A 72,089-nucleotide genomic window follows, 5' to 3' on the forward strand; every position below is an offset into this window, starting at 1 on the left:
TCCCTGAAGGCCTGCTGTTAATTGTAAGGCCTTACTAGGCCTCCCTGAGGGTGAGCTCCCAGGTTGTGGTCACTCGAACAGGCCCGCACTGGGCTTCCCCAGAGGCAGGTCTATATCAGGCCTCATCAGGCCTCCCTAAGGCTTTCCTGGGACCCAGTCACTTGAAGAAACAGTTAGCACGAGGTGCAAACAGGTAGCAGGCCTCTCCAGGCCTCCCTAAAGGCTGGTTATCAGGTAGTAGGCCTCAATAGGCCTCCCTTGAGGGCGAGTTCCTGAATCAGGATGCTCGGCTAGCCTGCGTAGCTTGACTGTCAAGTAGTAGGCCTCCATTAGGCCTCCTTGAGAAAACAAGACGTAACCTCAGCAGTTAGCATGCTTCGCTGGCAGGTGGTAGGCCTCCCTAGGCCTCCCTGGAAGTGAGCTTGAACGCTCTGATTATTGGCATATATTGCTGTCAGGTAGTAGGCCTCACTAGGCCTCCCTGAGGATGGATTCCCGAGCTAGGATGCTCGGGTTGCCAGTATGGCGTGCTGTTAGGTAGTAGGCCTCTATAGGCCTCCCTGGAAAACCCGCTATCAGGTAGTAGGCCCACGGGGCCTCCTTGAATGCGAAGTTCCCAAGTTAGGCACTTCTTGATTACCAGTTCTCTGTGGAGAACTTGTGGTAGTTGGGCCTACAGCTGGAGGTTACCCGCCAGGCAGGTTCAGCTGCTCCCCTCAATGAGGGTCGTCTATGAGCACTCAGCCGCCTGAGCCTGGTCAGACGGTCGTAGGCCTCTCATGAGGCCTCCCTGTTAGATCAGTCCTTAGGCCCTTTCGGCCTCCCTACTGCTTTGAAACACAAGCACCTGGTAGATCCTTGATTTGAGCAGGCAGACTCCCCTCGCTAGCAAGGGTTCTAAAGCGCTACGCTGAGTATTGCTCTCTTGGATAACCCGTCTCTGAGTTCCGGGCTAAGTAGGACTGGCAGTTTTTCAGTCCCTTAGTTTGGATGCCCCCTGGGCACCATCCAGAGGCTCTGTTTTTGAACAGACAGGGTTGGCTAAACCGAAGTGTCCATAACACTTAGGGCACCAGGTCAGGCCTCCCTGGTGGCACTCGGGAGAACTGGTTTCCCGAGTAGTGACTGGCTGGGGCTCCTTCGGGTCCCCTAGCCACATTCCCTTAAAGGGACCCCTTCTGTGGAAGTAGTGGTCCCGGGCCTTTGAGCTGTCTAGATGGAACCCCACGCAGTGCGTTAGGGTTCCGTTTAGTTGCATAGCTTGGGCTATGACCGTAGGGAGTGCTGTCACTGTCAGCCCAGTGGGACCTGAGGGGGAGTCGCTCAGGTTTTTAAGTGGAATTACTTGTGTTGACAGTTGTCACTGCCAAGAGGCAGACACTCCCCTCAGCATGGCGGCGTTGGTATATCGTTTCCCATAGCGTCAGCTAGACGCAGCGAGAGTTCCCTTTCAAAAGGGAATGTCTCAGGTTACGTATGTAACCTCTGTTCCCTGAGAACAGGGAACGAGCGCTGCGTCTCGTTGCCATGCTTCAGGGCTTATATGCCATACATTCCCTTCAGACGAGAAGATGTGTGTGTGTTGGCACGGCGCCCTTTTATACTTCCGGGTCGCACGATGATGACGTCATGGGCTGACGTCGGTCAAAGACTTTGCCGTGATTCGATAGTAGCTTCAGACACCAGTCACGCCGAGGGCGTTCCCCATAGCGTCAACTAGACGCAGCGCTCGTTCCCTGTTCTCAGGGAACAGAGGTTACATACGTAACCTGAGACGATTTATTTGTTTATACTCATTTAGGCCATATTTTAATGTGGGTTACACATGCTTTTCCGTAAGAGCTTCTTCAGTTGTGGAACACATTTCCAACTGAAATAAGACACATTCCTTTGCACAAAGTCTCAAAGCTTCTAGACAATCAGACACGGGATCATTTCCAAACTATGTAGTTCTTTGCTCATTTAACTACTGTTGTTATTTAACTTGCTGCTAACATACTGCATGGCTTGGGTATGTATGGAATATTTTATTAGTATTTTATCAACAGTCTTCTATAGTGCTGGTTTACAATTTAGGTGCATGTTACCATTTTTTTTTAACTTGTGCGTCTTTAAATATTGTATCGAGATATAACATGATGTTGGCTGTGTTTTATGTTTATTGTTTATTTCTGCATGCCTGCATATACCTACATAAGGTTTATTTATCATTTTAAAGGTTTCTAGCATCTTGCTAAAGGACTGCAGTTGAACATTAGCCAGCTGGCTAACACTGGCACATTTACAGAAATGTTGATTCATATGTGTTGTCCTTATAAATAAATAAATGAAAAATGTATTTATTTGAAGTGTTTATTGTAGTATAGTTGTATTTATGTATAAATAACACAATTATGTCTTCTTTTCAGAAAATTAATACATTAATACATTAACGGAAAGGGGCAATATGAGTTCCAACCCAGATAGCATGGTCACATTGAAACAATGTTGAGTCAGTGTTGATGCGTCAACGCCAATTACATTGAATTAACGTTACAAAGCGATGTTGTTTTAGCGTCACTCTTGCACCCTCAGTTAATGTTGAAGCAATACTGATATTTTAACCACAAATCAATGGTAATAATGTTGATTCAACATTACGCAGTGATGTTTTTTCAACACATCTTTGCACTGTTGAAACAATGTTGAGATTTCAATCATAAATCAACGGTAATATCATTGATTCAACATTACAGAATATTTTTTTCAACATCACTTTTGCACCCTTAGGTACTGTTGAAACAATGTTGATATTTCAACAAAAATCAATTGTAATAATCATTGAATCAACATTATGAATTGATGTTAGTTCAATAACACGTTTGCACCCGCATTTAATGTTGAATCAATGGTGAAATAAAAATCAATGGTAATGCTATTGAATCAATATTACACTATGATGGATTCTACATCACTGATGTTGAATCAATATTGAAATTAAGAAAAATAATCAATGGTAATATTGTTTGATCAAGGTTACAATGTGATGTTGATTCTAGATCACTTTTGTTGAAACTGAAAATACAACTGAAATGTAATGACAACATAAAACAATGTTGTCATCTGATGTACTAAGTTAATGTATAATATTTAATATATAATATTTCAACTTCAATGGACCATTTCAAATTTGGAGAAAACCCTTTCAAATATAAATGACAGTCTCAGCAGTTGAGTCAATTTATTTTATTTAACAGTTTACCACAATCAGTGACAACAAAGAAAATATCTTTCATTAAAAAAGAAAGGGGGAAAAATAGGACAAACGCATTACAACCTTTAAAAATAAAACTAGTTTCAGAAGTCTGATGCAATTATAACTACAGGTGGTCCAACGGTTCAGGTTTCAAAATCTGGCTTGCATGAGGCGACTGCCTCTTTTCCTTTGGGTTCTCTGAAATCTGAACAAGAAAGCATGATATTACTTAAGAACAAGTCAATTCAGTTGTCATACATACAGTCACACTCAAGAATGTTAATATAGCTACTAATCAAAATATGATTCACTTAAAAAAGTTGCTCAACACAAAATATTCAAACTATGATTAGATATAGTAGTATAGTATAGCTAGTAGTTAAATTGTGAATATTTATTCTATTTTTCTAAAATCTATTAATGCTTCAATATAAAAAAAAAAGTGTGTCTTCTTCTTCTTCTTCTATGGATTTATTGGCGGGTCGCATACCAACTTTTTGGTGCATACCGCCACCACCTGTGCTGGAGTGTGGAGTGATTTCAGTCTAGTAGTATGTTAATGATGTCTATATTCTATTTCGAAGACCACTATACTTAATAAATTTTAAAACTGACCTTATAATTTCCCCAGATCCTAGTGTAGTGTTTAATATGTTGTTGAGTGAAAATTCTTTGCTTCCCATTTCATGTAGCTTTCTTATTAACTCATTAACTTATTAACTGTTCATACCTAGGACAGACTAACATCACATGCTCAACGGTTTCCTTTACTTGACATATTTCGCATAATCCTGTTCCATGTTTTCCTATAATATGAAGTGTTGAATTAAGTTTTGTATGTCCCATTCTTAGTCTTGTTAAAATAACCTGATCTTCTCTACTTAAATTTTGTGTCACTCTACTTTGTCTTACATTGTTGTGTATATTATAAAAATGTCTTCCTGTTTTACATTCATTCCAATAACTTTGCCATTTCTGATTGCAAGCTTCTTTAATTATACTTTTTCCTTCCATTCTACTTAAAGCAAGTGTAATTGTAGGGATGTTCAGTTTTAGTGCCTCTTTAGCCAATTTGTCAGCTCTTTCATTTCCTGGTATATCTACATGAGCCGGTACCCAAACAAATGTAATTATTATTCCAGCTTGCCTTAGTCTATATAGAATATTCAATATTTCTATATAAATATCATATCTGACTGATTGATGTGTTTGTAGACTTACGAGTGATGCCATTGAATCTGAACAAATCACAACTTTATTAGGCATCACTTCTTCTACCCAACTAAGTGCCATTTGAATTGCCACCAATTCTGCTGTATATACTGAAGACCCATCTGTTAGTCTCTCATATTTTCCAATTTTAAATTCTGGAACATAAAAGGCTGATCCAGTACGACCTATCTCTATGTTTCTTGATCCATCTGTATATATTGTGAGAAACGCATAATAAACTGTTCTAATATATTCAACTGTATAGTTCTTGATGTCAGTTTGTCCTTTTTGAATACTCTCATGAATTTGCAGATCAACTTCAGGTTGGGTAAAAAACCAAGGTGGGATTGGGGAAATGGTTACAGTTAATGCAAATGATATATTATTTAGTGACATTCCTGAAGCCCATTCTTTTACTTTCCATGCAAAGCCTGTTCCTGTTAAATTTATTGTCTCCCAACTCCCCTCTATGATTGCTTTTGTAAAATGATCCTGTTTATGCCCTTGTAAATTGATCCAGTAAGCGACAGATAATTTTTGACGTCTTATTTCTAATGGGAACTCTCCTGTTTCAACTTGCATAGCTGAGATTGGAGTCGTTTTAATTGCTCCTGTGATGCATCTCAAAGCTCGTGCTTGAATTAAATCTAACCTTTTAAGCATGCTATTTGATGCAGATCCATATATAATGCATCCATAATCTAATACAGATCGTAAGAGAGCATAATATATATTGATCATAGACTGTTTATCAGTCCCCCATTCTTGGCCAACTAAACATCTCATTAGATTTAGTACTTTGCTGCATTTCACTTCAATATATTTGACATGAATTTTCCATGTTAATTTGGAGTCAAACCATAAACCTAAATATTTAAAACTTAATACCCTTTCTAGTGGCTGTTTATACAAATAAAGTTTAATTTCTTCTGCAATCCTCTTTTTTGTAAAAAACTGACAACACGTTTTGGATATAGAGAATCTAAATCCCCACTCCACAGACCATTTCTCTACAACCTCAATTGCTTCTTGAATTTTTTGTACTAATTTAACATTTCTTCCCCTCTTCCACATCGCTCCATCATCTGCATATAATGCTGTTTTTATTCCTGGATGAATTCCTTTATACACGTCATTGATCATTATGTTAAATAATACAGGACTTATGGCACTTCCCTGTGGGGTACCGTTTTCTACATTCACCATCTGTGATAATGTATTGCCTACCTTGACTTGGATCAATCGGCCAAATAAGAAACTTAAAACCCAATTATAAAATCTTCCCTCAATTCCAATTTTTTGCAACTTTAACAGCAATCCTTCTCGCCACATCATATCGTATGCTTTTTCGATGTCAAAGTATACTGCCACTAACACCTCTTTCATTGCTAGAGCCTTTCTAACATCAGTTTCTAATCTTATTAGTGCGTCTAAGGTAGATCTACCTGGTCGAAAACCATACTGATAAGAAGCTGTTAGTCCTTTGCTTTCTAACACTTAATGGAAAAAATGATTGTTAACCGTCTTTATTATTTTACAGAGGTTCGATGTTAGAGATATTGGTCTATAATTTCCTGCTATTGCAGAATCTTTCCCTGGTTTGTGAATAGGGATTACTATAGCTTGTTTCCAAGATAAAGGTAGGTGTCCTTCCATCCATATTTTGTTATAAAGATCCAATATTACTTTAAGTATTACTTCATCCATCTGTTTAATCATAGTATAGCATACTCTATCTTTTCCTGGAGCAGTACTTCTGACCTTCACTAATACTCTTTTAAGTTCCCACATATTAAAGGCAGCATCCAAAGCTGTTTGACTATCAGGTTTTTTTAAATAAATATCTTGATGTTGCTTTAGAATTTCTTCCCTCCTTCTCTTACAATTTATTCCTAGGTTTTCCGAGCTGTGTGCCTCTTGGAATTTGGTAGCTAAGATTTCCGCTTTTTCTTCCTCTGTCACTGCTATTTTCCCTTCATCTACTAAGACTGGAATATTCTGAGTTCTATAAACACCAACCATCTTTTTAAGGACACACCATACATCTCCTAATTGGGTTTCCCTACCTATTGTGGAGCAGAAAGATTGCCAGTACTTCCTTTTAGCTTGCTTTATTATCTTCCTAGCCTGAGCCCGTTTCCTCTGATATATAATTAAAGTTATAGGTATTAATGTTTTCTTAAGATCTCTGAAAGCCTTATTTCTATCTTTAACAGCTTTAGTGCATTCGTCATTCCACCAAGGAACAATTTTCATCCTTCTTTTACCTTCAGATTTAGGAATAGATTCTTCAGCTGCATTTATAATAATTTCATTTAATCTGTCAGAACACACGTCTATATCATCTTCTAAGCTATAATTCTCAATTCCATCAATGCATAAGATGTTAAATTTATCCCAATCAGCTTTATCAAACCTCCACCTAGTTTGCATTGCTTTATTTTGTTGATGAATTTCCAATCCAACATCACATGTTATTGGAAAGTGATCACTTCCCAATGTTGATTGATCTAGAACTGCCCATTGACATTCTAAAGCTATAGCTCCAGAAACTATTGTTAAATCTATACAAGAAGTCGATGAATCCCTTATATTGTATCTAGTACCCTTCCCATCATTTAAACACACTAATGCGTATTCTTCCAAAAACTCTTCTACTACCCTACCGTTACTATCTGTACATAGACTTCCCCAAAGTGAATTATGTGCATTAAAATCCCCACACCATATCAAATTATCCCCAGCTTTGGTTCTTATTGTATTAGGATCATCTATTGTTAATTGACTGCAAGGATTATAAAAGTTTACCACCTTTAATCCCCCTCCCTGTGTCCACACCTCTACCATAACACATTCCCATGGAGCATCTATTATTATTTCTCTAAAAGCCACTCCATCTTTAACAAATGTCCCACATCCTCCACCATTTGACCCAACTCTATCCTTTCTAACCAACTTATATCCAGGAATGCTAAAATCTAATTGCGGACGAAGCCAAGTCTCTTGAATACATATGATATCTGGTAACTCTACTAGCTGGTATACAAATCTTTTAAATTCCTGTCCATTCGCAATCAAACTTCGGGCATTCCACTGTAATATTTTCATTTCTTAATTTTACTTCTTTGACTTCCCAAAGGATCACCCGTCCCTACTGTTCCTTCAGTTTGTCCAAGTATAGTTTGAATCTGTTCTACTGAAACCTCATTAATACCCAGATGTCGAGTGGCTGCAGATATAATTATTTTCAGCTTTTCTGTTCTTTTGTCTGTTTGAGCTGAACAATTAATGACTTCTGCTATAAATGCCACAAAATTGATCTTGTTTACCACTAGCATGTTTTCGTCCACAAGACACTTATGACTACAAGTTTCTTTAGACTGAGTTATGCTGTTTTCCCTCAAATTCCCATTTGTAACTTGTACTTGCTTGACTGCTTGGGCATATGATATATTCTGTACTGTTTTGAGTTTCATTGCTTCTGTAGCTTGTTTTTGGAATTTACAACCTAGAAACGCTGCACTATGTGGCCCTCCACAATTACAACATTTGGGTTCAACACCCTCTCCACATTGCCCATAATCATGTTCTCCGCCACATTTGCAGCATCTTTTTTTCCCCTTACAAACTGCTGCGACATGACCCAATCTTTGGCAATTAAAGCATCTCAATGCTGGTCTCACATACGGTCGAACTGTGTAGCAAACATACCCAATCTTAATACGTTCTGGTAAGTTTTCACCCTTGAAAGATAGTACAACAGTAGTACTACTTTCTTTTTTACCATTTCTACTGGATAGTAAACGATTTACTTCTGAAACCATTTCGTTCCTAATCTGATCCTTTAAAACCTCATTAGATAGTGATACAGGCACCCCCATGATCACTCCCTTAAGGTTATCAAGTTCTCCCGGTACATAACATTTGACTGCTTTACCTCCCAGCCCTTTGATCTTCAAGGCAATCTCTTGTTGTTTTTTATCAACACAAAAAAGGAGGACACGGTTGTTTGATAGATACCTTGCTGATTTAATATTTCCAATATCTTTCTTGATTATTTTCGTGAGTCTCATTGGATTATCAATGTTTTCGATTGGCCCAGAAAATGCAACCATTACTTTATATTCTACCTCCATTTCCCTTGTTTTGTTTATTCCTACTACTCTTGTAGTGTTGTCATCTGACTCAGAATCTCTATTTTTCCTTTTGTTTGAAGCATCAGGAATCTGAGACCATCCCTCACTATCAACTACCGAAGAATCATCTTCACCATCCATACCTGCATCCATCCTCTCCAGTCTCAGCACAGTCGATGCTAAACCCGCCAGACCTCGAACCTTCACCACCAACCGAGCCAATGCCGCTTCAGTGAATCTCCAAAAAGTGTGTCTGATTTTCCCCACCGAGTTTATCTCCAGCCTTAATTAAACACACCTGAAGCAGCTGATCGGTCATTAGGATGAATGAGAACTTCAGGCAGGTGTTGAGCTAAACATGTAGAGGAATAAACACCTCTGAGCTATGACCATAGACCAGAGGCCCGTTGCACAAAAGTAGAATTAAGACATCCAGGATAAATGACTGAGCTGAGCTCAATGAAGCCAAAACAAGTGCATCCAGGCTTAATTGGTTGCACAAAGACCAAGCCAGGATGAGCAGACACGGATTCATCAAGCCAGGTTAAACCAATCTTGGATAGGTGCGCGCTCACGGCTCACTCAAATAGACCCGCCACCGATCACAGATTCACTGATTCACCATGGCAGCGGCGTACTTTTCCCCGTTGGAGGCTGGAGGCATACGAGGAGGCAAAATACATAATTAAGAAGAAAGGCAACACCGCCACAGTGATAAATTAAAGAGAAAAAGCATGGCAAAGTATTGCAGACCTCCTGAATGCGGAAGTAGTGCACAATTACACACTCACCGCTCCGCTGAAACATCACAATTACAATCCAAATAGTTCATTCACATCTCCAAAAATGCAGTTGTACACTGATTATGAAACAGTTTAACTTTTAATTGAAATGGACAACAGATATGAGTGAAATTGTGTAAAGTAACCCCATCACACTGTATAAGGCTTTGATAAATTATTATCAAAGGCTTACATAATTACTACGCTCAGTAGTAGCTACAGTTTAATCTTAGCCGTTGTAGGCTACTCTGCTTCTTATGCTGTCCACCGATTTTTTTGTTTTTTTGTTTTTTTTGGTCTCTTATGATGTTTGTGCTGTATACTGTGTGTAATAGCCTACAAGCTTGCAGGGAGGCTACTGCTTCCATTCATTTGTCTGTTCAGTTGATGTGTATGGATTTGTCCTGCATTTATTTCAGTGTGCAGACAAGCGGGGTGTGTTTTATATATATATATATATATATATATATATATATATATATATATATATATATATATATATATATATATATAATCTCTATCTTTGAATGTGTATTTATCCTTTTGTTGTATAATCCTTTTGTTGTATTGTTGAGTCACTGTGTGACTTCAGTTTCGAAAGTAGCTGATGGTTTACCTGCTTTGTTTTATCCTTATTCAATAAAGGAACCTAATGTTACACTTTGTGTTTTTATATTTATATGGAATGTGTATTTTATACGACCGAGTATTAGGGCCACACTGAGGAAGAAGGAAAAAGTCATACATTTATGAGGCTGGTTCTTTCTGCGGAAAAGATGCATATTCTTTTTACAGTCCTGATACTTATGACAATGTGACGCTGATGTGCCAAAAGATTAAGTATGTCCTTGTTTGTGAAACCATACTGAAGAACAATTCCACGAAATGCCCCACAGCTGTCATTTTAACAACCGTCTTCCTCTAAAACAACGGGTTACAATTTTATGACGTAATTTTTCGAAGTCTGTGACTTTTCTTTTTTTTCCTCTGTGGCCCTAATATTCTATCATTTTTATATATAGCCGTATAGTCTATGGGAAACCGTAAATTATCTAATGATAGCAACATCATCTAAAAATCATAATTTCAATCATTTTGGATAAATTATGACCACAAACGTTTAAATAATGACAGTGGGTCTAGTTATATGTGATAACAATGTATAGTGGGCAGTAGAATAACTATTGGTTTCCGTTAGTGGTGACTGCTGACTGACATAAGGGATGAGATTAAATAGATCCTGGAATTTAGCCTGGTCTGGAGCAGGCTAGCTCCACAGAATAAATCTCCATGGTAATTTATACCATAACATCCAACTGCCACCCTATCCAGCTTTAGTGCAACCGGATCACGGATAAATTGAGCCAGGATCACCAAGATATCCCGGCTTAATCCCTTATCCTAGTTTTGTGCAATAGGCCTCAGGGATCCTCAAATCTGGCCCACGAGATCCACTTCCCTGCAGAGTTTAGCGTCAACCCTAATCAAACACACCTGAACATGCTAATCAATGTCTTCAGGTTCATTAGAAAATCACAGATAGAGGAGTTTGATCAGGGTTGGAGCTAAACTCTGCAGCGCATTGGCCCTCCAGGGCAAGATTTGAGGAACCCTGCCATAGACCATTACATTTTTGTGAAACTACATAGCATTCAAATAACAAATTAATCTTGAAGAATAAAAGAGCTTAGGTTTTCAACTAAAAATTCTTTAAAGGGATAGTTCACCCTGAAATAAATTCTGTCATCATTTACTCATCCTCGAGTAGTTCCAAACCTGTATGAGTGTCTTTCTTCTGCTGAACACAAAAGAAGATGTTTTAATGAATTTTGGTAACCAGACAGTTGACCGTTGTCATTGATTTCTATAGTAGGAAAAAATACTATGGATGTCAGTGGCTGCCATCAACTGTAATAATGTTGTAATCTGTAATAATCAACAACTCCCTAATAATGGCATGGTCTGTTTTGAAACTTTTATCACATGTTGAAGGCCAAAGCAGAGATTACTCTTATGGTGTAAATTCAGCTGGGAGACATACAGTGTAAATCAGAGGCCTGAAATCAATTATATTCTGCAAATATACCAGAAATGTCACATAAAAATATACTGTTATAATATTCATTGAATATATTCATTGTCATTCAGTTTCTCTGTATATGATATGATGATCTTCGTCTAATATCCTCTTCATTAGATGTATCTTTATCTTTTAAAACGTGGGTTTTAATATTAAACAAAGGACAGTCTTCGTTAGATCGGGGATAGGATTAAAAGCACATTGTTTTGTGCTTGAATATCGAGGGGAGGGGCGTGTTGCGCGGCGTGGTTTCTGTCAGGTCCTGTACGCAAATATAAACAGCCTCCTTGTAGCGCTTATCCTTCATTCGTTGTTCTCATTTGACTGATTAAGTCTGAGATAAACATGTCTGGAAGAGGCAAAGGCGGTAAAGGGCTCGGTAAAGGAGGCGCAAAGCGTCACCGTAAAGTTTTGCGCGATAACATCCAGGGAATCACCAAACCCGCCATCCGTCGTCTGGCTCGCCGCGGCGGTGTCAAGCGCATCTCCGGTCTGATCTACGAGGAGACCCGCGGAGTGTTGAAGGTGTTTCTGGAGAACGTGATCCGCGATGCCGTGACCTACACCGAGCACGCCAAGAGAAAGACCGTCACCGCCATGGATGTTGTGTACGCGCTGAAGCGACAGGGACGCACTCTGTACGGCTTTGGAGGTTAAACGCCTGTAATCAAGAGAACCCACAAACCCAACGGCTCTTTTAAGAGCCACCCACACTGTCACAAAGAGTAATGCACTGTGATAATACAGTTAAGTGAAGAGCTATTATTCTGTGTCGAGAATGAAATCATTTTATCAGCTTGTCGTTCTTTTTAACAAATGCGATACCAAAATATGTTGGTTTAAATGGCATATGGAGACTTTTTGATTTACACAATTTAATTTGTTTTACAAAATGGTCCAAAAATATTTAGATAATGTGACTGAAGTTCGCAGAAGGGAAAATGTAGAAAACACGAAAATGTTATTAATTTACACAAATGGCCTTTAATTTACTATGTAGTTTAAACAGTTCAAAAGTTTCATGAATCCATGAAGTTCAGAAGAAAAGCTGTTTTTAAAGAATGTCGTTATTGTTCTCTTTTCTCCAAAACTCCCTCAATGGCTCTTTAATAAGGAGTTTTACAATTTCATGATTTTACAGAATATTGTCCAGAACCGCTTATTTTCTCAAACTAATAATAATAATAAGAAGCGGGAAATGAAAAAGGAAAGAGGCAGGGTGTCGTGGGGCGGGGCTATCATTTATCCTCCGGTGATTGGCCCACATTCCGTTCATGTGCATCACGTTGTCCAATGAAATACGAGTTTATGGGTTTGGCCTATGAAATCAGGCAACCAGATGTTTCCGTCTCTCTGTGTAAATTAGCACATGGTAGTGAATAAATGGCTCTGTATCGCTCCTGAGTTCACATTGACCCAGTATCAGCATTATGCCTGAACCAGCAAAGTCCGCGCCTAAGAAGGGCTCCAAGAAGGCCGTCACGAAGACCGCCGGTAAGGGAGGAAAGAAGCGCAAGAGGTCCAGGAAGGAGAGTTATGCCATCTATGTGTATAAAGTCCTGAAGCAGGTTCACCCTGACACCGGTATCTCCTCCAAGGCGATGGGCATCATGAACTCTTTCGTCAACGACATCTTCGAGCGCATCGGCGGTGAGGCGTCTCGTCTGGCGCACTACAACAAGCGCTCCACCATCACCTCTAGAGAGATCCAGACCGCCGTGCGTCTGCTGCTGCCCGGAGAGCTGGCCAAACACGCCGTGTCCGAGGGCACAAAGGCCGTCACCAAATACACCAGCTCAAAGTGAGCTGACCTCTGACCTTACCCACCCCAAAGGCTCTTTTAAGAGCCACCCATATTCTCAGTTAAAGAGCTTTTTATTATTGTGTGATTAATTAATAGTTGTTCCTTTGATGGTCTGTTTCAGTGAAGTGCTTTTGAGAACAAACAATTCTGTTGTAAAGCACTTAATATAAAATATTGTTGATTATAAAAGTGCAATTTTTGACAGTGTAATAGTGGAAAAAAAGGACAATTATGTTTCATATAATTAACGTTACAGTGTTTTGAGAGGTCTTTTTTTTTCACGAGCAAAAGTAACAAATATTGTTCTGGGTCAGGAAATCCCCATAACCCTTATCTTCTCAAACCCAAAAAACAACTTTTAGGAATAAGTTGTAAATGTCTAAACAACTGAGATTTTTGAATGTTTAAATTTAAGATATTTAACATGAATGTAGTTATTATAAGCTCTTCACCTCCAGTGTCCTTCAGACTTTAGTACCAGAGTAATCTCTGGGATTCTGTGCCTTTTGATCATGATCTTACTGCCTTAAAATGTTGAACAATATAAATGTTATACACGTCTTAGTCATAAATATCACTATTGGAATTGTAAGCATATAAGTAGAAAAAGAGAATTAAGACATTTTACAGCTTTTTAAATGGCCATATACAGTATCAGCATTTGTCTTTTGTCCCCAGGCCTGTGTATCCCAATTTTATTATAATAACTGTGATTTTGTTTATCATTTTTGTACATTGTTTAGTATCAGTAAAGACTCTATAATGTGTATATATACATTTCAATTATTACATTTATTTTAATCATAAGCAAGGTTTTTTATTGTCCTCTTTGATGTTTTTGAAACTTTCCCATTAAATTAAAGTTGGAAAAATTAAAGGAATAGTTAACTTTAAAATGTAAATTACCCCATGATTTACTCCCCCTCAAGCCACCCTAGGTGTATATGACTTTCCTCTTTCTGATGAATACATAACTTTCTGGTGAGTTATATTAATAAATATCCTGACACTTCCAAGCTTTATAATGGCAGTGACAGGGTCCATTGAGTTTGAAGCTCAAAAAAGCACATCCATCCATAATAAAAGTGCTCCAAACGGATCCGGGGGTTAATAAAGGCCTTCTGAAGCGCATCGATGGGTTTGTGCAAGAAAGATATCCATATTTCAAACTTTCTAAATTAAAATATCTTGCTTCTGCCAGACCGTCATCCATATTCAACTGGTGCAGAAAGTGTAACGTCTCTTAGAAGTTCAAAACGCTTACGTTAGAAGTTCTAGTGATTAGTTGCACCAGTTACGTTCTTTTCAAACTCAATGGACTTATAAAGCTTGAAAGCCACCCGAGCCATGGGCTGCTCTCACTGCTACCATCAGACAGGCGGTACCACAGCATCAGAACACACACCAGCCGACTCCAGAACAGCTTCTTCGCACAAGCAATTAGACTCCTTAACTCTTGATCCATCAGGATCATAATACATACTGGACAGATTATCACTCAGCACAACCCACTGTAGATACAAACACACACACACATATATATATATATATATATATATATACACACACATATTTATTTATCATATAGCGTATCTATTGTACATTTGGATGTCTATTGTGAATATTGGATACTGTACATTGTATATTATTATTATTATAGCTTATTGTATATTGTTTTAATGTATGTTTAGTATATATTGTTCAAAAGTATATTGTGCTGTGAGAACTGCACTCACATTGTGTAAATTATTTATTGTAGTGTATACTGTGCTGTGAGTAATTGTGTGCGCATTAGATGTGTAATCTGATGTTGCTTTAAAATGTTGTACGTCTCATGTCATGTCATGACTGCTATGTTGCTTGGAACTGCACCTAAGAATTTCATCTACTGTTGCACTTGTGTATATGGTTGTGTGACAATAAAGTGATTTGATTTGAGGGTGAGTAAAGCATGGGGTAATTTTCATTCTAAAGTCAACTACTCCTTTAAATGGCATCATACCCTTTGGAGGGAAAACAACTTTGTCTATTTTTACCAATTGTATCTTTCAAATTTTATGTGGTCAATCTTAGTACATTCACCCTGTTAAGGGAAATGTAAAAAAGTAGAAAAATCATAGTTATAAAATTACAATTTTAAAGACCATGCAATTCTTTATAAGTTAAACCTTCTATGTTATCTTGTTTTTCCCATCTAAAGCCAGTTCAATCTAAAGTAAGAAAGTAACTGGTTGTATGTGAGCGATAGGAAATCATCCAGCCATCCATTCTTTACACTTGTCCACCCTGTTATTATTTTGTCTGCTCTATCACCGTGTTCACCCTGTTTTACAATAATTTCATAAAAATCAGTGAACAATGATGATTTAGTTAAAACATTAACACTTGTGTGATCAGATGTATTTATTATTATGATTATTGTTATTATGAGGACATATTTTCTGCTGGCCAGACATAAGAGTCACAGAGAGACTATCCTCCGGATGATGTTCGTGTGCTTCAAGCTGCCCAGAACAGCAGCTGTGTGAAAGCCTCCTCACGCCCTCACTGATGCTGATTTCATTAAAGTCTCTTTCAGACTGTATGCTGAACACACAGAGGAAGCATTTGGGCTTTTATCAACTTTAACACTTAAAATATCCATCAAATTTACACGCGGCTTTTCTCCGTGGCTGATGCTCGCCTTGGGTTTGATCTGATGGAGGCAAAATAAACATTTCCTCTTCGCGTGTTTTAGTCTCTAATGAAAGCTCAGAACCTCTGCTTTGTGTTCACTTTGTTTTGACTGAGACAAGATATTTTACCGCTCCAGTTTTGCCCCAAATGTAAGAGAAGAAAACACACGCGTGAGGGGCTCGTGGACGCGCACAGACACCGAGCTGGCAGGTTGAGTCTATAAGGTTCTCATGTGTTTTTTAAGAGCAGCGCCGCGCGAGCGCCATTTATTCATTGCTGAAATCAGAACAGCGATTGCAAGTCTTTAGATCCGATCAGAGAGATGGCAGAAACCGCCCCAGCCCCGGCCAAAGCGCCCAAGAAGAAGTCCGCTGCGAAAGCCAAGAAAGCAGGTCCAGGCGTCGGTGAGCTCATCGTCAAGGCTGTGTCCGCATCGAAGGAGAGGAGCGGCGTGTCCCTCGCCGCCCTGAAGAAAGCTCTCGCCGCCAGCGGCTACGACGTGGAGAAGAACAACTCCCGCGTCAAGATCGCCATCAAGAGTCTGGTGACTAAAGGTACCCTGGTGCAGGTCAAAGGGACCGGTGCCTCGGGCTCATTCAAGCTCAACAAGCAACAAGCCGAGACCAAGAAGAAACCAGCCAAGAAAGCGGCTCCTAAAGCGAAGAAGCCCGCGGCCAAGAAACCCGCCGCTGCAAAGAAGCCCAAGAGCGCAACGGCAAAGCCCGCCACCAAGAAATCGCCCAAGAAGGCCAAGAAACCTGCCGCCACAGCCGCTAAGAAGGCGACGAAGAGCCCCAAGAAGGCAAAGAAGCCAGCAGCCGCTAAGAAAGCAGCCAAGAGCCCCAAGAAAGCCAAGGCGGCTAAACCCAAGACGGCAAAGCCTAAAGCCGCCAAGCCTAAAAAGGCAGCTCCCAAGAAGAAATAAACGTCCACTATTTGTTCCTCAACGGCTCTTTTAAGAGCCAACCACTAACTCTGAAAGAAGAGCAAACCTCGTGTATTTTAATAATTTAATTATGGAAAAAACAGCCAATATGTAATCATAACCCATGTAATATGAACATGCAATGTAAAATGCGTAATTTTACATCTAAAATAAGTGATCAAGTCTTCAATCACTCAAGTTGAACAAACCATTTATTTTCATTAGAAATGTATTAAAAATGACCAAAAAGTTTATGAGGGTTCAGGCAGTGATCACAGTACAAACAGAATAAACACACGCACACACTGCTGGAGAATTGACAACACAAACAACCCCACACACAAGTATATAGTATAATATCCATATTATAAAGTGTACATGTCAGACCCCAAAAACATTGATATTAAAGGAAATTATTTGGTCTGTTTAAATGTTTTACATATTAACTGTGCACACAGAAAAAAAGGGATTTTTAGGAATCTAATTCCTTTAACATCTGTAATGCATTTATATAAATTTTCTATCACAAATATTTCAATAGTTTCACCTCTTCTATCTTAATAGTCACTCGTCAAAGGGGGTTGAGCTTTGGAGGGAAGTTCAGTGATTGGTTGAAATCTTATCAGATTCTAAACCAATGGGCGAGTGGCACTCTCGTTTAAAGACAGTGTGTGGAAAAACAGAGTTTCATTCTGTTAAATTCGACTGTGAAGGTTGATTCAGCTGATTTATAAAATGAGCGGCAGAGGTAAAACCGGTGGCAAAGCCAGAGCGAAGGCTAAGACTCGCTCCTCCAGGGCAGTTCCCCGTCGGCCGTGTTCACAGGCTTCTCCGCAAAGGCAACTACGCTCAGCGAGTCGGTGCCGGTGCTCCCGTTTATCTGGCGGCTGTGCTCGAGTATCTTACCGCTGAGATCCTGGAGTTGGCTGGAAACGCTGCTCGGGACAACAAGAAGACCCGCATCATCCCCCGTCACCTGCAGCTGGCGGTGCGCAACGACGAGGAGCTGAACAAACTTATGGGCGGAGTGACCATCGCTCAGGGCGGCGTGCTGCCCAACATCCAGGCCGTGCTGCTGCCCAAGAAGACCGAGAAGCCCGCCAAATCCAAATAAACAGATTTAATACTGTTATTATAAACCAAAGGCTCTTTTAAGAGCCACCCATTTCATCTCAGAAAGAGCTAATTGTTTATAAAAGAAACGATTTGAGTTGATTAGAAAAAATATTGACAATCAAATGTAGAATTGCTTTATATCGACAAATACAGCACTAGTAGGAATAAAGTGCATTCTTGTTATTAACATGTATATCCCAAACGTTTGTTTGGTAGGGATAATTATTTGTCTTCTGTTTTTTTTGCACTGCTTTTATACAGATGGTAGTCATTTTATTCTAATCTGAGATCTGCACAACCATTAAGAATAATGTGAATATTTCAGAACGAATAAATACAACAATGCAAGTTTAAAGCTTATGGGTCCGATCTGTTTGAAGAGCAAAGTAGTAAAGAGGACAAAGCGCCCTTGAGCGGGAAAACCCTCCGCTTGTTTGAAGAGAGGAAACGCGCAGTCATTGGCTAGCAGTCATAAGCACACGTTACATATCAGCCAATCACAAGCCTCTGCACCCTCGACACTATGAGCTCACGCTGGTTCAACGCTTTAAAGGCAGGCGTGTAGCATCAAAGCAGCATTTCCAGCGCCAGCAGGACAGAGAGAAGTGAACTACAGCAATGGCAAGAACCAAGCAGACCGCTCGTAAATCCACCGGTGGCAAAGCCCCGAGGAAGCAGCTCGCTACTAAAGCCGCCCGTAAGAGCGCCCCGGCCACCGGCGGCGTCAAGAAGCCTCATCGCTACAGGCCCGGGACCGTGGCTCTGCGAGAGATCCGCCGTTATCAGAAGTCCACCGAGCTGCTGATCCGCAAACTGCCCTTCCAGCGGCTGGTGAGAGAAATCGCTCAGGACTTCAAGACTGATCTGCGCTTCCAGAGCTCCGCCGTCATGGCCCTGCAGGAGTCCAGCGAGGCTTATTTGGTCGGTCTGTTTGAGGACACCAACCTGTGCGCCATCCACGCCAAGAGAGTCACCATCATGCCCAAAGACATTCAGCTGGCCCGCCGCATCCGCGGAGAGCGCGCCTAAACCCGCATCTGCATCAGCCGCTATAAACCCCAAAGGCTCTTTTAAGAGCCACCAAAACGGCACTGAATGAGACCATTTCCATTTAATTCAATTCAATTCAAATTTATTTGTATAGCGCTTTTCACAATACACATTGTTTCAAAGCAGCTTCACAGAAAGTGCATTTCATAAATGTACATTGAAAAATGTTAGAAAAGAGAATGTTAAAGAAAAAATGTTAGGATAAGTTAATCAATCATGTATTATTTTAGGCCATAACAACGCTGGCGTTGAGTCGTCTCTTCACAGGCGTCGAGTCGTCTCATCACAGGTGTCGGGGCATCTGAAGTCTCCATCAGAGGCTGGATACAAACTGGAGCTGACGAACTAGTTACCTCGGGACTAGTGTCCCGAGATAACAACAGAACACTTAAACAACATTTAAACACTTAATATGAGTAGAAAGTTATCATTAACACTTTCTGGGTCTTCATTCTCTAAATCATAGGTTACGTTTACTATAGAATATGGAGGGTAACAAATATGGAAATATCATTTTTTTTGTTTACTAAATTATGTAATATTTTACACAGATTCTTATACATTAATGAATATTTCCATAGACAGGTTAGTGCATAATAACACACACACACACACACACACACACACACACACACACACACACACACACACACACACACACACACACACACACACACACACACACACACACACACACACACACACACACATACATACATACATACATACATACATACATTATATATATATATATATATATATATATATATATATATATATATATATATATATATATATATATAATCAACCCTATGGCAATAATTCATTTCTATTCATTTCCTCTTTATTCAGAGAAATAATAAATCACACTAGGATTTAAAAGGGCAGGCCTTAATGTAGCCAATGATGTGCTGTGTTTTAGTCAAAACTGTCCCACTGTCACCCTCACACTGAAGACACCTGTTGATGAAGTGCTCCAGAAATTGCTCTAATAACCTAATTTCTAAACATCTCTCCTGAAGAGTTTTTTTTTTTTTTTTGCAGCATCTCTGGAAACTAAATGAGATTTGTATGCACAAATCTACTTTGTCTAATATAGTTTTACTGTAAATTGAGAAAATATCAATGTTTCCATTTGGCAACGCTGTGCCACAGTGGAATTGCAGTAATGTATTTCCTCATTGGGATTTTTTTATAGATAGTAGCATCAATAATATATTGGTATTATTTACAGTTTCAAAATAAATGGGGATACCCATGCTAAACCTAACGATCTGCTAGGGATATTTGAATACATTTGAACATCCACAGTATTATTCTAAAAGGTGATCAAATTAAACATCTTCCAGCTGATTCAATCTTAGATTACCTGTTTGTCAAAAACATGGCTTCATAAAAACTCCATATCTTCTGCCTTATACAGGTAATCTCAATAAATTAGAATGTCGTGGAAAAGTTAATTTATTTCAGTAATTCAACTTGAAAGATGGAACTAATATATTATATCGACTCTTTGCATGCAAAGTGAGATATTTCAAGCCTTTATTTTTGTTATAATTTTGATGATTATGGCTTACAGTTTATGAAAACCCCAAATTCAAAATCTCTGATAATTACATGAAATAAAAATAAAAAAAGATTTTAAATCCAGAAATATCTGCCTTCTGAAAAGTATAATCATGCATATACTCAGTAGTTGGTTTGGGCCCTTTTTGCATGAATTACTACCTCAATGCGAGCGTGGCATGGATGGTCTCAGTCTGTGGCACTGCTGAGGTGTTATGAAGACCAGGATGCTTCAATAGCGGCCTTCAGCTCTTCCGCATTGTTCGACCTCATGCCTCTCATCTTTCTCTTGGCAATGCCAGGTCAGGCGAGTTTGCTGGCCAATCAAGCACAGAAATCCCATGGTCATTGAACCAGGTTTTGGTACTTTTTGGCAGTGTGTGCAGGTTCCAAGTCCTGCTGGAAAATGAAGTCTGCATCTCCATAAAGCGTGTCTGCTGAAGGAAGCATGAAGTTCTCTAAAATGTCCTGGTAGACTGGTGCGTTGACTCTGGACTTAATAAATCACAGTGGACCAACACCAGCCGATGACCCCAAACCAACACAGACTGTGGAAAATTCACACTGGACTTCAAGCATCTTGGATTGTGTGCCTCTCTATTCTTCCTCCAGACTCTGGGATATTGGTTTCCAAATGAGATGCAAAATTTGCTCTCATCAGAAGAGAGGACTGGACCACTGAGCAACAGACCAGTTCTTTATTTCTTTAGCCCAGGAAAGATGCTTCTGACGACATTTGAAGCCCATGTCCAGGATCCGTCTGTGTGTAATGGCTCTTGATGCAGTAACTGAAGCCTCAGTCCACTCCTTGTGAAGCTCCCCCACACATTTAATTGGCCTTTTCCTGACAATCATCTCCAGGTTGCGGTCATCACTGCTGCTTGTGCACCTTTTTCTTACATACTTTTCACTTCCACTTAACTTTATATTAATGTGCTTTGATACAGCACTTTGAGAACATCCAACTTCTTTTGCAATTACCTTTGGAGGCTTTTCCTCCTTGTGCAAGGTGTCAATGATGGTTTTCTGCACAGCTGTCAGGTCAGCAGTCTCTTCCCCATGATTGTGAATTACTGAACCAGACTGAGAGAGCATTTAAAGGCTCAGTAACCCTTTGCAGATGTTAGCTGATTAGAGTGTGACACTTTGAGCCTACAATACTGAACCTTTTCACAATATTCTGAAATATCTCACTTTGCATGTAATGAGTCTAATATATTAGTTTCACCTTTTAAGTTGAATTACTGAAATAAATTAACTTTCTAATTTATTGAGATGCACCTGTATATTCCTGGGTATAATGCCTTCAGGAAAGATAGAGCTGAGGGTAGGGGTGGGGCTCTTTTATATTAAAGATCTCATATCATGTAAAAAGATTCAATGCCATGCTGAGATCGATCTAGAATGTATTTGTCTAGACGTCACACTGTCAGCAAAAATGTCTTTCATCCTCATTGGAGTCTGCAAAATCTGTATTTCTTGAGAAATTATGTGCTGTACTTAGGCAATGACATTCAGCTGGCCCGCCGCATCCGCGGAGAGCGCGCCTAAACCCGCATCTGCATCAGCCGCTTCAGACCCCAAAGGCTCTTTTAAGAGCCACCAAAACGAAACTGAATGAGATCATTTCCTATGTCGTACTGAAAATAACGAATATAAAATATTAGGGTCCTATGCAGTGAGATTTAGTGCTAACTTTCAGGCAAAATATCCAGCAACAGACAAAGCCTGCCGCATACACCCCCCCCCCCCCCAAAATAAGATTATGCTCTACTGTTAGGTGATTGTAATATCAAACCGATGTTAGAGGTCAATATATGCTGGTTATAAGGCGTTTTCGGCGTTCTCTTCATTTAATCGCATGCTATCACTTAAAGGAATCCAATGAATGTGAACATGGGACAAGATGAACACGTTATATTGAAATAATGCTTATATAATGAATATAATTAATGACTTTCATGGAGTGATGCCTGATAATACATTATTTAATCTCTAAGTTTATAATGAGTGTTATTATACTGGACATCATATGCTGAACAATATTTTGAAAATAATATTTTCTAGATGTAATCAGCGACTATTAAATGTATTTGAATTTAACCCATAAACAGGTTATGTGCACCACAAGATAAATACTATCTTTAGTCTCTTGTAGGAGGTATGATAAATGTATTATTGTTATTAGTATTGTAATGTCTCATTTGAGTATGGGGTTCATTCTGTGCTGCTTCGGCCATGGTGCTGGACAAAGTTGTTTTTATATATTAATCTTACTTTTCAGTACAAAACAAAAACAAGCTGCTGAAAGGGTCTGGATCCCCCTTCTCTCTTACATATACTTTTATATCTTAAATTATTAGAAATTTATAATCAAAGCATTAATCAATATTTATCCTCCTATATTATTATAATGATTTTTTAATGATTCTTTCCAGTTATGATATTACTTAATAAATAGAACCACAGATTGTTTGTTTCTTCATATATGTTTTGCTGTAGCAGTGCTTACTCATTTAGCCCGGCTTCCAGAGATGAAATATGGATTTGTCTTTATTGTATATAATTTATTTGTATTGAAACATTAAATACTAAGATGAATATTGCCTGTTCTTCTCTCTGAGAAACGTGAGCTGCAGTACGTTCTTCGTATGTCGCTAACTCAGTTAGCTGGACTTGATTGTTGAAGAATTAGCATGATTAGATTAGATTCAACTTTATTGTCATTACACAAGTACAAGTACAAGGCAACGAAATGCAGTTTAGGTCTAACCAGAAGTGCAATAGCAGCAAGTGCAGGATATACAATGGATGCGTAAGTGCAGGACATGGATATGTACTGAATATGTATAAATATGTATAAATAGAGAGACGTTATTACTATAAACAGAACTGAATTTACAGGTGAATATGTACAGTGAATAAATATACAGATGGCTATTACTATAAACAGAATTTACAGGTGAATGTGTACTATGAATACAATATACAGATGGCTATTACTATAAACAGAATTTTACAGATAGAGGTATACAATAATATGTTAGGCTAATATGAGGAATAGCAGTGGATTAGGGTAGTGCAATAAATTATGGACAGAGCTATCCGGAAAAAAAGTGTAAAGTGCAGTGGAAAGTGGTTGCATATTACATTTAGAAGTACAGTGCAAAAATGCAAATGTAAACATTGGTACTATAAATACAGTCGGCAGTGCAAATGAGCATAATCCAGTTAAGATATGGCAGTGCAAGATGCATATGTAAACAGTTGTTACTGTGATAAACAGTCGGTAGTGCAAATAACAAAGTGAAGGAAGATGTGAGGTAGGAGAGTTATCAGTTTATGAGGGAAGTGGATCAACGGGGGTTTGAGTTCAATAAAGAGACAGCTCTGGGGAAAAAACTGTTCTTTAGTCTGCTGGTCCTGGTCCGGTGGATCCTGAAACGCCTGCCGGAGGGCAGGAGAGAAAACAGTCTGTGGGCTGGGTGAGAGGAGTCCTTGAGGATGCTGCGAGCTCGATGCAGGCAGCGTTTCCTCTGGATGTGCTCGATGGCAGGCAGTGGAGTCCCTGTGATGCGCTGGGCAGTTTTCACCACCTGCTGCAGTGCCTTGCGCTGCGCAACAGAGCAGCTCCCATACCATACTGCCACACAGTTGGTCAGGATGCTTTCTATTGCGCAGCGATAGAAGTTAACCAGGATAGCCGAGGAGAGCTGATTCTTCCTCAGTGTCCTCAGGAAGAAGAGGCGCTGGTGAGCCTTCTTGACCAGGCTGGAGGTGTTGGTCGTCCACGACATGTCCGCCGAGATGTGGGTCCCCAGGAACTTGAAACTGGAGACACGCTCAACAGCCATTCCATTGATGTGGATGGTGTCGTGTGTGCCTCTTGACTCTTTCCTGAAGTCCACGATGAGCTCCTTCGTTTTGGTGGTGTTGAGGAGCAGGTTATTATCAGCGCACCATGTGGCCAGGTGCTGGATCTCTTCCCTGTAGGCAGTCTCATCGTTGTTGCTGATGAGCCCGATCACCGTAGTGTCGTCCGCAAACTTGACGATAGAATTAGATCCATACACAGGCTTGCAGTCGGCGGTGAAGAGGGAGTAGAGAAACGGGCTTAGCACACAGCCCTGTGGTACACCAGTGTTGAGTGTGATGGATGTGGAGCAGGTGAATCCTGAACGAACATTCTGGGGTCTGTCAGTTAGGAAGTCCAAAATCCAGTTACACATTGAAGTGTTGATGCCCAGGTCTCCAAGTTTGGCTATTAACTTGGATGGGATGACAGTGTTGAATGCGGAGCTGAAGTCAACAAACAGCATGCGTGCATACGTGTTCTTATGGTCCAGATGGGTGAGCACAGAGTGCAGTGCCATGGAAACGGCATCCTCTGTGCTCCTATTGCTGCGGTAGGCAAACTGGTGTGAGTCCAATGTGGATGGTAGAGAGTCTTTTAGGTGTTCCTTGCTCATCATGGAGTTGCTGTCATAGCAACAGGTCCGTAAACTTAAACCTGCTAGCACGCAGCTTATTTCATGTAAACAAGATTAGATAGCATATTTTTAAGCGGCACTGATAATTAAAATTTGTCCCAACCACTGCTACTTTATTACAAGAGTTCCTTACTGCACCAGGGGCAATAATCATTTTAAATAATAATAATATAAAAATGTATTTTAATAAAATAATATAATGTTGTGTATAATATGACAGTCTTGATTGAGAGATTTATTTTTGATAGAATAATTACTTTAAAATGTTATTGCGGTATACATGTGCTATATGTGCTGTACAGTTACTCTGAGCCGTGCATTAATTTGAGTGATGACAGATAATATGGGATGGCTTGATGCAGCGCAGGAGATGAGGATAACTTGATCTTGACCCTTAAGAGACTTTAATTAAGTCACGTAACAAATCTGCTATAATTGAATTAAAAATTAAATTAATTGCTAATTACAACATTGAAATAAAAATGTAAAGGGTGTACAAATACTATAAAATCGTGAATATAAATAATTGGGAATATAAAAATATATATATACAAAAAAACAGTGCACATTTAATTGATCTATTATAACTTTTTATGTTGGTTTGGTTGTTTTGGCTGTTTCCTTATATATATAAGGTCCAGAAAATCTGTTTTTTTTTTTTTTGTCAAGTTTTTTGCCATGGTGGCTTTTTAATTATAAGATGTCATTACGTTGCTGTCTTGCCGCCAGCCAATCGCTGCATTGCTGATCGTGGTTTCAAGTATCGATGCATTTGCCCTCTTCAGTGAACACAGGAACGTGCAGTATCTAAGTCAACTTAATCCAGATATTTTAATCTAATCCACAAATTCATTTGAAGAACCAAATTAGCCAGAGATCAGTTATCTCGATTGAAAAGATCTGGGATTTGTCAAATCATCTCAGATGTAGCGAGGTACGAAGAACGGACCCCCGGAAGGTCACTACTAATTCCAGGGTGAAAGTGATCTATGGAGACATCTGATTAATTTACCTGCTGATGAAAAGGCAAACTATTCTTTAGTACATTTTTCTTTAATTACTCCTGACTCTTGGTCTTCATTCTTCACTTCATTATTGACTGTTTGGGAAAAACGCTTTTTTTCTCCAAAATTGCGTCATTTTACGTCACGAGAGGGAGTTGTTTGCGTCGGCTCAGTGTACAGTAGGTTGGTATTCAGTAGGAGTATGTGTGTTTTCAGTAGTTTTTTCAGTGAAACGGATTGTCTCTTCTTTTATACACATATCCTTTTCAATGATTCTTTTATTATATCCATAACCTGAATAATCAAGGATAATCAAAATAAATATCTCTTTCTCTGCTTTCATATGTAATCTAGAGATGATTGTAATTCTGTGTGATTTCATACCTTTTATATATTTAGTTTGAGGATGATTTTGTAGTATTAAATCGAGTCTCCCCAGCTGCTCTGGGTTGACCTCCAGCCATGCATGGCTCACTCTCGTGAAGGATAGTTATGGTGGAGTCGCTGTTTGGGTATTGAGTGTTCTCTTGATAAACGGTCATAATCACCTGACATTACAGTTTTTCTTGATTGCTTTGATGCAGCCGTCAGCTCAAACTCCACATTTTCAAATTAGTTAACACACAGGCCTAAACAGTGGCACTATGGTCAAAAGGACACATTTTGTTTGCAAAAGGCTGTAACCGCACCAAAACATTTAAAATATGCACCAAAAGCAAATTTTGCCTTCAAACAACACAACTTGCACACAAGTATTTGAACTCTTTTAGTCAATCATTACCCAATTGACAACAAAATACAAAATACAGAACTCAGTGCACCATTGCTTGTCATTGTAGCCTATTGCCAGTCACATTTGTTGTCTTTCTATATAGGCTGTTTCAAATTTGCCTTTTTGCAAAGAATTGGATCCAGAATAAGAAATGCTTTGATGCATTTTTTTATTGATTCCATGACATTCATTTTTTTTCAAACCGTGTCTGAAAACTGAAATACTGTAAATATTACAGAGAATACATGTAAACCAAAATACAGTAAAGTCTATTGGAGTATAAGTCATAGCCACTATTGATACTCAGTCTCTTCTGTCGTGATGATGGGGCCACATGGCCTCATCCACATCACATTCAATATCCTCTCTTGCAATGCACCCAGGTAAAAATCTTATTGCATGCCTTATCCAACCTTGACATTCCTCTGCACCTATTTCTTGGGCAGCAGCAGTCATTGCATTCAGCAAGGGCATTTGCTCATAGGGATGGTGATCATAAACCTCCCACCTCCAAGCACTGAAGAGCTCCTCTATGGGATTGAAAAATGGGGAATATGTCATCCACCTCGCACACATACTCCTCTTCCTCGGACCCCTCTACCTCTTCCTCTCACTCTCATCTGCCTTAGACCTCCTCCATCCATGCTGGTAAAGAACAACACAGACGTGGCACCTTTTTTTTATAAGGCCTGCAGACTTATTGCTAATTGAAGATTTTTGTAAAGGAGTGTCAAACAGTTGCTTCAGTGATTTCATACTGATCTAGGTAGTTTCTAATAGTTAGGAATAAATGGTTTCTGTTTGGTTACCATAGCTAAAACAATGGAGTTTAGACAGCTTGAATGACATCCGTGTTAACTGTTTTGCAAAAGGGTGGGGAAAATGTGTCAATCCAATGAGAAAGGGTGAACACATTTGCAAGACGTGTCTTCTGCTCTGCTGAGATAGTGATGATGAAAACTTAGTGGATCCTAGTTTCTTTAACCAGGTCAAAGCAATCAAGAAAAACTGTAATAGACAAGACATTGAGAATAAAAGAAAATTTAAAAAAGGGTACTTTAAGGAAAACCCTGATGAATGATCTTAAATGTTTCACTACTAACATGGTGATTAATAATTGGGTATTTAGTATGATTAAGCATAATATCAACAAGATAAGTGAACAAGCTTATTGAATGAAATAAGAATTGATAATCAAGTCATTTTGATGAAAAGGTTTTAACATTAACTATTATATATATATATATATATATATATATATATATATATATATATATATATATATATATATATATATATATATATATATATATATATATATATATATATATATATATATATATATATATATATATATATATATATATATATATATATATATATATAATAGTTAATGTTAAAACCTTTTCATCAAAATGACTTGATTATCAATTCTTATTTCATTCAATAAGCTTGTAGCTTCTGTAGCTAAGCTTCTAGTTTGGTACACATATGTAGAAGGAAGATATAGGATGTGAGGTAATTAAGATGGTACAAGTATGTAGACTGTAAACTGAAGGATGTTTTATGTAGAGACTGAATACAATTGGATGGACTATTCTGTTGTTTATTTTTATTTATTTACTTGTTATTTTTTTTATTTCAGGCCACTATTCAGTTTTGTATCTGAAAAAGGTCTGTTTTGAGGAAAAAAAAAAAAGAAAGGAATTACAATCCCTATTTCTGAGTGATATATTCTGGTGATAATGATGACATGGGGTGTTAATTTAGTATGTCCTTGTGAGGATGAGTATGTGCTTGTTGGTAATCAATCAAGCCAATGATAAAGGCAAATTATCCCAATTAAATTCTTGAAGGAAAAAGAGTTTTTCTGTTTTTCAAAAGTATCATTTGACAAATGGGGTATTGGAAATTAGGAACCAGCCTAAATTGGTAGACCATTAATACCCCGAAATTGGCCTCAGGAGAAACTTAAAGGGTGGGTTCTAAAATCCACTGCCTCTCCAATATAATTGTATATATCTTAATTAAATGTATAATCAAAGACGTAGTCAATATTTATCTTTCTATATTATTATCACAAATTTAATGATGCTCTCTAGGTATGATTTTGTTTCTTTCTTTATATTTTCTAAAGTTTGTATTTGGTCTCTGAGTTGTGACTGAGGGTCCGTCCTAGACACGTGTGATGTCTCACGAGAACACTTGTATCAGGAAAACTGTGTGATCAGGAACTATAATTAACCTGTCTCCATGTTTTTACTAATTTGAAAGCAGACCCATGGCTCTGCTGACTCTTGAATGCACTTTCCAAAAGGCTCCAGAAAAATATTGGATCCTGTTGAGGGTCAAAGATCTTAAACGATGACCAATGAGCATGAGGTGATTCCCCGATGACGGGTAAGTTCTTCTTTTGGCCAGTGGAGGACAACCTAAGCCAATGGGGGTCACCGCCATTGGGGCACCGGTATAACTGGTGGGCAAAATTCTCTGTGAGTTAGAGTCTGGCCTGCGATTCCACGAGAGACTCTGACGCTGGCTTCTGCTGATGAAACTGTAAACTATTATTCAGTACATTTCTTTAATTAATCTAACTCTTGACTCCTGGTCTTCATTCAACATATCTGGTCTCTGGGTCTAAAACTGTGTCCCCAACATCAGCATTTATAATTTATCGTCGTCATGGTAAATTATTGTGTTTGTGGAGGTTGCAAAAACTCCAGCCTGTCAGGACTTCGAGTCCTCGGGTATCCTAAGAAGAAAAAGGATGGTGATATCTTCCGTGCCTGGGTTAGTTTTGTGCAGGTAAAGAGACGGGACTTCACTTCTGCATCTGCTTTTAAAAAACGCGGTGGTGTGAATCATTCACTTTAGACCGGATGATTATTATCCCTGCGATATTTTTTACTTGTGTAAAGCATGATATTAATGAATAAACATCCACACGCAATGCTTTTTTGCCGTTGTTTTTACGTGAATCAATTTCAACATTGATGAATACAAATGATGTACATTAACACAAATGCATACAGTCTCACAATTTTCAAAACAGTTTTGAATTATGTAACTTACTGGTAAATAGTTTATTCACAAATATCCTGATCAAATCTAATTAGTTCTCTCTCTCTCTCTTTAAAAAAAAATCTGATTATTTAGGCAATAATGTAGTTTTATATAATTATTTAAAACAAAATGTATTACATTTTTTAATCTATAATTTTCACACCATGGCTACTCAACTGATTAGTGCTATATTATGGGATAGAGTCAGAAGATACATTGCCCGGTAACAATGGCATCAAATAGCCTACTACTGCAAACCTTTTTTTTCTTCAGTAGCAAAAATTAAGTACATAATAAAAGTAATAACAGCAAAAATAAGTAAATTAAAAAAAACAAATAGCAATAATAATACAAAGAAAATAATTTGAATATGCAACAACATGACAATAATGAATAACCATATACACAAGGGTATTGAAATCAAATCCATATTTCAAATTACAAAATAAATACAAAGGTCCTTATAAAGAATAAAATTTCAAGGCTTTACAGCAGTCTAAAATCTGTTTTGTCTTGGTGTTCCTTACACCCTCCAATGATTTAAGATACTGACAAAGCTCAAACAAATTGTATGAAATTCGGTGTATTTTTTGCCCATCGACATTTATGAATGTGATATTTTCCTAAAATAATAAACACATTGAGAACAAAAACAAATGTCATAAAATATATATATATATATATATATATATATTTTGTCCTCCAGAGTAATTTCAGTTCCAGAAATCTCCTTTAAAAAGGCCTTAAAATCACACCAGAACAATTTAGAGCAAATACAATAAATAAATAAAAAAGATGACAAATAATCAATGTCTTTCTTAAATCTTTTAATGACCTGATGTACCGGGTAAATACAATTAATGCTTTTAAATGAAACCTCCCAAATCTTATTGATAACAGTATATCCTTGAAACCATAAATGCCTCCTCCCACTCAATGTCCCGGAAATGTGAATTCCAGAAATTTTTAGCTGGGGGAGTCCTAAACGAACTACACATTGTCTAAGGAAGCTTTTTATCAACAATATTTATACCATCTAACCGTAAGCCAAAATCAATACTTATATTCAAATCAATAGCATCAGCTCCACGCAACAACTGAAGGAGACAAGAAGGTATAGCATTGAAAACAATCTCTTGCAGATATTGGAAGTTTGAATTTATCAAGAAATTCTCCATATGAAAGCAAAAGACCATCATGATGAAGCAACTGTGTCACCAATAAAATATTATTTCTAAACCAATATTCAAAAAAAGTGTTTTATTCTTATATTTAATATCTTTATTATTCCATATCAAACATTTGAGGGGAGAGAAATTGTGTTTGTACACCATCAGCCAGGATAACAGAGGTTATCTATGGAAATTAGACAACTTAATGGAAATTGTATTAATATCAAGGTTGCACTTGAGGAGAAACTTAACACAGCCAAAATCTAGATTTGGAATATAATACCACAATTTGTGGTATTATATTCCAAATTATACAGTTTCTTATTAACTTTCTCCTTAATAATTGACTTTGGAGCATCTAAAACCATTGCTATATATGCTAATCTTGACAACCCTTCCGCCTTTGATAACAATCTTCTACCAGTCGAAGACAAATCTCTAAATAACCAGGCATTCAATTTCTTTTGTAATTTATCAATTAATGGATAATTTAAGTCAACTCTTTCTTTTTGATTTTTACATATTTTGACCCTCAGACAAGAGACTTGTTTTTTTAACTGGTATACCACACAATTCCACCATACCACCAGGTATATCTTTCAAAGGGAAGAGTTCACATTTATTAATATTTATAATCAAGAGACTGATGAAAACATATCTAAACACCTGAGAGCTGCATCTATATCTTTGTCACTTCTCAAAAATATGGTTGTGTCATCTGCAAGCTGTGAACATTTTATTTCTTTGTCCAATAAACGAATACCCTGAAATGGGTTCTTTTTAACATGGAGACACAACACTTGCATGAGAAATAAGAAAGGAGCTGCAGGGTCTCCTTGTTTTATACCTCTAGAAATATTAAATCTGGGAGTTGTTCCAAATGGTAATGTTGGGGTTACAGCTTAGGACCCAGGACCAGTAGTGAAAAATGAAGACCAAGAGGCAGGAGTTAGAATAATTCAAGAAAAATTTACTGAAGAATATTTTGCAGTTTCATCAGCAGAAGCCAGCGTCAGAGTCTCTCCTCACAGCAACTCAATTTGTCTCTGACCATTGTTCTGTCTAATCCTGGCCTTCCCTACTCTCTTGACCGCATAGCAGGGCAGGCTCATAATTGTACAGCTGTGGTCCGTCATATGAGCATGAATAAACATTTACAATTTCCTCAGCATCCAAAGTCCGAACTGTCATAGCGATCCATTGTTTTCCTATCGTTGAAATTGACCTCACTCCCTCCCATTACGTCACTTCCGTTTTGGCCTTTTTAGATGCGGAAGTAAAATGTTCTTACAAAAACTACTCCAGAAAAATCTAGTTCCTACATTTTTTTTATATACATCGACTCACTGGGGGCTCTAACCTGCAATATGTCCTTTAATATAGGGATATACAACTCGTGAAATCTATCAAAATAAATTAAATATATCAAAAACTCCTTTGATATATATTTTACTCAAGATAATATAAAAAATGACATAAAAGGTTTTATGTGGTTTTATGCTGATCATTTTGCCTGTTTAAAGGTTAAAATGTATGCAGTCAGTTAAGTTGTGAACCATTTTAACATTTCAGTTTGTATACAATAATTTGTCGGGGGTCTCCATTGTTTGTGTTTGCTAAATTCCCATTACTAAAAAGGAAAACGAATAAATATATATATATATAGTGTTGTGGGATGTGTCTCCAGGGTGTTTTAGTTTGGGACAGCTCAGTGCATGTGTGTGAATTACGGTGAGCGCGTGCGCATGTCAGAGCGTGCGCGCCCCCCGTTGTGAGTCCCCGGACGCAGAGCAGCGGATGAATGTGTGTGCGGGTAATGTGACGGTACAGATAGTGGGACTTTATGCAGTGTATTCCTGTGCAACCGGACAAATAAAAAGCATTCCAACGCCACGGCAAGACTGGCTCTTTGTTTTCATATGCCACCGTCACACTAGCAGCGTGAAGGTTAGGGAGTTAACCCCGGGAGGAGAACTTCCGGCCCTGGAGAAAACGAATCTCCCCTGTATCTCCCGACCACGGTTAGGAGATAGAAGCAGGAAAGGTTTAACAATATATATATTGTCAATATGTATATAGTTTGTACATGTTGATTAGAAGTCTTTTTTTAAATGTATTATTAACACACACACACACACACACACACACACACACACATATATATATATATATATGTGTGTGTGTGTGTGTGTGTGTGTTAATAATACATTTAATAAAAGACTTCTAATCAACATGTACAAACTATATACATATATATATATATATATATATATATATATATATATATATATATATATATATATATATATATATATATATATATATATGTGTGTGTGTGTGTGTGTGTGTGTGTGTGTGTGTGTGTGTGTGTGTGTGTGTTAATAATACATTTAAAAAAAGACTTCTAATCAACATGTACAAACTCTGTAAGATAGATATAAGATTGTGAAATGACCTCGTGTCTCTCTTCGTTTACTTTGGTTGAGCTTGTAGAAAAGCACTTTTCACTATCAACCACTACTGTAAATTATATAATCTTCGTGAAATACATTTTATGAAAGCTGAGTTTTAATTTGAAACAAATGTCAGGGTTGAGATTGAATCACATGTGCTCTAACTATAGTATGGGGGTGGAGTGTGTTCCATGTGATGTGGTGCTGGTTTCTGTCAGGTCCTGTAAGCATATGTAAAAAGCCTCTTTGCCAGCGCTTATTCATCATTCGTTGTTGTTTAACCTATTGAAAACATCAATTTAAGTGTTTTGAGTTCAACATGTCTGGCAGAGGCAAAGGCGGTAAAGGGCTCGGAAAAGGAGGCGCTAAGCGTCACCGTAAAGTTTTACGCGATAACATCCAGGGAATCACCAAACCCGCCATCCGTCGTCTGGCTCGCCGCGGCGGTGTCAAGCGCATCTCCGGTCTGATCTACGAGGAGACCCGCGGAGTGTTGAAGGTGTTTCTGGAGAACGTGATCCGCGATGCCGTGACCTACACCGAGCACGCCAAGAGAAAGACTGTCACCGCCATGGATGTTGTGTACGCGCTGAAGCGACAGGGACGCACCCTGTACGGCTTCGGAGGTTAAACGCCTGAAATTAAGAGAAACTACAAACCCAACGGCTCTTTTAAGAGCCACCCACATTGTCACTTAAAGAGTCGATGTACGTGTTAACTTTGTAGTATAGTTATTAAACGCTTTGCTTTCTAAAATCATGATGATCATTGTCAAAATCCCTTGTAAATAATCTTTCACAAATCGGCACTATCAGTATCATTTCTTTTTTTTAACCAGGTGATACCCAAATATGAGTACGTTTTCGTATAAGCCTACACGTTCATCAATTTAGCGGATGCTTATTTGTTTAAAGCTACACTGTGATATTTTCCCCCATCTAGTGGGGAACTTGTATATGACCATCCAGTGAATTTTAGTTTCTGTTCTGTTCAATTCCGATTTCGTTTTAACTCCTACGGTGGCCGATTTAGTCCAAGATTAATATGGCTTCCAGTTCGACCTCGTCCACATTCGACACGGTGCCTGTGGGATATTCTGTGCGCAGGGGGATGGTTGGAACTCAACTGGCCTAATTATTCGGCTAGAAAGAACTGCAGCTAATCCAGAGTGAACTTTGATGATAGTAATGTTTATTCAGTCATCCAATTGCAAGGCATAAACAGGTTTGCATGGATATGTACATAAATGTGGTTTCTGTGAGAGAACAAATTAGGATGGTAAATATACATGATAATGACATGACAGAATATGGGTGATTCTTCAATTAGGGGAACTTTTATGTCCCCAGGTTATACATTCATGTTAAAATTACTATATTTTAAAATAAATAGTTTAGTTATTTCAAATAATGTTCATTGCACCACCAAAAAATGTTATACACTAAAATCAGTTTGATTTCCATTTTTAAAAATATTTTCATCACTAATATTTGGCTACTCAGGCCTTGTCCCCAACCCAGACTTTAAAACTTATCTGCTCTGAAAATGTGATAAAATGTTATCAGTTCATTAAAAAATCACAATATATGTTTAAACAGTAACTTAAAAAGGCACTTGATGCATAATTCTGGTTCATATCTGTGCAATTTGTGAATATTTTTAACAATTTAGAATTGTCCATAACAATACTGTCATTACCGCGACAGTCTATGATTACAACAAGGATTTTTTTGAGGGTAAGACTTGTTTATGATGCAACCATGGAAATGAAGACTAGCAGGGGAGCACATGTCAGCCATGGAAGAACAGTGATATTTGATGTCTGAAAAAGTAAGTAATTTAATCATGAATTCCTTCTGATCATGGAGTAGACTTAATCAGCGTCATTACCATAAATGCTGTAGCAGCAATATTTTGATAAATATATATTTATATTCACATGATTTATGTGTATTTAAAGTTCTTTTTGTACTAGCTGTTGAATGATGTTAACAAATCCATGACCTAGCATCTTTTTTCCTGAAAAAAATAAAAAAATGTCATTACCGCATCACGTCATTACCAACACACAACTTGTTGTGATGGTAATGACAAGTGATGGTGGTAATGACATTCTGTGTCACTATCTATATCATATTATGTGTTTATAAATTAAGTTAAAGAAGCATAATAGTGTGATTTTACAATGAAACTTAAGTGAGATGCCTTACTTCCTAAAACAAATTTTTCTTATTTTTTAACCAGAATGGCTCCCAAGAAATCAACTGAAAGGTCTAGACTCTAGAGATTATAGAAAAAAGGCTGGAGTTGATCTTCAGGACACTTTGCTCATTGAGTGACTACACTATGCCTGTCATTTAAACTAGGGCCCAGTATCTCTTTCTCTCCACATCCCATCCATCTCCCTTTATCATCTCTAATTCACATTTTGAATGTTCAAATACATGCACTCAAAAAAGATACGTGGGTTTTTTATTTAATTTTTTTATGTCAACAGGTTCCACGTAATTGGGTTATGTTGAATTTAATTAAAATTGTATATTTCAGTAAACTTAAGTTTTTTACGTAAGGTTAATTCAATGCCATTTAGTTAAATCAGTTTAACATTATTAATTTTGTCCAAAACTACTCAATTTAATTATTCTAAAATGAATATTAAAAACAAACCAAATCAAGTAATACAGTTTAATTGATTTTTTTTATTTAGTCAAATACTATTTTTTACAACATTTACAAAACCTTTTACAAGGTCTTATTGGCTAGCCAGAAGATGGTTTTGTTACATCCATGGCATGCCCAAAGTAGTTGTTTTTATTATTAAAATAGCTTTAATTGTTATTAGCAGGTCCTCATCCCAAGCACATGCTCTACTTCACCACAATGGTAACCTCCAAAAACACTAACATAACAAAACATTTTAAATACCAACATAACAAAACATTAAGCATTAAAAAGTCTCTCCATTTTCTCATCTTGTTAAAAAGGCATCAAATAGCACTTTATTTAAACATTTACTCTCCGAATTCAGCCCCTTTGCAAAGCATGATGGGAAGTGAAAGTCTTGTTTGATTGGGTTACTTAATTGAAACGTGTTATTTCAAAATGAAAACATCAAGTTATGTCAAAGAGTAACGGTTTTAAGTCAGTTTAACATGAATCAATTACATTTGAACCAGAAACCTGATATAATTGTGTTAAATCAAGTGAACAGCATCATAAAATAATTTTTTGAGTGTGTTTGAAAGCAAACACGTTTCATTATGCATTGTTAGTTTTAACCCAATGCAACCCAAACATATAATATTTCACCTAATGGTAATAGTCATAGTTTATGAAGGATGTTTATGCTGTTTTATCCCATTGTAACAATTGATTCTCTAAAACATATTGTATGGTTTCTTCATGATTGAAATAAACATGTTCAAGTTGATGGTTGTGTCATATTTATATATATCTCCTCACATCTGTCCATTTCTTTCAACAACACTCACCAGAAGTCATTATTTAAGCCTTTAAATTTGCTTTATGTATCAGTGCACTTTTCATTTATGTCATTACCAAAACACTATGTCATTACCAGAACAGTATGTCATTACCGCCACATTGCTTAATTTACAGCAAACATATATTTAAAACTGTTTTATGTTCAATCTTCAGGTGCTACATGAAAAGCCTAATGAAATACTCATCCACCTATTCAAAGAAAAAACAACTAAAAATAATTTTCCCGAAATTAAACAAAAGTGTGCTTTGATGAACACAGAAAAACACATTTTGATGGTAAGAACAAGAAAATATATGTAATTCGCTGAATGGAAACATTTAGTTTTTTATACGTATTGTTGAAGATTAACAATGTTTGCAAGATAAATGAGTTTAAATTATCTCCTTGATACATTCTTTGCATTATGATACTTTTTGATGTTGTGATGGTAATGACGTTTTGCAGTGCCAGTTGGCAAATATATATAAAATACTCAAATTATATTTAAGCTCAGTCGCGGCCATTATTATATCTTTACATCAAAGCATGTAAACATTGTCTTGACATAATTCTAACAAAATTCAACCAAATTTCATTCATCAAAATGTAAGATGGCAAAATAGCCCCCAATTGAAGAATCACCCATATACACAGTTAAGAACTGTATAACTATACTTATAAGTTACATTTGTATAATGTAACCGTAAACCAGAGCTTATTGTACCATATATAGGCGCTAAATGCAGCTGCATTAAAAGGAGCGGAGCTGCCGCTGCCGCTGCTAACAAGCGGTGTCGGATTACAAAAGTGTGTGCGCAGGTTTAGCTCTGTATAACAAGTGTTAATATGCCGATCAGACCTGATAGCTACATATTTCCATCAACATACATTACAAGCAAATATTTTCTATAAACGAATAAACATTGTTAATAACTGAATGACTATTCAAATAGGTGAGCATTATGCTATTGTATGTTGACACAAAAATACTTCTGAGGTAACATCAACTGAATTACATGATGACACACTCTGAAACACATCCACAATGACAATAACTATTATTACTTACGGAGTTATTAACGCACAGAAATACCACACAAGGAAAAACAGACTTTTGAGGAATAAACAAGCCAGGAAAACTCCGTATAACTCTGTTACTGGAGCTGCTGAGATGAAAACTCTCTGCGCATGCACCAGACAAGTCTGAACAAGTTGACGCGCCCTCTTTGGCTAATGTACTTTCAAGATGGAGGGGCAACATGGCGACCACCGTTAGATCCCATTACCTTATGTATTTTCAATGGCATATTATAAACTTACGAGAATACTTTATTACTTGAAAGAAGTAAATATACATTAATGAGCACATATATTTTTGAAAGAACTAAGTGTTTTTAGCTAAGAATAGACTAAAAAAGTTACACAGTGTAGCTTTAAACAGTTTCATAAATCAATGAAGTTCCGAGGAAAATGTATTAAAAGGTGTCTGAACGTATTGGTCTCTTTAAACCCAAACACTCTCAATGGGTCTATAAGGGTTTTAAATGTGTACAATATTTGTGTAGAAATTTTTATTTTCTCAAAATATTACAAATAAAAAGAGTGGGAAAGAAAAAAAGGAATCTTTGGAGGAGGGGCGTCATTCAAATATGGAGCAGTGGGCGAGACTATAATTTATCCGCCCTGTTATTGGCCCTTGGTCCTCTCTTGATGCTTTGAGTTGTCCAATGAAATAAGAGTTTATGGGTTTGGCCTATGAAAACAAGCAATCACAAGCTTCTCCTATCTTTCAGTAAATTAGCATATGGCAGTGAATAAAAACCTCTGAATCGCTCTAGAACTCACATTGATCCAGAATCAACATCATGCCTGAACCAGCAAAGTCCGCACCTAAGAAGGGCTCCAAGAAGGCCGTCACTAAGACCGCCGGTAAGGGAGGAAAGAAGCGCAGAAAGTCCAGGAAGGAGAGCTACGCCATCTATGTGTACAAAGTGCTGAAGCAGGTTCACCCTGACACCGGCATCTCCTCCAAGGCGATGGGCATCATGAACTCTTTCGTCAACGACATCTTCGAGCGCATCGGCGGTGAGGCGTCTCGTCTGGCGCACTACAACAAGCGCTCCACCATCACCTCTAGAGAGATCCAGACCGCCGTGCGTCTGCTGCTGCCCGGAGAGCTGGCCAAACACGCCGTGTCCGAGGGCACAAAGGCCGTCACCAAATACACCAGCTCCAAGTGAGGTGTGCTCTGACTTCAACTACCCCAAAGGCTCTTTTAAGAGCCACCCATATTTTCGTTTAAAGAGCTTTTGATTGTTGTAGTTTGTAGCCTTGATCATACAACGATTTTGATGTAGGCCAATGTTCTAATATGAACACTGAGTGACATTTCATTTGAAAAATCCCCTTATCATTGGGCCAAACATGTTTCAGTACACTAATCATGATGCATCTTTCACTCTTCCCTTGTTTTTTAATGTCATTTTTATTTATTGTGTAAATGGCCTAATTCCCCCCTGACTTTAGTGAAAAGCTCATCCACACTGAACCAAGACTGTGTTCCTTACATTTGAGGTTTGCTCAAAAGTGAAGTTTTACCTTTCAACAACGGGTATTCATGCAGCCTTATACAGATATAAGTCAAAATAAGGAATCACTGTCTATTGTATTATTTGAAAAAAATGCATGTTCTAAAATGTCCTAGAAAAAATTTGCTAGAATAAAATGGATTTGCAGAAGAACAGACAACATTACCATGATGTGTAGACACATTTTTAAGAATAATGGTTTTTTTCTACACTTTTAAGATTTTTAAAACTCAATTCAGTTTTCATGTCATCAGCTGTGTGTGCAGATAAAAGTTAAATGCAAAAACTTTATTTCTCTGGATTTACTATTTATATCCTCCTGGGACCCACAAATAGACTTTTGTCCACTACAGTGGACGTTATATTTTAGGGAATTTCTCTAACATCATACATGTCACATGTCACAGTCTGGATGTCCTGTAAGGAGCACATTTGGGGCTTTGCAGAGATCCCAAATGTTTGGAAGTTTCACCAGGACAACAACAACTTCTTGGTCTTTAAAAATGGCTGACATTAATGTTTAGCACTCTTATGGAAATATGATATTTTTTAATTATAATTTAAATCTGATTCATTTTCAAATTGTGTGTTATAAATTAACATCTCAGGAAAATGTTATGGGGTTTCTGATCAAAATATGACTTTCTGTTACAAAACAGGGCATTGATTTCATAAATGACTACTGCAGTGGACACCAGGACTTAAATCATGTTTATCAGGTATTCTGGAGACATAAGTGAATAGGGAAATAAATTACATATCAATATTCCTATGAAATATTAGATATTATGAAAATATTGCCAATTATTACTCCCATTATTACACTTCTATTTTCATTACATGTTGCACCAAGGACACATTAATATGCAAATTAGATGCAGTGTATAGATACATTGTATTGAATGGGAAAATCCAAATATGGTCATTTTACCCTCATATTTCATAAAGTAAAATGGTATATCAATGCATTTCATTATATCTTTCATAACATATTTCAGAATCATCTTTAAACAAAGTTTGTTTAAAAAAAATCCTGAAACCTAAAAATGTATTGGTTAATTAAAAGATTAGTTCACTTTCAAATAAACTTTTGCTTATAATTTACTCACCCAGATATCAATGTCTTTCTGTCTTCAGTTGAAAAGAAATTAAGATTTTTGATGAAAAGATTTCAGGATCTTTCTCCATATAATGGAAGTCAATAGCCTCCAAACGGTTCAAGGTCCAAATGAGAGGTTCAGTACAGCTTCAAAAGGGCTTTAAACCACATCAAACGGTACCAGACGATCAATAAGGGTCTTATCTAGCGAAACGATTGGTCTTTTTGTTTTTTAAATAAATAAAGTTTAAGTTTTATAAGCACAAATGCTCGCCTTTCTCTGTTCAGAGATGCGCGCTCGTGACGTCACGTAAAACGCAATTATGTTGAAAAGGTCACGCTAGACGCAGGCGCAAAGACGTTTGAATATGTGGATACGGTCCTCCTTCCGCTCATTTATAAACACTGACTCTGTACTTTCGCCTGCGTCTAACGTGACCTTTTCAACGTAATTGCGTTTTACGTGACGTCACGAGCGCGCATCTCTGAACAGAGCAAGGCGAGCATTTGTACTTATAAAACTTAAAATTTATTTATTTAAAAAAAAAAATGACAGATCGTTTCGCTAGATAAGACCCTTATTGATCGTCTGGTACCGTTTGATGTGGTTTAAAGCCCTTTTGAAGCTGTACTGAACCTCTCATTTGGACCTTGAACTGTTTGGAGGCTATTGACTTCCATTATATGGAGAAAGATCCTGAAATCTTTTCATCAAAAATCTTCATTTCTTTTCGACTGAAGACAGAAAGACATGAATATCTTGGATGACAAAGGGGTGAGTAAATTATAAGCAAAAGTTTATTTGAAAGTGAACTAATCTTTTAAAAATAAATCCCATTGTTTTTGCCTATACATGCAATTTCATGTCATTTTTTTTAAACAACTGAGTCCTGGTGTCAACTACAGAGGACATATCATAACATATGAATAAAATATCATTTTTCAAAAATGTTTTTTTTTTTTCCATTTGTTTCTTATGCTCTAAACAATGTAATGACATGAAAAAATACTAAATTCAAAACACTTTTTCTTTCTGGGTCCCAGGAGGATATGTGAGTAAAATGTATTTAAATGACAAGTGAAATTTGGAAAAGTTGTGAGTAGTTTTTAGAGCATCTATTTCCAGAAAATGACAACTGGTACAAAAAAAAGAAAGATGAGTGGAAAATAAAATAGAATATTGAGATACTTTATTTCAATACAATTGAGATACTTTTTTAATCAAATAACACAATTACAATTGCTGAAATTTAAATGAGCTCATTACTCACGTTACTCTCTTTTGTGAAAAATTAACGCTTGCAGACAAGAAGCTCGTTCTCACTGTAGTATTGTTGTCGCCCGCATGTTGTCATGTTGGCTATGCAATCATTTCTTAATTTTTCTTATCATACTGTCAACACCGTAGCTAAAAAATGTCACAGACAAAAATAGGCTAAATCAAATGCGACATCTGTCACTCAAAACTATTAGTCAAAATGCAAATAAACGAAAACGTCTGACTTTACTAGCTGTACTGCAAATTAAAGTATTTTATATGAATGGATGAATGAATGAATGAATGAATGAATGAATGAATGAATGAATGAATGAATGTCGCTCACTGACGAGGGTCCATTATACCGAAAGTCTCCTCCAAAGGCTGAATGTAAAGGCGTGGCCGGGATGCACAGAACAATTTCTCTATATTATTATTATTTTTTTTTAATGCAAGTTATTTGTAAATGAAACAAAGTAATTGCTGTCTATTGTTCATTTTCGTTAACTTGAAATGTGTAGGCTAAATACAAGAGAAGTGGTTGTTCTGTACAGTGGTTGTTCATTTTTGTAATGCAAGTTATAATTTGTAAATTAAACAAATTCATATAATAGGTTCATACATATATTTTCTTGTCATGTAAATTAAAATGTGTAAATTAAAATAAATTGGTCTATACATTACTTAAAGTAATTTTTACAACTAGACCTACAATATAACTTAAGTTTAACATCAGAAACAACAGAAATTTAAACTAACAGCTAAAACAAAATAACACATTTGTATGTACACTTTAATTGAGCTGAGCGGGAGACGCTGGTGGAGCTGGACCGGGATGGGGAATAATGCACAATAGAGACCAGGCCTGTGCCAGCGGGACATCATCTTCATTTGGGATGAGTGCATATATCCACTGTCCGCAGGTTTGCGGGGCTGCAATGTCATAAAAAGAACAATGCATCTGATATGATAAAAGTTGAATAAAAATGAGTACTTAAATAAAGACTTGGACGTAAATATATAAATGTTTAAAATATATTGTAAAAGTTACATTTAACATAATAAACAATAGTTGCAACTTAACAATTAAATATTTAACCATAGGCTACCGATTAACGTGCTTATGGTCCGGTCTCCCATCGTCGCAGGCTTTGAAGCATGTCAAAATCCAATAAAACTCATAAAAAGCAACAACAACAAAAAAAAAAAACACTTTTCTGCTCCATTTCTCTTTTTAAAATCTCCTCGTGAACGTCCGCTGTCAGTTGTCACACTTGCTATAGCCCATTCAATGACGCTCGGTTCAGTGTTGCCAAGTCTGGAATTGGGCTGCATTTATTGTTAATGTGGGTTGTTTGTAGCCTATAGTCCACAGGTTTAAGTTGTCTTTACTTTAGCAATATTTCTACCGGGCAGGGTTTTGGCATATTTTGACACATTTTGGCCGTGATTCCGCTACTTTTGATTAGCAATTGGAGGGTTTTTTGTTGTGCAGACCTGACAACCCTGTCCCTCGGTTCGCCCTTCGTGCACTTCGAAGGCGTGGCCTGGCCTTCGAAGTGCGCACCCTTCACTTTGGGACACAGCTATTGGCTGCGTCCGAAACCTGGAAAATGCTGCCTTCGGAGGACACATTTTAAGGTAGGTAGGCATCAAGGCACGTCCGAATCTAATGTTAGCTTCACTTCCTCTCTCCTGAGATATCTTCATCTGTTCGATATTTGAAGGCAGCATTTATGTATCCTTCGCTGCCTTTGATATCCCACAATCCTGTGCGTTCCATTCTGTGACAGTTGAGCTGCAAAAGATGGCGTCCGAAAGTTGCGTTTGCTGGTCAGTTTGTGCGTAAACGTACGTTTTTGACCAACATTTTCCACTTCTGATGTCATTTCTAGCGAGAAATTACTAATGTAGTGATTAAATATTTGTTTAGTTCTCACCAAAGCTCTCTCTATTTTGCTGTAGATCATTAAACTGTTACACTGCCTCGATAGTCTGTCCGAATTTAATTTCGTGAGGTACCTTCATTCACAAACGCTACCTTATAAGTCATTGTCGGATAAGGCAGCAAGGCATCAAGTGAGCTGCCTAGGTTTTCGTACGCAGCGTCTGGTCTCGTTGGAGCAATAGGACTCCTTTACCTGCTGTTCTAAAGCCTATTTAGAAAGAATAAACCAGTCTTCTAAATTTCACTTAACAAATAAAAATATAATCTGCATGCACAATAAACTAAGTAAAATGTATATCTCCCGACAGAAGGGTTTTTGCACGTTTTAATAAAATGTTATTTAATAACAGTAATCCTAATAGGCATATTTCCAGTATGTACCTTAGACTTGCATCACCAACTCACTCAGAATCCTCTGCAAACTTTGACAGTGGTTGAACCGGCTCATTCGGTTATTTTTAGACCCCTGTAATTCTCTGCCAACTTCGACAGCTGGTTGAACAGGCTCATTTGGTTCTTTTTTGAGTTGGACATGCTACTTCGGCTTTTGCGTCTTGCGTCATCAACCGAGAACATTTCATTAGTGAACCGGCTCGACTGGTTACTTGATGAGAACCAGCTAAATTGCCAACTGCCATATCTGTCTGCAAAAACTCACCTGCATTTACTGGTGGCTCCTCTGTGTTAAAAAAATAAATGATTGTTAATTTTATCTGTGGCTTGAGTCTCTGTTCTGTAACACACACAGCCTGCAGATAAAATCAATATCTCACTAGAGGATGATTAAACCAGTCCAAAAACCATCATTACTATATTTACTTATTACAAAGCAATTTTGCTTTATTTCTTTGGTACTACATGAGGTTGTTGAAGCCCTTCAGTTGGGCACTTGGCTAATGACTTTGGTTGAATTTATTCTCTTTCAGCAATTGAGATGCATGCCATCACTATTGTCGACAATATTTCACTCCTGCACTTTTTGGAATCAATAGATGACAGCTGGATTTTGACATGTGACTTCCCAAATGAGTATGAAAGTCTTTAAAAACAACAACTTTCAATTTTGAACTTTCATTATCAAGTTGTTAACTGTCCAACCGAAATAACTCTTCTCATAACCTCTATTATTGAACAAACTGCTTATGAATATGCTTTTATTGGGCATTTTTCTTGGTTTTCATATCTCTAAATGTTTTTGTTTTGCAATGTACAGAAGCTCTTTTTAAGAGCACAGTTTCAGCCAATGTCATGTTAATTTAGAGTTCATATAGAGTAGTATTGAATCATATTTATAAAAGACAGATACGCTGTACCGATTTTTTTTTGTCGAAAACAGACAAACTTGTGGAGGAGTGCAGTGGACAGAGCTAAAGAGCACATGCACACACACATGCACTCTTGACATTATCCCTCCCTGGATAACTTTCTGTTCAATATACATTTGTGTTTACATTATATGCGCTTATGTTGCCGATCGACAACAAAACACAGATATTTGACGCAGTTTCACTCACCGGTTTCGACTTGTGACAGGGAACAAACAAACACACTTGCAAAACTCTGTTGCTACTCCGGAAAAACAAACTGCATCCACTGTTTAACGTCGGTTATTTGGGAAGCTGAACAAGGTTATCTTTCCCTCACAACCAGAAAACACTTTTTTAATGACACTGTTGGTTTTGTGGTATAAAAACAAAATGACGCTGCCGACGGCTCCCTTAACCCAGACGAAACTTTTTGATGTGCGTGTTCACAGAGAAGAAGTGCCCATACAAGTAATTCCCCCTATTATGACCTAACAGAGGCCCATAGTCAAGGAAAAAAAAGAAGAAAAAACCTTTCCGAAACTTATTCGAATCCCGAAGGAGTGTATTTGGCACAGAAATACTCTGCCAATCTCTCATTTGTTTGACATTTTAGCATTGTTTAGCATGAAAATCAAATCTTTAACAGTGTAAATAAGTCAGAATGCATGAAATAACAATAGATTTTTTTTTCAAAAACAAGCTACAGTAAGTTTGAAATCTGTTCATGAACTCTATACTGGATTACTGTAATGCATTACTAGCTGGTTGTCCTGAATCTTCAATAAATAAGCTACAGTTAGTCCAAAATGCAGCAGCTAGAGTACTAGGTCAAGGAAATGTGATCATATAACACCAATTTGTCATCTCTACACTGGTTACCTATTAATTTCTGTATCAGTTATAAAGTTTTGCTACTGACCTATAAGGCCCTAAACGGTTTAGCTCCTGTTTAGTTAACTGATCTTCTACCGCCCTATAATCCATCACACTCTTTAAGATCTCAAAAGTCAAGGCTTCTGGTAGTACCTAGGGTATGTAAGTCGACTAAAGGAGGGAGAGCGTTTTCACATTTCGCTTCTAAACTCCTGGGCCCATATTCATAAAGATTCTAAGAGTCCTCTCAGAAAACTCCTAATTTAGCTTAAAAACTTTTACGTAGGAGTCTTAGCTTAAGAGCTATTCGGGACCGATCTGAGAGCAACTCTGAGCAAAGAAAATACAAAAACTTTTATCTTAGTGAAGAGGCGGGGTTGACCCCGTTGCTACGTATGACACAGTCTTTTGAAGACTGTGATTGGTTGGTTGTCCAAAAAGGGGAAAAAAGGAGCGCTTTTAAGTATAGGGTCTATTCTAAGGCTTCACTTTGAATTTACAAGCGCAAATTGTCCTATTTTACCGTTCTCTCTCACTCTCTCTCTCTCACCCACACACACACACACACACACACACACACACACAATATATAAATGTACACTGAACATTTTAATTAAGCATAATTAATTTGTGCTCGTTTAAATAATTAAAAATATATATATATATATATTTTAATTAAAAAAAATGAATTGGTTTAATGGGAATTGCATGTGTTTTTGTTTAAATTGAGATCAAATAAATTGATTGCGACCACTTACGATACGATTTTTTTAGTAAATTCAACAAATCATTTTTTTCAGTGTATATAAATCTTTTATTATTTACCATGCTGTTAATTTCCTATAAGGTATTTGATTGGCTTAGAATTATAAACATTGTTCCACTCTTTCCAATTACACTGATTGCTGGTATGTCTATTTAATTGTTGGTTTGAAAGTTGGTTTTAATGCAACAAACATGATCTAATCTATAGCGTCTGATTAAGTCACTGTCATCCATTGTCTGCAACACATTTCTTCTCCCTCTTCGTCTTTCTGCCATTTTCTCCGCTGCTAAAGAAACTCTTAATCCTCTTAAAACTCCTTGTCCGTGCTCCTAACAAATTTGACCTTAAGACCTCTTTTAAGGGTTAAGATGCTTTCTGAATTACTTTTTTCTTTACTAGGATTTTTTAGTTAATTTTAAGAGTAAACGCCCACATTTCTAAGAATTTTCTTAGAATTTTGTCACTAGGAGCTACTCTTTGCATTAAGATTCTTTATGAATACGGGCCCTGATGATGTTTCGGGGCTCAGACTCACTCTCCCAGTTCACTCTCCCAGTTAATCCAACACCTGTGAAGAGACGACCTAACACCTGTGAAGAGATGACCCAAAACATGTGAAGAGACGGACCAACACCTGTGAAGAGATGGACCAACACCTGTGAAGAGACGACCAACACCTGTGAAGAGACGACCCAACAACTGTTAAGAGATGACCCAACACCTGTAAAGAGAAGACCCAACACCTGTGAAGAGATGACCCAACACCTGTAAAGAGAAGACCCAACACCTGTGAAGAGATGACCCAACACCTGTGAAGAAACGGCCAACACCTTCAAAGACATCAGATAACAAAACTCTGAATCAACATGCACAACTGCCAGAATTTCTACATTGTAATTGAGATCACAACTTGTATTCATTTAAGGCAGAAACAATGAGCTCATTAAAAGCAATTATTACATGATGTTATCAAACTGCACAATCTGTATTACCTTGAATTGTACATTTCTGAAATATGGACGGTCTCATGGACTTAACGGACACACACGCCGGCCATTGTAAATCCACAAGACTGCTAGTGCACATCAAGTGTGCCATTTGAGACAGGGCTAATATTATCCCTCTATTACCCATTTCTCACGCAACTCTTGCAATGGGTTGAACTAAAACTTCCAAAGTCTCTATCTGCTATGTAGCTGATTTACATTGTTTTCCCCCTTATAATTTGTTTTATGCATCATGCAAAGATGAAAGCAGTGATAGAAATCAGGGGCCGTATTCACAAAACATTTTATCTTAGCACTAAGAGTTCTCCTAAATGGCAGTAAAAGTTCTTAGGTAAGAGTCTTCAATCAGCTGGAACTTTAAAGTTTTTCTTACACAAACACATCGATTCGCTTCAGAAGGCCTTTATTAACACACTGGAGCCGCGTGGAGCACGTTATTTAACGGACAGATGCATTTTTTATGGACTTCAAAAACAGAGCAACTATTACTGCTATAATAATGCTTGGATTAGCCTGGACTTTTTTTAACATAACTCTGATTGTATTCGTCTGAAAGAAGAATGTCATATGCATCTAGGATGACTTAAGGGTGAGTAAATCATGAGCTAATTTAAATTTTTGGGTGAACTATCCCTTTAAAGACTTTAGTGAGATCAGAGCACACTTCACTTTGAGCTGGTGTACTTGGTGATGGCCTTTGTGCCCTCAGACACGGCGTGTTTAGCCAGCTCACAGGTGTTGGGTCATCTCTTCACAGGTGTCGGGTCGTCCCTTCATAGGTGTTGGGTCATCTTTTCACAGGTGTTGGGTCATCCCTTCACAGGTGAAGACTTAGCTGGTTCAGGCATGATGGTGATACTGAATCAATTACCCCTTTTCCACCAAGGCAGAGCTAGAGCTAGATCGGAGCCAGAGCCTAGTTTCAAATCGGTTCTTTGTGTTTCCACACCCAAAGCCCCAGCTCCGAGCCAGGAAAAGTGGTTCTTAAGTAGCACCAAAACATTGCTGGGCTAGAACAGGGCTAGAAGTAAGAACCGATTACGTCAGGCGCTGGGGGCGGGGTCAACAAGGCCAACACAAACTTGAGATCAACCATTTTTGAAATAGCAGCTAATGGAGCTAACTGCTGCTCGTTTGTAATCTCCGTCTATACAAATTACGGCGAACTGCATGAATGCGTTGGATTCGCTGTGTTTTCGTTGTGTTTTGATGCCGATGTAGGATCGTAAAGCCATGTGAATCAATAGTAACGCAACGTTTGCATTGTTGATGGAAGGCTTGTTCGCAGTGGTGCTGTTCAGACCGATCGCCATATGACAACGAATCCAGCAAGAGCATATGACTCCTTATGCTTTTGATTCACTCATGCGTTTTTTATCATACGTGGATCGGTGTGCGCAGCGACGATGCGTCTCGAACAAGCCTGGTGTGTTTATGTTTCCCGCTGCCCAGGGATGCCAGGTTTTCACAATAAACCCGCCCAATTGCTACTCAAAACAAGCCTGATCGCGTTTCAGGGGGGCTTCCCCGGTAAAAATCACATTTAGGGGTAAAATATGTGTTTTTTTTGGCATGGTTGCCTACTAAAATTCGCATTCCCGGGGCTAAATATTACATAATTGGGGTCGCTTCAAGCCGCGGACATGAAAAAAGCCTGCGGCATAACCGCAGACATGGCAACACTGCCGCTGCCTTGCTAGCGTTACTGAGAAAGATGAGACGTATACAGTGACGTAAGACCTGGCTCTGTTGTGGCTCTCAGCCCGTGGAAAAGCAAACGGTTCTTAGAAGGCTCCTCAGTCGAACCAACTATGAACTGGGACTAGCTCTGGCTCTGGACTAGCTCTAGCACTGCCTTGGTGGAAAAGGGGTAAATGTGAGTTCAAGAGCGATACAGAGCCATTTATTCACTACCATATGCTAATTTACAAAGAGATAGGAGAATCATCTGATTGCCTGTTTTCATAGGCCAAACCCATAAACTCGTATTTCATTGGACAACTTGCTAACTTCAGTCACATTATGATCTAAATATTTTTTTGACCATTTTGTAAAACAAAATAAATTGTGTAATTCAAAGTCTCCATGTGCCATTTAAACCAACATATTTTGGTATCGCGTTTGTTAAAGAGAATGACAAGATGCTGATAACATGTGAAACGTTATTTATGAGCGGTCTCGTCACACCCCTACTATTTTCCATATTGTCACCTTCCTAAAATAATTGCCTAAGTCGTTTTTCCAGGTTTCTCAGAAAACACAAAAAACTGAACCAATAATTGAATATATGATATTTATTGATAATGTCAAAAAGTTCATGTCAGAAGATGACTATTGACATACTAAGAACAATGCATGTCAATTATGTAACGTAACAGGAATAAATGACTTAGGCGGATTTTTGAACATGCCTTTGTGACTTAGGCACTTTTAAATGTTCAACTCTGTCAACAATAAAACACTAACAAACAAACTAAACATCATTCTGAGGAGGCATGTGCATCTCATCAATTCCACCTCCAGCTCTTCTTTGTTGGGTTCTTGCCTGATGCCTATTAATGTGGCAAATTATCAAAGTATAGCGATGACACTCAACAGACATGATGTGTTTCATTGACTGGAGGTCCTGGAACTTTCTCTCCTTGATTGGCAGAACACATGGAAATATTCGTATCCATAGTATTGGCTCTTTTGGCAATTACACCCTCTGTGGCAGTTCTTCCCACACAGAGTCCCCCGAAAAGAAAAGCTTGAAATGGTAACGAAGTATTTACTTGAGTATTTATTTGGAATATTTTTACTCAAAATGAAAATTGTGTCATCATTTACTCACCCTCAAATTGTTTCAAACCTGTATGAATGTCTTTCTTCTGCAGAACACAAAGAAAGATATTTTGAAGAATGTTGGTAACCAGACCCAATGACTTCCATATAGGCATGTGCCGGTAAACGGTAATACAATATACCGCAATAATGAACATGCACAATATTGTTATCGTGGGCACTTCAAAATACCGTGAATAATTAATTATTACGAATTATTCAGATTTTTAGAATTAATTTTAAGAATACTTTACCCATCAACCTTTAAAATGAAAAACACGTCAAAGAGGAACGCGCACTGATGTAAATAGACCGTGCATGAGCCGAGCACATGGCGGAATGAGGAGACGCTGAAGTGCACATTCATTCTTCGACAGCAGAGGGCGCTGACGGAACAGCAGAAATGCAGCCGTTTCCCCAGTAATCACATAACCTTAATACATAATACTTAAAGACTTGCATTTTATATTTTAATCTGGACTAAATTACATGCCCTAGATATTGTTTGAATGTGTTCTGACTGTTGTTCAATCACACACTCTACAAGGCTCCAGTATTTAACATTAGTGACAATGAAAAATACTTCTAAAGCTTGTATTAATCTTAGGTAAATGTACATTTCAGCATACCTATTGTTCTTTATAATTCTTTTGCACTTTAATCTGTTTTAAATATTTGTTTACTTTATACATTTTTGTGTATTGCTTTATTGTATTTAAATGTTTGGTTCTTTTGTTATAAGAAAGTGATTTAACCTGTTATTGTATGACAACACTTTTTTTGCAACTTATTTCAATATTGTGATAATACCGTATACCGTGATAAAAGCTTCAGCAATTAATCGCAACATGAAAATTTGATACCGGCACATGCCTACTTCCATAGTATTTTTTTTCCTACTATGGAAGTCAATGGGACCCATCAACTGTCTGGTTACTGACATTCTTCAAAATATCTTTCTGTGTTCAAAGCTTGAGGGTGAGTAAATGACACAATTTTCATTTTAAGGTGAACTATTCCTTTAAGAGTAGATTTAAATGTGGGTACATTTACTTTAAGTACATTTCTAATGAAAAAACTGTACTTTTATATTGGGCAACATTCCTCTCGTTACTTTATTTTAACACAATAAGTTATTAAATGCATATTTTATTCCAAGCGTGCTGTATCTTTATTGTCTGGGCATGAGCGATGCTCAATTCACAAATGAATCACTCTTTTGAGTCGATTCTGTTCAAATACTTTTTTTCTGGGCACAAGCAATGCTCAATTGACAAATGAATCACTCTTTTGTGTCGATTCTGTTCAAATTCAAATAAGTTGGCAGAACTGTCTTAAGGCGGGCATACTGTGCGATGTCCGTGTGATTTCAGCTCGCAAATCAGTTTGAATGATTTGTTTGGTTGCCTGCGCGCACTGGGTTTCACACTCTGTCTCGTAACAGGAAGATTTAAGAACTTCAAGCGTCTGGTGAAGTGGCGTTGGACCTACAGTACAGTCAAGTGAAAGCAAATCTGAAAATTAATTATTTTGTTTGCCAGCGATGAAGATTTTTATTAGTTGAACATCTTCGTATGCGGTCTGTGAATGAAATATTCCACAGGACGATACATTCGATTTCATTTCATTCAGGTAATACATTTTACAACCAAACAGATTACAAAATTTCTCGGTGTTCGGTAGCCTATTCAAATCTTTCTCAACCCTCTGGTGCTCTTCGGTCATTCCTGACCGGAAAATTTTCTGTTTTGAAATGTTAAAAATCACAGCCTCATCGGAATGATATGAAATTTGGTGACTTTTCTTGCATTAGGTATGCAAACACACCAAAAACAATTGAGGGCATGATTTGAGCATGCTAAGTGGTTGTAAAAAACATACTCCCACTTGTTCTCTTTGGTCAAAATTGACACCATAGGAAATTAATGGGAAATCTGCAAAAACACAAATTCACAGAAAAAAAATCTATATTTATAACAAAAAAAAAACAAAAAAAATCTAAAACTTTATAATAAATAGTCTTTGAGATTTTTTAAATATATATTCAAATCCATCAACAAAAAATCATTAAATGTGTTCAAAACAGAACTAGGGAATTCTCCATAGAGACCTCTAGTGGTTACACACATGGTTGCATGATTTCTTAAATAATTCCAAAAGCAGGCGCTAATCTGCCTTCAAAAAAATAAATTTTGAAGGCCTAGTCTCTATTTTAACCTGAAATACTGCAATAATAATAATAATTTAAATGGCAAAAATAGACCATAATTATTGCATAAATATTAAAAAATTCCATCAAATTTCAAAATACAAAATTAAAAAGAAAAAATATTATTGAAGAAGAATAAATTGCATTGGTTTTACTGGGGTGGAGGAAGTTTAATTTTTAGGTGTCCGGTCACTTATGACCGGGAAGACGACCAATGCAACCCCTAAATGAAGAGCACCAGAGGGTTAATTAGATCATGTAATGTGGAAAAAATTTGACAAAAAGATTAAATATTGTTTTAAAAGAGTTAACTGAAAGCCTAATGCTAGCTTTATTGACTTAGCTATTTTTCTTGACTAAAATGCTGACTAAAAAGACTCAATAAAAAGACAAAAAACTATGGCATATTTATAGTCTAGCCTATATTATAGTAAACCTCATCAGTTACCAATAGGAGGTGAGCCCTGAATCATGGAAATAACTTCCGAGGTTGAGTAGCTTTTTTGGTCTTCTTGATGCACCTGCCATCTTGAAAAGCTTGTAAAATTGCCTAAGTCAAATTACCTTTTGACTTAGGCAAAATAAAACGGCCTAAGTCACACACATGACATAGGCCATTCTACTAAAGGGGTAGAATTGTATGATCTGTTCAACTGAGAATGTGGAGGATTTTACCAGAGGTGGCCAGCATCATGAGGAGATGACTTAAGCAAAAAAATCATTTTTGTCAAAAAATGACTTAGGCAATTATTTAAGGAAGGTGACGATATTTAACTATTGCATGTTTGCATAATATTCTGAGTTCGCATTTAACTGTTTTTATTCTTTTTTAGGAATACTAAATGCGCTTTTTTGCCAGTGAGATGAGTAAATGCTCACATTTAGTCCAGAACTACAGTAACCATCATGTTCACATACTGCGCACCTTCTCTTAACATAGGGACAGAAGTAAATACATTGTAAAAAACAACATTGGATACAAATACATTGGAAAACAAAGTAACTTGCCTGTTATGGCTTTCCATTAAGCCATTGCCGTTGACAACAGGAGTGAGCAAGTAGTTAATATGTGCAAAAAGAGTCCATGCACAGGTAGACAGGATCAGTCCAGAAAACAAATTAATTAAATACAGTTTGCATCAATCTTTTTGAGTTGTCACAACTTCTAATTCAATTATCTTCAACCAACAAACGAGTTAGATCAACTTAATTTGTAGTATACACACATTTTTCAAGATGATTACTTAATATTAGATTGTTGTTTCAACTCAAATGAACAGCTAGAGCACATACTATATAACTTCTTTAGCATGTCAATTTGATGAAGAATGAGACTCTGGAAATAAATGCTCTAAATGACATACGTTTTTATATGAACGTTTTGAAGAAATGTCAGTAGTTTATAGAATACATTTTACTCAAACACGCATATGAATGAGTAAATCCAGGGAAATAAAGTCTTGGCATTTAACTTTTATCTGCTGATGAAATTAAAACAAAATAATGAAGTTTATGAATGAATCTTAAGTTTTTAGAACAGCTTTGTAGAATACAGACATTTTTTTATTTTAAAAGTATTAACACATTTCTAATTTTGTCTGTACTTCAGCAAATCCATTTTATTTTAGGATTTTGTTTCTCAGATATTTTATAAGTATATTGATATAGGCATGAACGCCTGTTGTTGGGAAGTAAAACTTTTTGCGAGCTTCAAATGTAAGGAACACCATTCTGGTTCGGTGTGGATGAGCTTTACACAAGTTCGGAAAAACTGATAGTTAGCCATTTACATTAAAAAAAAGCTTACTGTTTTCTTCTTTAAATCAAAGGCAGAGTGAATGGTTTGGATCACAATTGGGATTCTGAAAAATGCTCGACCTAATTTATTGGAAAAAACGCCACTATTAAAATAATGTCAGTTCACATTAACAACCAAACATGTAAGATTAATGATATAAATAAAACGGCTCTTTAAACGAAAATATAGGTGGCTCTTAAAAGAGACTTTGGGTCGCGGAGTCTCAGTTGACTCTACTTTGAGCTGGTGTATTTGGTGACGGCCTTTGTGCCCTCGGACACGGCGTGTTTGGCCAGCTCTCCGGGCAGCAGCAGGCGCACGGCGGTCTGGATCTCTCTAGAGGTGATGGTGGAGCGCTTGTTGTAGTGCGCCAGACGAGACGCCTCACCGCCGATGCGCTCGAAGATGTCGTTGACGAAAGAGTTCATGATGCCCATCGCCTTGGAGGAGATGCCGGTGTCAGGATGAACCTGCTTCAGGACTTTGTACACATAGATGGCGTAGCTCTCCTTCCTGGACTTTCTGCGCTTCTTTCCTCCCTTACCGGCGGTCTTAGTGACGGCCTTCTTGGAGCCCTTCTTAGGCGCGGACTTTGCTGGTTCAGGCATGATGCTGATACTGGATCAATGAGAGCACATGAGCCATACAGAGACTTTTATTCACCGCCATATGCTAATTTACTAAGAGATGCGGGATCCTTCTGATTGGCTGTTTTCATAGCCCGAACCCATAAACTCTCATTTCATTGGACAATTCATGAGAGGAACGAGGGCCAATCACGGACAGGCAAATAATAGCTCCGCCTACCGCTTTATTTTGATGGACAACCCCACACGATCTCGTTTCCTTTGTTCATTTCCCGCTTTTTTGTTTTATTAAAAGTTTGAAAAGACTAATATTCTGCAAGATAGTGTAATCTGAAAACTAATTTTTAGAATAAAGTAATAAGATCCCTTTAAAAATAGTTGTTGTACCAGAAATTCCCTCCTACACAAAAGCCCCTTTACCACTGACATTTAATTTCCCCCAGTTTTAACTTTTTTCTTGATTCTGTAAATCACTTTGAATTGCAATAGTTTTCTTCTCTGAAATGCACATTAACTCCAATTTTGATTATCAGCCAAAAGCTGATTTCAATGCAATTATACAGCATTAAAACACCTCAGAACCTTATATTGCCATGAAACGCCGATACTTTGCAGGACTTTGACATTTCTGTAATTCATAACAATATGTTTATATAAAATAAATTGTATTAACGACATTTAGGACTCTTTATGTGAGTGTGTGGCTCTTAAAAGAGCCTTTAAAAGCGAATTTCAATACAATTATACAGCTTTAAAATACCTTATATTTTGTAAAGATATGCCGATGTTTTCTCTGCGGAATTACCATTTTTGTTTTATTCATAACTGTATCGTTTATTGAAAAGCAAATAGGAGCATTGACTCTTTATATGGCGGTGTGGGTGGCTCTTAAAAGAGCCGTTGGGTTTGTGGTTTCTCTTGATATCAGGCGTTTAACCTCCGAAGCCGTACAGGGTGCGTCCCTGTCGCTTCAGCGCGTACACAACATCCATGGCGGTGACGGTCTTTCTCTTGGCGTGCTCGGTGTAGGTCACGGCATCGCGGATAACGTTCTCCAGAAACACCTTCAACACTCCGCGGGTCTCCTCGTAGATCAGACCGGAGATGCGCTTGACACCGCCGCGGCGAGCCAGACGACGGATGGCGGGTTTGGTGATTCCCTGGATGTTATCGCGCAAAACTTTACGGTGACGCTTAGCGCCTCCTTTACCGAGTCCTTTACCGCCTTTGCCTCTTCCAGACATTTTTAAGTCAAGGTATTTCAATGGGTCAAAAGACAATATAGAATGAATATTAAGTGCTGCCAGGATGCCGTTTATATTTGCTTACAGGACCTGACAGAAACCAGCGCCGCGCAACACGCCCCTCCTCTCCCCTCCCCTCGATAGTCAAGCACAAAATGTGATTTAACCCTAACCCTGATCTAACGAGGTCTGTCTTTTGTTTAATATTAAAAAACACGTTTTATAAGATTTAAATATTTGATATAAAGCTTTTCACGTTTTTACAGAACAACCCCCAACACATAATAAGCAAATAAGTAACAAATAAATAAAGTAAATAAATAATGATAAAAAAACACCACAACAATAATGATAAATGCCTATATATACATATGTATAAGTGCATATATACACAGAAACATACAATATCCATACATACTTATGTACAAATACACATTATAAACATCTACATACACATACATTAAAGTCAAATACTTAAATACAAATACTTAAAATAAAATGCCAATACCAATGATTACCCAATTATAGAAAAAAGTGAGTTATTGCACCCTGCAAGACGCTATATAATCTACAGTAGCACACTCATTAGAGTATAAGTCCAAAATTTTAAATTCAATCATCCCCTTCCAGAAATTCCATAAAGGACTTCCAAATCTGTAAGAATTGAACACGCTGCTAAACTCTACCAGCCACATCTCAAATTTAGGTACAAACTCTTTGTTCCACGTCAACAAAATTGCTCTTTGCTATTGTCATCCCATATTGTATCATCTGTATTTGATTAAATGTTCTAATAGGTTTATTTTCTGCAAAAAGTAAAGCGGGAAGGGAGGAATCCTGAATATCCCGCTCAATAACGAGCCATGGAGTGAATTCAATACCTCGGGATATGCACTACGCCAATACATTAAGGCCCTTAGGTTGGCTGCCCAATAATAATGCTGGGAAGTAAATAATAAAACAGGGAAGGCCTAGACCTACATCATCTTTCGATTTACAGATATGTGCTTTAGATATACGATGGGCTTTATACCCCCAAATAAATGGCATGATCACCAAATCAAGTGTCTTAAAGAATAAATGTGTTAGGAAAATTGGGACATTTTGAAACAAATAGAGAAACCTGGGTAAGGTAACCATTTGTATTGCGTTGACACGACCAATCATTGTTAAAGGAAGTACTCGCCAGGTCTCTACATCACTCTTCAGCTTGTCTATCATAACTTTGTGATTTGTTTCATATAAACTTTTGAAATGTCTAGGGACAGTGATACCAAGATATTTTAATTTGCTTACAGTTCTAAAGGGAAGATTATTAACAAAAACTGGATCCATAGTATCGTATAATGGCATGAACTCACTTTTTTGCCAGTTAACAGTGTATCCAGAAAGGGTACCAAACTCCCTGATTAGGTCAAACATAAAAGGCAGATATTTCTCTGGCTCTGAAAGAAAAAGAATAACATCATCCGCATATAATGAAATCTTGTGTTTTACACCCCCCATCGTGATGGGATATATGCGGATATTGCTAAGGGTTCTGTCGCGATAGCGAAAAGTAAAGGGCTCAATGGGCAGCCGTGACGGGTACCACGATGAAGGAGGAAAGGGCATGACCTGTTATTGTTTGTGAAAACAGAGGCAGAGGGGCAAAGGTACAACATCTCAACCCCCGAAGAAAAAATTTGTCCCAGTCCAAATTCCTCAATGGTGCTTATTATGTAGGGCCATTCCACACTGTCAAATGCTTTATAAGCATCCAGGGCTAGAATGGCTATTTTATCATGTTTTCCTTTACTCTTGTACACAATGTTCATGAGCCTACGTACATTATGACAAGAAAATATCCCAGGGATAAAGCCTGTTTGGTCTTCATGTATTATTTAACTAATACATATACTTAACCTATTTGCCAGGATTTTAGTCAATATTTTAAGATCATTACCAAGAAGGGAAATGGGTCTGTAAGAGGAAGGGTCGGTACTATCTTTATCTTTCTTTAAGATCAATGCCATGATTGCCGAATAAACTGTTTCTGGTAATTTTTTGCTTTCAATAGAATTTTTAAACATCCTTAATATCAAGGTGCCAATTTGATTAGAAAAACCTTTATAAAATTCTATGCAGAAACTCTGGGCCAGCTGCTTTACCATTGGGACATAATTTCTTCCAGTGTATTGTCTGAATTTAAGTTTTCCCTCGCATCCTCACTTATTTTAGGAAGTCAGAAGGAGCGAAGGAATTTTGTAATATCCAATAAGTCTACACTACTTTGAGAGGAATACAATTCCTGATAGAATTCCCAGAATACATTATTTATTTCTGTTGGTTTATTGGTCAAGGTCCCGGATTTTAACTTGATGGTTTTTATGGCTCTACTAGCTTGAATGCCCCAAAGTTGACGAGCTAACAAGCGATTGGGTTTGTCACCTAATTCAAATTATTTCTGTTTTATCTTTAATAAAAGGGAATTAATTTGGTCAGATGAGAGTGTATTATATTCATATTTGAGCTTCATAATACTTGCCAAAATTAAATTGGATGATGTTAGTTTGAACTGATACTCTAGCTATAATCTGGCCTCTAATGACAGCTTTAAGAGCTTCCCATAATGTTGAATCAGACACGTCCCCCTTATCATTCAGAGTAAGAAATTCAGCAATATGGGAGACAAAGGTTTCTTTAAAACGGTCCTCATTTAACAGAGTGGGATTAAAACGCCAAGAATAGGGGGAGGTTTCCATTCCAAAGTCTACTGAAATAGAAACCGGAGAGTGATCAGATATTAGAATATTATGATATTTAGAGGATAAAATCTTGGGAGTTCATTTGTCAATCCTTGTATATGAGTTATGGACAATAGAGAAAAAATAATAGTCTTTGTCTGTAGGGTGATGAAGTCTCCAAATATCAAGTATTAAGAGAATGAATGAGATTATTAAGAATAATAGCTGAGTTAGAAGGTTTGGGAGGGCTGGGGAGTGCCTATTCATAAAAGGATCCAAGATGCGATTAAAGTCCCCTCCATTAATAAGATGAGTGGAGTCAACATTGGATATTAAAAAGAGATTGGAAAAAATGTGGGTCATCGAAATTAGGAGCGTAGAAGTTCACAAATGTTTCTCTAAAATAGTGCCAGTCACAATAAGATAACGACCATTAATATCCTGTTTAGTGGACAAATGGTTAAAAGGAAAATTCTTGCAGGGACGAAAATATTTTCTTCGTCTTCTCATGAGTGAAGATGAGACGGGCAGGGTACAGCAGACCATATTTTATTACTTTACCTCTTAGTTTCTACCGTGCTCCATAAAACTGCTTGTGTTTTAACAATATCATGATGAATCCTGGCAATCATAACTTGCGGCCTGTTGTTCATGATGGGGCCAATGCAGTGAGCTCGGTCAACCTTTACACCACGCGAAGGTTAGCTTCACCCAGTAGCGAAGGTAACAGGCCAGATACAAACTGTGTGGGGTTGCCCTTCTTGATATTTTGTCTGCGGGATCTGGCCTCTAAATCCGTTACTTTAGACTTCAGAGATGTATTCTCCTGTGATAAATTGGAGCAAAGCTGCTCCAAATGAGAGATGCGGCACTCATAATCAGTGCTAGCCTCCTCCAGGTCAACGAGACGGGATGTGTTGGCTGCAAGTGTTGACTTCACTCCTGACAGGGAAGCCTCCAACTCATTAAATCTGGTGTTCATGGAACAGTCCATCTTTCTAATGGCCAATAGAATAACTGAAGGATTTTATAAAAACTGTGAATGTTGAGTAAAAAAAGAGTGGGAAAGAAACCAGCAGTATATTTTCAGACAGACTTTTTGAAGATGAAAAGAAGTAGCAAACACCTGAATACAAGGTCATTGGTTAAAAACTGTATGAGTTACGAGTGTAATTGTTCAGCTTTGTTGTCTCCGCCATTTGGCATCTGGATCTCTGTGACTCGAGTGATTTATTGTAAAGAGAAGACTTTCTTCTACAACAGGACAACTGATATATCAACATTTAACGCTCATGCATTATGTTCTAACCATGAAATATTTTTTTTTCAATCAAAACAAATTGATTATTTTCTCTTCTAATGAAATGCACATTTCTTTTAGAAATTGATAGATTCTTATACTTGGAACTCATATTGCCCTTTCCGTAAATGTATTAATGTATTAATTTTCTGAAAAGAAGACATAATTGTGTTATTTATACATAAATACAACTATACTACAATAAACATTTTTCATTTCTTTATTTACAAGGACAACACATATGAATCAACATTTCTGTAAATGTGCCAGTGTTAGCCAGCTGGCTAATGTTCAACTGCAGTCCTTTAGCAAGATGTTGGAAACCTTTAAAATGATAAATAAACCTGATGTAGGTACATGCAGGAATAAACAATAAACATACATAAAACACAGCCAACATCATGTTAATCTCGATACAATATTTAAAGATGCAGTTACAGGTTAATAAAATGGTAGCATGCACCTAAATTGTAAACCAGCACTATAGAAGACTAATAAAATATTCCATACATACCCAAGCCATGCAGTATGTTAGCAGCAGGTTAAATAACAACAGTAATAGTTAAATGAGCAAAGAACTACATAGATTGGAAATTATCACGTGTCTGATCTTCTAGAAGGCAGGCTTTGAGACTTTGTGTAAAGGAGTGTTTCTTATTTCAGTTGGAAATGTTTTCCACGACTGAGAAGCTATTACGGAAAAGTACGATTGGCTGAAGGATGTGGACCTAGAAGGGATTACACAGTCCCTTCTCTGAGCAGATCTTGTACATGTTGTTCACATTTTTCTGCTTAATAAGGTTGCAACCTTACTAAGTGGTAGAGGAGCTTTTCCATTTAAGATCTTAAACATTAGACAGGCGTCAGTGTATTTTGTTAGATTTTCCCAGCTAAAGATGTCATATTTGTCCAAAATATCACAATGGTGGTGAGTTTTGGGTTTTCTATCTAACACTTTGTATGCCTGCTTGTACAGGGAAAGAATGGGCTTCAGTGTAGTACCTTTAGCTTGTCATAGTATGTTCAGTGGGGGATAGAGTGTGGTGGTGGTGGTGGTGGTGGGGGGGGGGGGGGGGGGGCTTCAAAGGGTTTCATGTAAAATGACACCAAAATTTTTAACTTAGACCACTGCATGTGGGTATGGGAAGCTTTTCAATTTGGGTGGGCCAAATCCAGGCGGAAATCCCCAAAATGGTCCCAGATCTTAAAAGAACCCGGGGCCTGTACCATGATGGTAGCTGAACAAACTCAGGCTCACAGGATTAGTTTTGAGTTGACAAAACCAAACCAATCCGGCTTTGTTGGTACCATGATGCTGATCATCAGCTTTCTCTGTAAACTCAGGCTTTGATCCTGTGTTTGTTGAGCGTGTGACATCAGTAGTGAACAGCCAATCACATGCCTTTCAATACAGAGAACGTGTGATTCACTTCTCATGAGAGAGCCAACAAAACTCTTTTGCCGATGATTAAGAAATTTAAGTATATAAAGAATTTAAATGCATTAACACAGAAGGTAATACAGAAATGTAATAAAAAAAAGAAAGATAATAAAAAGAAAGATAATAAAAAATATTAGAAATAGAAAAATAGAAATATCTTGCTCTCAGTGCAAGTGAAAGTTGTGAAATCAGTTTATATAGTTAATTATATATATATATATATATATATATATATATATATATATATATATATATATATATATATATAGGCTAGACTCAGAGACTCGAACATGTAAGATCCAATTTCTAAAGCTTTATCTATTTATTCTACAACTTATTACATGTTATCAGTATATTTATATTCATTTAAACTAAATACATACTTAATCATTTATAAACTAAAATTGCTTGTGTAATGGATTAAGTCTATATTAATTGTATATATCTTTATATTTATTATATTAAGTAATTATCATTAGAGCGAATAATTTTTTTTATTATATAGTGACCTTTAATTTGGAGCAAGAAAAACTCAGGAATTGACATGATTGCATCAGACGTGGCACTTTGCTCACATCTGATTGGTCCAATATCAATTACTGTCCGTGTGTGTGTGTGTGTGTGTGTCTGTAATTTTGCACTAACATACTATGGAAGTATTCATTTAAATATAAGATTATGTATAAGATATTACATAAAATAACAGACATTTCCATATTTGTTACTCCATATATTCTATAGGAAACGTAACTTATGATATAGAGATTGAAGACCCAGAAAGTGTCCAATATAATAGCTTTCTAATCATATTGATTGTTTAAATGGAAATGGTCTCATTCAGTGCCGTTTTGGTGGCTCTTAAAAGAGCCTTTGGGGTCTGAAGCGGCTGATGCAGATGCGGGTTTAGGCGCGCTCTCCGCGGATGCGGCGGGCCAGCTGGATGTCTTTGGGCATGATGGTGACTCTCTTGGCGTGGATGGCGCACAGGTTGGTGTCCTCAAACAGGCCGACCAAATAAGCCTCGCTGGACTCCTGCAGGGCCATGACCGCGGAGCTCTGGAAGCGCAGATCCGTCTTGAAGTCCTGAGCGATTTCCCTCACCAGACGCTGGAAGGGCAGTTTGCGGATCAGCAGCTCGGTGGACTTCTGATAACGGCGGATCTCTCGCAGAGCCACGGTCCCGGGCCTGTAGCGATGAGGCTTCTTGACGCCGCCGGTGGCCGGAGCGCTCTTACGGGCGGCTTTAGTAGCGAGCTGCTTCCTCGGGGCTTTGCCACCGGTGGATTTACGAGCGGTTTGCTTGGTTCTTGCCATTGCTGTAGTTCACTTCTCTATGTCCCGCTGGCGCTGGAAATGCTGGTTTTATGCTACACGCCTGCCTTTAAAGCGTTGAACCAGCGTGAGCTCACAGTGTCGAGGGTGCAGAGGCTTGTGATTGGCTGATATGTGACGTGCTTAACATTGCTAGCCAATAACTGCGCGTTTCCTCTTTTCAAACAAGCGGAGGGTTTCCCGCTCAAAGCGCTTTGTTCTCTTTTGAACACTATCACTACGTTGCTCTTCAAACAGACTTTATACTTACATTATTGTAATTTTTTGTTCTAAAATCAAACAATCACTGCAATCAAACAAGACACGACCCAAAGAATGATCTCTATCAAACAAACACGTTTCAGGATGTCCATGAGCATGCACACTTTGTCAGGGTTTCTGCAGGTTTTATGAAGGTACATTTAAGACCAATTAGAGAAAATCTAAATAATAAATTGAAGGGAACATCAATTGTTCGTCAATATGTTCTCTTAATGTAAATGTATAGGAAGCACACGAGCTGTATTAGCAACACTTCAAAGTTTGAAAATATAATTACCAACAGATCTCCATTACTTTTTAATTAATTTTACAAAATAAGCTTTTCTCCCAAACACCAGATTATGGAAATAACTTTTACTGAACTTTAAGATCACAAAAGTAATGTTCTTTTGCAGTAGATGTGTCTTGTTTTCCAATGCGAATATCTAAAACATTCTTAAATAAAGATTCATTTACTAGAGAAGCAAAATGACAAGATAAGAAATCTTGTGAAAGTGATATGAATCAAATAAGAACAAATATCTGCCAATGGGTTCAGAGGAATCAACTTCAAATAAATTCAATTCAATTCAAATAAAAAAAGTAATGTTCATACCCATTGACAGATATTTGTTCTGGTTTTAAGCATAAACTCTTCTCAGAAAACAAAAATTAATTTCTTAATTTTGCATCTCAAAGTAAATGTATCTTGATGTGTTTTTTTTTTTTTTTTTTTGCAATGCATGCAATTTAATTTAGGGCCTTGTGAAATCCATTTTATTTTATATTAACTCCAATTAAAGTTCAAATTAAATTAAAAAAAGCAATTTAATAAAAGTTGAATAAAAGATAAATTAGGACCCCATGTGTTATTTGACAAAATTCTGCATTATTTAATACCATGATATTGAATTTAAAACTTTCTGCTCCAATTTAAAACTTTACGACCTTAAATTGTAACGTTACATTGTCAAATTAAGGCTCTTAGATCCGCGGAAACTGCTTTGTTCCTCCTGATATATTAATACATGTTTAGAAGAAGCAAACATAAAACGATTATTTTTATGCTTCATTTTTTTTTTTAAATAAACTTGTGTTATTAAATATTAACAAACAACGTGCCCTTTATGAGATGAAATGGGTGGCTCTTAAAAGAGCCTTTGGGTTATTTAAACAGCATTTAATCAGTTTATTTGGATTTGGCGGGCTTCTCCGTCTTCTTGGGCAGCAGCACGGCCTGGATGTTGGGCAGCACGCCGCCCTGAGCGATGGTCACTCGGCCCATAAGTTTGTTCAGCTCCTCGTCGTTGCGCACCGCCAGCTGCAGGTGACGGGGGATGATGCGGGTCTTCTTGTTGTCCCGAGCGGCGTTTCCTGCCAACTCCAGGATCTCAGCGGTAAGATACTCGAGCACAGCCGCCAGATAAACAGGAGCACCGGCACCGACGCGCTGAGCGTAGTTGCCTTTGCGGAGAAGCCTGTGAACACGGCCGACGGGGAACTGCAGTCCTGCCCTGGAGGAGCGAGTCTTAGCCTTCGCTCTGGCTTTGCCACCGGTTTTACCTCTGCCGCTCATTTTTATTAATCAGTTAAAACAACCTTAACAGTCGAAGTTAACGGAATGAGAATCCGCGCCTCCACACAATATCTTTAAAGGAAAGTGCCAGTCGCTCATTGGTTTAGAATCTGAGAAGATTTCAACCAATCACTGAACTTCCCTCCAAAGCCCAACCCCCTATGACGAGTGACTATTAAGAGAGAAGAAATGAAACTATTGAAATGTTTGTGATAGAAAATTCATATAAATGCATTACAGATGATAAGGGAATTAGATTCCTAAATATTAATATAACGATGTGTTTTTATGAGCACAGTTAATATGTAAAACATTTAAACAGACTTTTCAATTAATTTACTTTAATATCAAGGATTTTTGGGGTTTGACATTAGAACTTTATAATATGGAATAATGATATTATACTCTATACTTGTATGTGGGGTTGTTTGTAATGTCACAATTCTCCAGCAGTGTGTGTGTGTGTTTATTCTGCTGTGATCACTGCCTGAACCATTTTTTATAAATTTCCAATGTATTTAAAATGTTTACTCAACTTGAATAATTCAAGTGACTTGGTCACTTATTTTAGATATAACATTAAGCATTTTATATTATATGTTCAGATTGCATGGGTATATGAAGTCACATCTTGGCTGTTTCCTTTCATCAGGGATGCAAACGGGTGAGGGGTAAAAAAGGTGAGAACATTGCATGGATAGAGAAAACCTTCTCCGAGGTCAGGACACTTTATATACAGTATATTTTTACTTTCCATGCTCATTTCTAGACATTATTAAGTATCTTTGCACCTGCCTGAAAACTAATTCTAACAGGTAAGAGGTAAAAAAAGTGTTTTATGTAGCAAAAAAACCCTTTATAAATATGTGGGAGCTGAATACATAAACAAAACAAAAAGAAGAGACAACAACCAGATAAAATGTAACTCAAATAACACTCAAAACTGAAGAGCCCACTGGCTACAAATGCATCAATATGGGATACTCTGTAAACCCTATTTCTTCTGACGTTTAGCCACTAGAATTTCAAGGGCCCTCTTCCTTTGTTTTGCTGCATGTCTCAGCCCTGCCCGTTTTTCTGACACATTTATTTTCATTTTTGTATAATTTATTTATTTATTTTACCTTGTAGCGTCACTTCACAAAACGATCAGCCTGAACGGACCCCCCCCCCCCCCTCCCTCCCAAAAAAAAATAAATCAACACTACGCAAATCTCGTAGGTGACCTATTTTGATTACAAAAAGGTGAATTCATTGCATCTATGTTTCATAATAAAATTATAAAAATACACGTTTTGCGCTTTATCCTGAATGAGTGGTTGGCTCTTAAAAGAGCCGTTGAGGAACAAATAGTGGACGTTTACTTCTTCTTGGGAGCTGCCTTTTTAGGCTTGGCGGCTTTAGGCTTTGCCGTAGAGGTTTTTGCTAACTCCCTATCCTGACCCTCAGACAGGGCCACAAAACCGCTTCAATGTGGCCCTCAGTAAAACCAGGGTTAAGATCGAGATGACCTTTGGCATCCTAAAGGCGCGTTTCAACTGCCTTCGGCGCTTAAGAGTGTCACCACAGCGGGCATCACAGATAGTGGCTGCATGTGCAATTCTGCACAATATAGCCACTATCAGAAAGGAGCGAGTACCACCACAAAACCAGCTTCTCCACGATGAAATTGACCCCATCACACTTGACCACCCAGCTGGGGCAGCTGTCAGAGATGCAATCACAACATTTTACTTAATAAAAGCACATTGACACTGCAGACTGGTCTCAAACGGTTTTATTGGTCATGTGGCTAAGGAGGAAGAAAGAGCAAGAGAAAGTTAAATTAATAAATATACAATGTTCATATTAAAGTGTTACTTGGTTAAATAAGTTCACATACTGAGATCTGTTTTTCCAGCTGTTTGATCTCCAATTTAATTTTTTTTATTTGGAGCCTCCTCAGCTCACAGTCCAGCTCCTTTAGGGAACAGTCTAGTTCTAGACTCCTTTTGTAAAGGACCCTGACAGAGTCTGTTTCCACCTGATACATAATTCCACCACAAACAATCATTTAAAGTATTCTGGAGGTTAAATAATTTTTATTTTTTATTAAAGTGGCATAACTAGGACTGACTAATTTAGGTCAAGGGTTTTAAGAATTACCTTGTTCACATTCCTCCTATAGCCCATTGAAGCAGAGGCCTCAGTTTCTGGGGCAGGTTGTGAAAAATCCTACAATTAAAAAAAGATAAGTGTAAGGGCCAGTGACTTTATGATGCATTCAAATGTGTGCCATAATAAAAAGCCCAGTGCATTCACCTCAGCAGCTGTATCAGAACACACAGACAGAGTGTCTTCATCATTTGCGTCACCCTAATAAATAAAAGTAGGCCAATGTAAAGCATAACTGTTATAAAGCAGGTTATGTTCATGGTGTTCTGTCTGCTGCATACTGACATCTGTGTGGGAGACTGTGCGTATGTGTGCTGGCTTCAACAGGGACACTGCATTTCCCTCTACTGCAGAACATAGAGGCAGAAAAATTAGAAGTTAGAGTAATAAATTAAAAAATAGTAATGCATTGCACACATACCCAGTGTCACTTGCTTAGAGGAGCCAGCACCAGGGTCAGATTGCACAGCATCTGTAATGCCATCCATAATCGGCCTCCCCTTATTGTTACTCAGAGCCAACTCCTCCACCACAGTGTATTCAGGAGGAGCTGGCCCTCCCCCAGTTTTACGGAGGTCACACTTTTTCCGGTTTGCTGCAAACAAGTTATGATAAAATGTTCACAAAAATAATAAAAGGTTGTGGTAAATACTCACCACTTTGAATTATATTTTTATATTTTGTCTTGATCTGCTGCCAAGAACGTTTGGAGTTGGGGTTGCATCTAAAAGTCAATGAATATAATTTTTTTAGGATGTGATAGCCTATACATTCACACGTACGTACGTATGTATGCATGTATGTATGTATACTCATTTCATTTTAGCATTTAAAACATTTTTTAAATCAAAAGTTGTAACTGTTAACATTAGTGAGGCCTAATGCACAGTGAAGTAACATGAACAATGGTTTTGCCATTACCATTAACAAAGAATAATAAATGCAAAACTATTGTTCATTGTTAGTTCATGTTAACTTATGCATTAACTTATTTGAACAAATACAACCTTATTGTAAAGTGTTACAAGCGAACACATACATATAGGCTGCATTACACTGCAAAAAAATTGTCTTATTTAGTATTTTTTCTTGTTTCCAAAATTATTAAATCAAGATGCATTTACTAGTTAATTAAGTGACAGGATTTATTTGTTTTATTAAAAATAAAATCAAAATAAAGTGAGTTTTTGCTTAAAACAAGCAAAATTATCTGCCAATGGGGTGAGGAAAATAATCTTATTTCTGTTTGGGACAAAACAGAATATTATGTCTTATGTCATGTAATTATCTAGTAAATGCATCTTGATTTAAGAATTTTTAGATATTTAGACTAGAAACAAGACAAAATTACTAAGTAAGAAGAGCATTTTTTTGCAGTGTATATACACATAATTGTATATGAATGACCTAAAGCCTAGAATGTTTTTTTTTTATATAATTTTTTTTTTTACTTACGCATTAATGCAATCAGCAATTTTCCTCCAACATTCTTCTCTTGCTTTGGCAGCAGAGGCCGTGTTACTGCGTGCTTGAAATACACTTTTATCAGTCCTTCCAGAAAAATGCGGCTTTTTTTTGTGATTGTTGCGGGCAAAAATCCTTGATTATGCTGCACGTTTTCTTAAAAAATGCGATGAAAAATGCGGGATATTTATGCAATTTTATGCGATAAAATTGCGGGAACTTGCAAAAACTGCGGTTTGATGAGAAAGAGAAAAAAAGCACTACATCACAGAAAGTGCTGGAATATTTAAGTTCTCATCTCAAATTTACAAAACATTTAGTCAATCAAGTTCTGTAGCTTTACAAAAGGAATATGCTACAACTTCTGAAAAAATTTATAAATAACTTCCTGTTTTACAGATGTCGCTATACAAAACAGACATTTGAGTGCTTCCAATGCACAAAGTGCAATCTCTTAAAGGGTTAGTTCACCTAAAAATGAAAATTCTGTCATTAATGACTTCCCTTTATGTTGTTGGACACAAATTAAGATATTTTAGTTGAATTCCGATGGCTCAGAAAGGCCTCCATTGGCACAATGTACACTCTCAAGACCCATAAAAGGTACTAAAGACGTCGTTACAAAGTCCATCTCATTACAGTGGTTCTACAATAACTTTATGAAGCGACGATAATAGTTATTGTGTGCAAAAAAAACTAAATAACGACTTATATAGTGATGACTGATTTCAAAACACAGCATCATGATGCTATGAATCATCGAGTCGATTCATGATTCGGATCGCATGTCAAACTGCTGAAATACGTGACTTTGGCGATCCAACCCGCTGAATCGACTCATTGATTCATAACGCTTCAAACCGCTGAATCAACTCATTGATTCATAACGCTTCAAACCGCTGAATCGACTCATTGATTCATAACGCTTCAAAGCTGTGTTTTGAAATCAGTCAGCACACAGGGAAACTGCTTTGCTCTTTTGCTGTTATTTTTGTTGGCCAATGGGAGTTTGTGCTTCATCATGGTTTCACCGGTATCTATGGTTTCTCCACGGGGTTTGAAGCTTTTCGATGACGTTCGCGTCGGGTAATCACGTCACTTCAAAACGTTCCCATGGCAATAGGCGGAAATGGCGGCTCTTGTGTGAAGTAAACGAAAAATTTTCAACTTTCTGCTAATATATATGACTTTTTTTGCAACGAAAATGCGGGGATTATGAAATCATGATAGCCCCGCATATTTTGCACGCGGAAATAGGCAATTTATGCGGCGAAAGTGCGGCGTATTTGAAAAAATGCGGCCCCCGCATGAATATGCGGACTTTGGCTGATTATGCGTTAAATCACGCGATCGCATAATCGCGTTTTTCTGGAGGGACTGTTTTATATTCTTCATATTTGTGAAGTATTAGCTCTTGCTCCTCCGCGGAAAAATATATGGCTCTCGCTCTATCCATATCGAACGCGATTGGTTGTTTAGTGCCGACGTCACTCTTTTATGTGTACGCGCGCGTGAAGTAATCATAGCTTAAGGATCAAAGCCTGAGTTGACAGAGAAAGTTGATGAGCTGCGTCATGGTACCAATAAAGCCTGATTGCATCGGTTTGGTTTTGTCAACTCAAAACCAATCCTGTAACCCTGAATTTGTTCAAGTACCTTCATGGTATAGGCCCCTGGTCACATTCGAAGACGTCTCAAATCAACAGCTGTGCCCAGCCTGTTTTTACAAAACAAAGAGGAATGAGTTGAATCGTTTTTTAAATGTTATAATGCTATGGATTATTAAGTACATACAAGTTAATATAGTAACATGAGACTACGAATGATTCATCACAGCCCAGTCAGGAGGACCCCCAGTCAGTAGTCCCTACACAGGACCCTCGTTCAGCAGGCCCATTACGGCCCAACCAGGACCCACAGTCAGCATGTCCACCTCTTACCAGTGTCCTGCCAGACGTTAGTGATGGCAGTGAAAAAACAGTCACAGAAGAATTTTTTTCGCCAGCATATTTAGCTGGTGTACCCCAGTCAACCCCAGTTAAACCACATAGCATCCAAAGTTCGCGAGAACATGAGTGTGCAGTTACACCAAAACTTATGTTGATGCTATCAAGTCCACATACAGCTGAACAGCATTCGCGTTCTTCAACATCTGGGACATACTACGCCGTCTCTGCCACAAAGTTCTATCAAAGAGTAAGTGTACTTTATTTAACTAAACTATCCATATTTTGTATTTGATATAAATCACATCAAATTCAATACAATATCAAGTCAATATAATGTAAATTGGCAAGTTATATAAAAAAAAAATTCATAGTACTTATTCAAACCATATAACTATTCATTACTTTCCATCATGTAGGTTGAACGAACACATGATGAAGACTCATCGGGAGATCTCAATCTAGATGTCAGCATGCTGTCCCTGGATCCTCCATCTGACAAGAAGGACCAAAGTTTTGTTCCCCTAAGTTCTACCTCTACATCAACCCCAACGACAGAGGAAGAGGAAGACAATGGTAAATACAAAGAAAGGAAATGGATGGTCAATGAGTCCAGTTTGATGGAGCTGTTCAGCCGATGTAATCATTGTGGAGCATCAGTCATTGAGACCAAAAAAAATACTTGTGGTAGCCTCATGCTGTCACAGACACGTCAGGTTCCAACCTCCACCAATCACAACGCACACCATCCCCTGAGTACTGATCACCATCACCTGCACCTCATCACGGCACTCATCAGCAGCACTATAATACACACACTCACACAGCACTCCATGTCCGGTCTCGTTCGCATATACTCTGTGCTATGCTTACCTCAAGGACTTCTCTTCGCATACTTACCTGTCTCCAGCATGTCTCCTTCCCTTTGTGTTCCTCGTCTGCTGTGTGGGTGTGTTCCAGTCAGCTCCTCAGTTCTCCAGCGATCTCCAGGCTCCAACGTTCATCTATCTGCAAAGCAAAGGACAGTAACTATCTCTATCATATCCATTCAACGTCTATCTACAACCAAATCCCAAAGAAAACTTCCTTCTATGCTATACAGTCCTCTTATTTAATCCCTGTAGTAGATATTGTGTACAAGGAAAAACAAGAGCAAATTCTGGAAGGCTTGCGGATGCAGAACATTATGCAAAAAGGAGTGCATTTGTCAGGGGATGGGAGATCTGACAGGTAAATGTGAAATGCATGTATTATTAAAACATACTTTTGAAAACATTTTGAGCTGTGGTAAGATTATTTAATTTTTATCTGATCATTTTTGCAGCCCGGGATTTTCAGCAAAATACTGTACATACAGTTTAATGGATGATATTGGTCCATTAT

General features: G+C 37.6%; 10 protein-coding genes and 1 pseudogene across 11 annotated transcripts; 7 read left to right on the forward strand and 4 right to left on the reverse strand.

Moving 5' to 3' along the window:
• Positions 1-11,790: 11,790 nt before the first annotated feature.
• Positions 11,791-12,102, forward strand: LOC307121978 (histone H4; the record flags this gene model as incomplete). The annotated part of the gene is made up of 1 exon (XM_079809769.1): positions 11,791-12,102. One exon carries the CDS (start codon positions 11,791-11,793, stop codon positions 12,100-12,102), a length of 312 nt encoding a protein of 103 aa, XP_079665895.1.
• Positions 12,103-12,875: 773 nt separating this feature from the next.
• Positions 12,876-13,250, forward strand: LOC307121964 (histone H2B-like; the record flags this gene model as incomplete). Its single annotated transcript, XM_079809755.1, has 1 exon — positions 12,876-13,250. One exon carries the CDS (start codon positions 12,876-12,878, stop codon positions 13,248-13,250), a length of 375 nt encoding a protein of 124 aa, XP_079665881.1.
• Positions 13,251-16,247: 2,997 nt separating this feature from the next.
• On the forward strand, positions 16,248-16,850 carry LOC307121920 (histone H1-like; the record flags this gene model as incomplete). The annotated part of the gene is made up of 1 exon (XM_079809709.1): positions 16,248-16,850. One exon carries the CDS (start codon positions 16,248-16,250, stop codon positions 16,848-16,850), a length of 603 nt encoding a protein of 200 aa, XP_079665835.1.
• Positions 16,851-17,585: 735 nt separating this feature from the next.
• LOC307121948 (histone H2A-like) lies at positions 17,586-17,964 on the forward strand (annotated as a pseudogene). The gene has a single exon. The product of its transcript is annotated as a histone H2A-like (transcript).
• A 620-nt stretch (positions 17,965-18,584) lies between these two features.
• LOC307121934 (histone H3.2-like) lies at positions 18,585-18,995 on the forward strand (the record flags this gene model as incomplete). The annotated part of the gene is made up of 1 exon (XM_079809723.1): positions 18,585-18,995. One exon carries the CDS (start codon positions 18,585-18,587, stop codon positions 18,993-18,995), a length of 411 nt encoding a protein of 136 aa, XP_079665849.1.
• A 14,860-nt stretch (positions 18,996-33,855) lies between these two features.
• LOC307121977 (histone H4) lies at positions 33,856-34,167 on the forward strand (the record flags this gene model as incomplete). The annotated part of the gene is made up of 1 exon (XM_079809768.1): positions 33,856-34,167. One exon carries the CDS (start codon positions 33,856-33,858, stop codon positions 34,165-34,167), a length of 312 nt encoding a protein of 103 aa, XP_079665894.1.
• Positions 34,168-38,885: 4,718 nt separating this feature from the next.
• Positions 38,886-39,260, forward strand: LOC307121953 (histone H2B-like; the record flags this gene model as incomplete). The annotated part of the gene is made up of 1 exon (XM_079809741.1): positions 38,886-39,260. The coding sequence occupies one exon, from the start codon at positions 38,886-38,888 to the stop codon at positions 39,258-39,260; it is 375 nt and encodes a 124-aa protein (XP_079665867.1).
• Positions 39,261-54,929: 15,669 nt separating this feature from the next.
• On the reverse strand, positions 54,930-55,304 carry LOC307121957 (histone H2B-like; the record flags this gene model as incomplete). Its single annotated transcript, XM_079809745.1, has 1 exon — positions 54,930-55,304. The coding sequence occupies one exon, from the start codon at positions 55,302-55,304 to the stop codon at positions 54,930-54,932; it is 375 nt and encodes a 124-aa protein (XP_079665871.1).
• Positions 55,305-56,215: 911 nt separating this feature from the next.
• LOC307121724 (histone H4) lies at positions 56,216-56,527 on the reverse strand (the record flags this gene model as incomplete). Its single annotated transcript, XM_079809442.1, has 1 exon — positions 56,216-56,527. The coding sequence occupies one exon, from the start codon at positions 56,525-56,527 to the stop codon at positions 56,216-56,218; it is 312 nt and encodes a 103-aa protein (XP_079665568.1).
• Positions 56,528-62,897: 6,370 nt separating this feature from the next.
• Positions 62,898-63,308, reverse strand: LOC307121506 (histone H3.2-like; the record flags this gene model as incomplete). The annotated part of the gene is made up of 1 exon (XM_079809109.1): positions 62,898-63,308. One exon carries the CDS (start codon positions 63,306-63,308, stop codon positions 62,898-62,900), a length of 411 nt encoding a protein of 136 aa, XP_079665235.1.
• A 1,447-nt stretch (positions 63,309-64,755) lies between these two features.
• LOC307121577 (histone H2A-like) lies at positions 64,756-65,142 on the reverse strand (the record flags this gene model as incomplete). Its single annotated transcript, XM_079809199.1, has 1 exon — positions 64,756-65,142. One exon carries the CDS (start codon positions 65,140-65,142, stop codon positions 64,756-64,758), a length of 387 nt encoding a protein of 128 aa, XP_079665325.1.
• Between the last annotated feature and the right edge of the window lie 6,947 nt (positions 65,143-72,089).

Source organism: Gobio gobio (genome assembly GCF_949357685.1).
Source record: "Gobio gobio genome assembly, chromosome: 25".
Taxonomy (NCBI): domain Eukaryota; kingdom Metazoa; phylum Chordata; class Actinopteri; order Cypriniformes; family Gobionidae; genus Gobio; species Gobio gobio.